This window comes from Microchirus variegatus (genome assembly GCF_963457635.1).
Source record: "Microchirus variegatus genome assembly, chromosome: 3".
NCBI classification, from domain to species: domain Eukaryota; kingdom Metazoa; phylum Chordata; class Actinopteri; order Pleuronectiformes; family Soleidae; genus Microchirus; species Microchirus variegatus.
The window spans coordinates 18,239,800-18,300,747 of record NC_139804.1 but is presented as its reverse complement, the minus strand read 5'-3'; the positions used below and the strand labels follow the sequence as shown (position 1 = coordinate 18,300,747).

General features: G+C 39.3%; 1 protein-coding gene across 2 annotated transcripts; it reads right to left on the bottom strand.

Moving 5' to 3' along the window:
• Positions 1–349: 349 nt before the first annotated feature.
• LOC310924471 (alpha-2-macroglobulin) lies at positions 350–41,724 on the bottom strand. 2 transcript variants are annotated; one of them, XM_083886214.1, is made up of 37 exons: positions 41,625–41,724; positions 41,288–41,455; positions 38,148–38,328; positions 36,609–36,765; positions 34,646–34,698; positions 31,067–31,087; positions 30,414–30,582; positions 30,206–30,290; positions 29,203–29,320; positions 28,984–29,098; positions 28,783–28,892; positions 26,931–27,083; positions 25,672–25,902; positions 25,286–25,349; positions 24,116–24,261; positions 23,266–23,415; positions 22,819–22,986; positions 22,329–22,413; positions 22,001–22,139; positions 21,136–21,361; positions 20,848–20,974; positions 18,863–18,984; positions 17,646–17,697; positions 15,956–16,039; positions 15,667–15,843; positions 14,578–14,659; positions 14,141–14,297; positions 11,182–11,256; positions 9,796–9,961; positions 9,051–9,247; positions 8,108–8,323; positions 6,930–7,048; positions 3,107–3,197; positions 2,784–2,852; positions 2,571–2,676; positions 1,720–1,761; positions 350–994 (listed from the first exon to the last, which is right to left on the bottom strand). In XM_083886214.1, exons 2-37 carry the CDS (start codon positions 41,371–41,373, stop codon positions 972–974), a joined length of 4,362 nt encoding a protein of 1,453 aa, XP_083742340.1. In that variant the 5' UTR covers positions 41,374–41,455; positions 41,625–41,724; the 3' UTR covers positions 350–971. The 2 variants fall into 2 exon arrangements, with proteins under 2 accessions (XP_083742340.1, XP_083742339.1); XM_083886213.1 differs by lacking the exon at positions 41,625–41,724 and having other exon boundaries at positions 41,288–41,508.
• Between the last annotated feature and the right edge of the window lie 19,224 nt (positions 41,725–60,948).

The following is a 60,948-nucleotide window of genomic DNA, read 5'->3' as shown; positions in this document are numbered from 1 at the left end:
GACCTGACGCTGTGATTATTGGAGCATGTGGAACCGTTGTGTAGTTTCATGTGTCGGTACAGTAATTCATGATAATTTATGATTGTGGTGCCTGAGGTAGTGACATGTTTACTTCCAAAAACATGAAGTAGAATTGAAAAGACCTTAATATATTCTGTCCCCCTTGCCTTTTTTAAACAAGTGCAAACCAAACTATTCAACACTGGCAAGGCTGTTAAATCATGTCTGTTGATATTAGATATTGGTATATACACTTTACTGTTGTTATGTATGTATGATGAAAAGAAACTAAATATACAGGATGCCTGAATGAAAAAAAAAAAAATCTTACTATGGAAATGAAACAGTATTGTATGAAATAAGTACAATTTTTACTTATTTTTGTCATTTTAGAAAATTTATTGTCAATTACATTTGAAATTGTATGGTAGTCATGTATCAATCTACCTTTCTTTTTATTACAGGTACAGCTGAACACAGAATGCCTCACCAAACACTCACATGACTGTACTTTTATTTTCTAGAAAGTAGTTCCTGTTTCATAGACACACACACACACACACACAAACACTACTCGGACCATTCTTGTGTTATTGGTACCTTGTATGTCTCATGCGTCACTTTCAAGTATGAATTAATATGGATTTTGTCAAATCTATTAAAAACAAAGCTGTTACACGGTGTCGTCTGCTTTTATTGACTCCGGTCAGTTATTATGGTCTGTGAGGTTCCAGTGTTTAGGAGAGAGACGGCAGTAACTACTGTGGTGACAAATCATGACTCTGCACTAAACACACTGACTGTAGTGGGAAGTATTAATAAAAAAGAGAAAATAAAATGATTTTCTGAAATCAGAGGGGAAAAAAAAGTGGGACTTGCATGTTCAAAACGCTTTTAAAACAAACAACATCTAAAAAGGTTGTTTCTTGAACACAGTGATTCTTCTAATTGACAGACGCCATGATGGATTCTTACAGTTGGTTTATGTTGTCGCCTGGGAAGAAAAAAAAAAGTGTTATTCACCTTTAAAGCAAACATACACTTCCATGGATTCTTAACAACTCCCCCATTTCAAGTCAACAAACTATTAATGAACGATACAACATCTTAATCGCCCCCTGGTGGCTGGTTAAGTCATAGACCCCCAACCTTCTACATGTTCGCAAATGAGTTATTAAAAAAAAAAAAAAAGTAACTTAATAACTGAGCTGTATATTCATGTGTTGGTGTTGCTGATAAGTTACAGTTTAAGTGGTTATTAAATGCTAAAATAAATAAGACAATAAGCTGAAACTGATTGGTCGAGCACATTTATCAGTCAACAAAATCGCATCACCAGCACAATATGTATGTATAATGACAGGAAGTAGAGAAATTGTCTAATTTAATTTATGCAAATCCCTACATTTTTATTTGGATTAAGTTCGGATACTTGGGAACATCACATGTCATTACTCTCATTTTGACAGTAAGATGTGACCATGAGTCAGAAACGCTAGATTTAGTTTCCTGTAGACCATTATAGTATTTTGGTTCTTAAGGATGAGAGCATGTTCTAAATTAGATTAGAACAATTGAAAAACTAGAGCAAAACTAGTGGCCTTGCGTTTGCTGATTGCTTTTTTTTTTTTAAATATAAAAAAGCCAAAAAAAAGATTGTTCACTTTAGCCCTGCAGCTAAATGCTATTCCACTTATAGTTGTTAGAAAGTGTACATACTCTGTGCACAGGGGGACGTGTACTCCGTTACTGCTTCATCACCTGTGAATACAAACAAAAACAAACATCACAAATGGCCCAGTTAATGTAAGTGGATAAACAGTCAGTGAATTAATAACGACTTAGAATAAAGTAGTTTGTGTCACTGCATGGAAAACTTCTACTGGGCTCAGTCTGAGCTTTAGCTTTAACCCTTTAACACCGAGCGCATCACTGACGACACGTTTGCCCAAGTGCACTTTGCTCTGCGGTACTTACACAATAGTTTGTGTGCTATTGGACAAATGTCCAACTGTTTGTGAAAGCTGAGAAGCTACACATGAAAGTCAATGTAAGCCACAGAATCAGAGTCATCATAGTTTGCATTTTTTGGCCTGTTTTTGCACATTGAAACAAAGACTTGAACAATTTTTTATTCTGTTTTATTCTGTTCACAATTCTAATTTAACATGCACAATCTGCTTTTCCGGAAAAATGGGCAAAAGCACGCAATTACAGGATGTTTTTCTGTCCCTTTTATGGTTAAAATAACCAAAAAAAACAAAAGCCCAGATGGACATTTTGAGGGTTAGGTGTGAAAGGGTTAAAGACACTCAACATGAAGCAAATCCATGTTTGCTTTAGGTCACTGTTGAAACTTCTAGGTGAAAACTCCCTTTGTCAAATATTGTTACAGTCCCTGCTGCTGCTGCTGACAGCCTCCATCATTCTACAGCACAGAGACGCTTTTCAGGAATTTAACCAATTAAACGACAAAGTCTGTTTCCTTTTATTCATCTGACATAAAACCAGTGGATTTATGTAAGAGAAGTGAAGATGAGAATGTGAGAGAGAGACAATGAGATTCTTACTTGTCTGGTAGTAATCGTAGACTTTGACCACAGCTGGTTTCAGGTTCCTAACGGGCACATCCTCCTCTAACGTCAAACTGTAGATCCTTTCAATATCCTTCTTCAGCTGCAAACACACACACGCACACACACAGAGAAGTTTATTGTCTAGTGAGCAAATGTCATACAGAGAATATAATGTACACAAGTACAAAGTCTACTTTAGCTTCCTACCCCGTCTATGTAGATGTTGATGTATCCTTGGTCCACGTCCACACGTTTCACCGATGGGGAGTTCTTCAGCTGTAACAGCACAGACACAACATCACTATCTATGCTCACATGTATACTCTATGTGGAAGTAAGGCATATTTGTAGGGCACATTTCATAAACAACAACAACTCAACATGTTTTACAAAAAAAACCAACAAAATAGAGTACAAAATAAAACAAAAAGAAAGAAAACTGAAAGTTTGACTAAAATGGAGCATAACATATGTCCATATAAATGTGGTTATGCTGCAATTGTGTGTAAAAAAAGTGCTGCGAGACTAACCGGATCCAGGGAGCTTTTATCCAGGATGTAGCCAGACAACAGCTTGATGTTGATGATCACCATGTTGGTTTCTTCTCTCCTGCCCTGATACCTGTATACACACACACACACACACACACACACACACACACACACACACACACACACACACACAGACATGTTTTCTCAGTGTCTCAGTGACCACACATCATTGACATAATGCATTCCCTAGACCCTAACCCTACACTAACCCATCACAACAGGTCTTAACCCTGGAATAAAGCACTTTAAAATTGTGGGGCCCAGGCAAAATGTTGTCACAAAGCTATGTTTGACTTCAGAGGACATTGCATTGACTTACATTCATTTCCTGGAGACTTACTCTAACCTTACCTATAATTACTACAGGCCCAATCTTAACCCTGACCCTAACCTTAACCTAACTTTGAGACATTCACCTTAAAACGTAGCACATGTTGTGGGGACTTGTTTTTGCCCCATAATGTGACTGTGTAAACAGATTTACACAGACACAGACACAGACACAGACACAGACACAGACACACACACACACATTCTTGTACTTGCTGCATACTGAGGACTGGGTTGCTGTTAGGACCAGCATTTCCGCTTTATAAATCAACACAATTACAAATATCTACTTCATGAATGACGTCTACAAAGAATTACTGGTTACAGTACCTTTTTTTTTTTTTAATTTTTGGTCCAAAATTTGACAAAAACGTCATACTATACTGTCGTCCAAAATTTAAAAAAAATCTTTGTCAAAAAAAATGTTGGTCCAAAATTTGACAAAAACATACTAATCTATGTCGTCCAAAATTTGAAAAAAAAAATTTGGTCCAAAATTTGACAAAAAAGTCATACTATACTATGTCGTCCAAATTATTATTTTTTTGGACAAATTGAGTATAGCGTGTTAAAGCAACCTAAGGAAGTGATTTCAATGAAAACAAAGTGAGGACCGGCCAAAATGTCCTCACTTTGTTGGTTAAAAACCCTCACCGGTCCTCAGTATGCCGCAAGTACAAGAATACACACACACACACACACACACACACATTCTTGTACTTACTGCATACTGAGGACCAGTATTTCCACTTTATAAATCAACATAATTACAAATATCTACTTCATGAATGACATCTACAAAGAACTACTGGTTGCAGTACCATAAAATGTCTGCAGGTGGAGCCCCAGAGCAGAAAGGGCTGGAAATTTTTTTTCGATTTTTTTTTTTTTTAATTTTTGGTCCAAAATTTTACAAAAACATCATACATCAACAAAAATGTTAAGTCCAAAATTTGAAAAACATTTTTGACCCAAAATAAAAAAGAAATTGACTTAACATTTGAAAAAAACATTTGACCTAAAACAAAACATCGACAAAAACGTCGTCCAAAATATGATTTTTTTTTTTTGACAAATTGAGTGTAGCATGTTTACGACCTCAGGAAGTGATTTCAATGGAAACAAAGTGAGGACCGGCCAAAATGTCCTCACTCCGTAAAAATGACCTCACTTTGTTGGTTAAAAACCCTCACTGGTCCTCAGTATGTTGCAGTATGTTTTACAAGAACACACACACACACACACACACACACACACACACACACACACACACACACACACACACACACACACACACACACACACACACACACACACACACACACACACACACACACACACACACACACACACACACACACACACACACACACACACACACACAGAGGACCGGGTTGCTGACAAAGTGAGGACCAGCATTTCCACTTTATAAATCAACTCAATTACAAATATCTACTTCATGAATGATATCTATAAAAAAGTACTGGGTGCAGTACCATAAACTGTATGCAGGTGGAGCCCCAGAGCAAAAAGGGCTGGAAAACTTTTTTGTTGTTGTTGTTGTAATTTTTGGTCCAAAAATTGTACAAAAAACGTCATTCTATACTATGTCGAACAAAATTTTAAAAAGAAATTGACCAAAACATTTTGGTCCAAAATTTGACAAAAACTTCATACTATACTATGTCGACCAAAATTTGAAAAAAAAATTGAAAAAAAATTTGACCAAAAATTTGAAAAAGAAATTGACCAAAAAATTAAAAAAAAAATTGACCAAAAAACGTCATAATATATTATGTCTTTTTTTTTTTTTTTTTTTTTTTCTGCAAATTGAGTATAGCATGTTATAGCAACCTCAGGAAGTGATTTCAATGAAAACAAAGTGAGGACCGGCCAAAATGTCCTCACTTCGTAAAAAATGTCCCAAGTACAAGAACACACACACACGCGCACACACGCACACACACGCACACACACACACACGCGCTTCTGTCAAGTTACCTAATTTTTTTCATTACGATTGATTTTACAGATGTGAATATTCAGTCTCTACACTTTTGCTTCTTGTTTTCCACTCGGCATGTTGTGTTTAAACACTGTCGGACAGTTTCTGTTCTTCAGGCTCTGCTGTGCTTCTGTTCAGCCCATTAAATTTTAAACACAGTAATGAATACTACATGAACGTACTCATTCTCAGCTTTAATTTAAGGAGCTTTACATCCAAATAAAAGGAAAGTAGTGAGGGAGCTGAAAATGCACGACTGAACTGGACAATTAGTGAACTGATTTATTTGATTTCTTTCCACAGCCACAGGAGGAGGTTATGTTTTTGTTTGTGAGAAGGATTATGCAAAAATGTGTAAACTGATTTCATTGTTACTTGCTGTGAGAGTCGAACAGTTTTTTTTCTTTTTTTAAATAATTTAAAGCTGCAATAGACAGCTTTTTGGTTTTAACTTGTGATTATGGTGTTAAAATCTGATCAATAAACACATTAATTTTTTGTTTTTCTCTCACCCACTGTGTCCAAGGCTTGGAAATGCTATGAAAAATGTCAAATACATTTATGATGCAAAGGAAATACATTATTTCATGTTCAAAATATGACAGAGAATAACGTTCAATCTATCTATCTATACTTTTATTCAAGGCACAGGGTTAGGAGCTTCCTCATCTATCAACTTCAAAAAGGTTTTGCTAAAAAGCAAAATAATGGAAACCATAAAACTTTAAAGGTGGTAATAGATTCAGGTTCATATATTTAGAGGGACAATCTGATCCATAAAACATCTTAGACTGTATATTTTAATCAGTCAACATTACCAACATGAACATCAATAATCTTCTTTTTTTTTATATTCGACCAAGGTTTGTATTACAGGAAAAGTTTAAGTTTATCTAATCACATCCAAAGCTACTCAAGTCAAACTGGGAATACATTAATCTTTTTTTTTCCCGGAAAGTTAGTCTTTTCTGACTTTGGAAACTGTTCACTGTACACAATGTTTTATTTTGTGAATTACTTAATTCTTTACATTTATTTAAGTGAAACAAACGTATTAAACGAGGGAGCAGTACACCAGCAGAGATTCAACACATTTCACATTTTGCAGAGTTGTCTTTGGAAACACTATGCATCATTACTGGTTTAAGTTAAAGTCTGCTTCTGTGATTTTATCAAGCGGAGAATGAACTCTTTCACAAATATTAAGCCAGGTTTGATAAGTGCTTTTTAACTAGATATTATAAAGATCAGAAGAAAATAAATCTGGCATATGTAGTGGGATACATTTGGGTGAAGATCCAGATAATCTGGATATTTAAGTGTTGGTGCTCTCACTGAAGTTGGTGTAAATTGAAGGGTTCGAGAAGTAAAGGCTCAAGCATTTATCAGAGAGACTTAATTAAAGGTTAAAGTCTCCACTGATAATACACTCATCACAACAACACATCTCACACACACATTATGTACCTGACATTGACCAAGAGGATGAGCTGAGGTCTGCTGATGTTACACTTGGCCATGATGAGACTGGAGATGTGAAAGGCAGAGAAGTCTGGAGGAGGAGGGATGTTGTAATGCAGGGAGATCTACAGAGAGACACAACATCACCAACACACTCGTCAGCATAACATCTCACTGTGAACACAGGAGGACACTGGAGATGATGACCTCCAGCAGTGACCTACTGTATAGGTCAGTGAGGAGAAGAGGACACTAGATTCCATGTGGCCTTTTTAATTCAAACTCAAAATTCTACATAAATGTGAAGCATTTATTTATTTATTCTTTTATTTATACTTGTATTCATTTATGCATTTATTTATTGTTGTATTTATAAATGTATTTATTTATTTATTTAAGCATTACATGTTTTAATTACTGCATTTATTTATACTTATGTCAGGTTTAGTCCTCCATAAACGACAAGGTCAATTGTTAATCTCACATAAAACGTGTGCAATCTGAACTGTCAAGAAGCATTTATCAATATTGAGCTAAGCTAAGCATATTCTAGATCACAAGTCACCATCTTCTACACTGTTCCCTGGTTTTGTCGTATTTCATTTACTGCACAGAAGTCTGGGGAAATGCATATAAATCTACATGGCAATCACTAAACACACTGCAAAAAAGAGTCATAAGGACAGTTCATAAAGCTGGATATCCAGACCACACAAATTCATGTTTTAAACTCAAAAACAATAAAGTTCATCGATATTGTAGAATTAAAAAGGGCACAAATAATGTTCAAAGCAAAAAAATAATGTATTAACAGGTAATTTACAAAGATTACACTTCAATAGAGAAGGGGGATATAATCAGAGGGGTAAATTAGATTTGAAAAACTGTTACTGTGCGTACCACATTGAAAGTTTTTTGTAATTCAATCTGGGGGTAAGACTGTGATACAGAATGAGTGTAGTGTTGAGGCAATGTACAAGCCTGATTCCGTTCAAAAAGAGGTCTAAAAAAGAGCTTTGTTTGAATTTTAAACCTCCAGGAGTTTTGGTCGAGTCTAAACAGACTGAGACCTTGGTTGTGTTTACAGTAGGTGAAGAGGTTTTATGGGATTACTGATAAAACTGGATGTGTCCACTGTGCAGTTCTGATCTGTCCACTGAGGACTAGATTTCATTTCACTGTACCTGTGCCAGCACACAGCTCTGTCCCTGGGCTTGGATTGTGTATTCTCCAGGAATCTCCGTCAGCTTCTCCTCCTGGTACAGCAGCCGGTTACTCTGATCCACCGTGAACTCTTTGTTCAGGCCTCCTAACGACGTCACCGTCACTGTGGTGCTGCCGTCCACACTGAAGGTGGCAGCTCCATACTTAGCCAGTGCCTGCAGTGCCACCACTGTGTCCTGAGGAGCAGCAGGGTCATACTATGTTCAGAGTTCATTCAGGGTTAAAGGTTTAAAGGAGACATATTATACCCTATTTCTCCATGTTAACCTCGTTCTCTGGTGTCCTAATGAACATGTCTGTGAAATGCTTTGGTCAGAATACCATAAGGATGAAGCACCACAGCAGTTCAATCACCCTGCCAAAACAGCCCTGTTCAGAACGTCTCTTTAAATGCAAATGAGAGGAAACTACTTCAGTGTCACTGAGGCTCCAGCAGCTAACAGCAGTTAGCATTTGGAAAAGCCATCATTTGCCGACTCTAGCCGCCACACTGCCGTCATATATTAAATGTATCCTCTGGACACGTAAATCCCCTGAGGCTGGAAATGTGTGTAGAACTCTGTGCTGCACTGTGCAGCAAAGAATAGAACACTTTGTGGACTTCCACCCTTCTGGACACTATTGCCCTCGCCTGCACTCTCACATGACAACAATTCCAGGAATGTCTCATTGCGACGTAACAATGAGTGCAGAAGTCATGAACATTCCAGGTTTTATCTCCTGTACTTAGACTGGCGGACTACAAAAACACGACCGAGTCATCTTTTTTCACTTTCACATTCTTTGTCACCTACTCATAGAGTACCAAATAATATAAGTATTAAAATAATTAAAAAGTTGATTTTGCATAATATGTCTCCTTTAACACCTTTATTATGTGTATGTGTATGTGGGCTTTCCTACTTGTGTGGAAGCAAAGCCGCCGTATGGGTTCTGTTGCTGAGCAAGCCAGCGGACGATGCCGGAGGAGTAATCCAAACCAAAGTCTGGCATGGCCGGACCTGAGAGCAGAGCGAGCAACACGTACGAGGTCATCTCCACCTCCAGAGAGTCCAGACCTTTCTTAGGCACCTCTGCTCTGACCCAGTGACGGGTGCCACCTGCCAGTCACAAGAGTGGAATCATCCATTACTGGGTTACCAACAAATACATCTGTGCACTTTGTGTGAAACTGAAAACTGAAGTGTGTAAATCGTTCACTCCCTGCACCAAAGTACAGAGAGAAAAATGGGTTTTAGCTCACAGGGATGCAGCAACTGCTTTCTGTTCTGGTAAGTTTATGTCACGTAAATCCAACAACAAGGGAGCAAGGGTTAGGGCCACATTAAGATTAGGATTCAGACTATTCTCTGATGGAATATTGACTTTTTCTCAGAATTCTGGTTCGTTTTCTCAGAATTGAAAGTTAGTTTTTCCCGTTCTTTTCCTTTCAGCTTCAATATATTCATTGAGTATAGAATTAGTTCAGACACACAGTTAATCCCTGCTTCAGCCCAGTGTGTCAGCATCAGATCTCCACGCCAGCACACATCAGCTGACAGCTCTGCTCATCCCCTTCTATGCACTGCATATTCAAGTGGCAAACCACCATATTAAGCTGCCTTAAAACACTGTTCCTGTTTGTCATCCCTGGTTTCCCCCCTCTTACTCTGTGTGCTGGACTTCTGGTGCAGGTGTGTGATGAGCTTGCTCCTCATCTCCTGGTCTCCAGCCAGAGTGAAGGTGTAGGACAGCAGGGCAGTGGTGTACAGGTTGTCCAGCTGAAGACCCACTGCTGCTTTCAGACAGCTCAGACACTTCTGTACCACAGGATCCTGTCAGAAAACAAGTAGGAGCATACGCACTTTTAACTTTTCATGTACCCTGTGATTCCCACCCCTAATTGTCAATCAATCAATCAATCAATCAATCAATCTTTATTTGTATAGCCCACGGTTTACAAACATAGTTTGTCTCACAGGGATTCACAGGCTCGGTAACATCCTGTAAGTTGTAAATGTACAGCAACAAAACTCATGAATCTGTGGAGGAAAGATTCTTAGATAAGATTCTCAAATTAGATAAGAATCTTTTATTTCCTAATTTATATATTTCATAATGCATATTTTATTTTCACTCTTAACGGTTGCCCCCAGGACCGGGGGCAGCGTCAGACGCAGCGACAAAAGCGTCATAAAACCATATCTAACTTTAACAAACACAGACATGCTGCATACCCACAGAAAGGTCAGAAACTCAGCAAAAAGCTCATATAAACCATTCTTATGTTCACAAAACACAGTTAAAACACCGACAGATCAAACCAGCAGAAGCGAAAAAATGTTACAGCGCACACATTGAAAAGCGGCACCAGAGCATCATCGCGATTATGTAAACAAAAAAAAAACACGTGTCGACTGGATAGCAGAGAACCCATAGATTCCAGCGGTACCATTTTTATTACTCTACAACCAAGATTCACAGATCCAGCACCAAAATAAGAACAAAACAACAACTTACTTTCAAGGAATACAATCGGAAATGTCGTCTTACCTTTCCTGTTTATCAAAACAAGTTATTTCCACCGGAACAAAACCACTTCTAATGAAGAACTACACTTTCCAGCATGCTTTGGGAACAAACCCCAGTCTGATTGATCATTACAGAGCGACATTAGATCGTTCTGATTAGAGAAGGGCGAATGTCCGCACAAATGCGTCATATGCATTTATGTCCTTTTGTAAAATGCCTTGCTGTTTAAATTACAAATACATTTGGAAGTGTCATTTCATCTGGCCTATAGTGACAAATGAACCAGGTCTGACAGGATATTAGGGAAAACATCACGACATGAACAGAACGTTATGTTCTCTGCACATGAACAGGAGTATTGTAATAATACACAGGCTGTGTATAAACAGGAGAGGAGACGGGCCAGTGTTGGCAGGATCTAAAAGGAATAATCGTCTTTGAAGATTTTAACAGAATCAATATTTCAAATGAGGACAGGAGAGAGAGACAACACGTGTGGAGGGCTGAGAATGAGGAGACTCACAGTGACGTTATCGTCCAGCTCCAGCATGGCAGCAGTGATGTAAGCAGTCAGGGACACGTCATCGCTCACTCCTCCCTAATGAAAAACACAAGAGAATGACTCAGATTGTGAAACTCTTTGCAGTACTTCAGTGCGTCGATGTGAGGAGTAAAAAAAAAAAAAGCCCCCATAACTTAAGTAACATTATGATAAAAACATGTTGCATGTTCAATGACACCTGCATATCGTGTGTCATTAAGGCTGTAAACATTATCTACTGGGAGCTAACAGCAGTTAGCATTTGGAAAAGTGATCATTTGCAGGCTCTAGCAGACACATTGCCGTCATATATAACATATATCCACTGGACAGATAAATCCTCTGAGGCTGGAAGTTTGTGTAGGACTCTGTGCTGCACTGTGGAGCCAAGAGTAGAACTTTTTGCGGACTTCCCGGGTTTTCTGATACCATTGCCCTCGCCAGCACTCTCACGTATTTTACGGACAAAGCGGAGCTCCGCGAGACAACAATTCCAGGAATTTAGCTCATTGTGACGTCCCAATGAGTGCGGAAGTCAACATCGCGTGTTTTATCTCCTGTACTTAGACTGAGGAGGACCACAAAAACATGAGTGAGTCATCTTTTCTCACACTTGCTGACTGATAGGTCCAGAGTCCCAAATATAAGGATTTAAATGATTAAAAAGTTGATGCATAATATGTCCCCTTTAATGTTATTTTATTTTTGTGGAAATTATACTTTTAACAGTCATCAACTGATCTTAATTAGGACTCTAAATGACTGCAGTATATTCATCAACAAAGACTCTTTTCCTGAGACAAACACAGTGATGAAACACACTCCCATCATTTACGACTGTATTGTATAGTCATTCATTATCATCAGCTAGTGTATTGGCAGAGAGTCAATATCATCTGCACAGTCTTGAAGTTGAAGAGCTTATCTTGTATGAACGAGCAGATAAAACGTTGTACAGTTGGCAGCCATGATGTCATGCTTTAGTACATGCGATTGTTGTCTCTAATAAAAAATAGGATTGCTGATGTAATTCTGACACAACAAGAAGAGCGAGAGAGACGACTGTATATTCAAAAGAAAGAGATGTCATGTGGGTCCAAGAAGTGAAGCCAACGTGAAAGTGTCTGAAACGTCTATTCTCTAAAATGACCATCAGGGGGCTTGAAGTCTGTTTGCTTTCAATTAGATGAGAGCTGCAACGAAAGATTACGATCGAGTACTTGTTTTGTCCGCAAACCAAAATGATTCAGTTGTTATCGATCAAAGAATAATCAGAAAACGTGTTTTAATTATTGAAAAAAAAAAAAACTCAAACCGATTAATCGATTATCAAAATAGTTGATGATTAGGAATCCGTGCAGCCCTACATTAGATAATGCAGTTTTCTTTTTCTCTCCATGTGATAAAGTAAAACAGTTCATATATAAGCTGAAGGTACAGAATAACTTGTATATCAGGCAACTGGTTCTCAAACAGTTTACCTGCTAAAATAAAGGTCAAATAAAATAAATATAATGTAGCAATGTTTAAAATATATTAAAAGTAGAATGTAAAAATGTAAACCTATAATAGGCTCCATACGTCCTGCTACACCATGTGGCCAGGAGGATAAAGAGATAAAATCACATACTCACTCAGGAATTGTCACATTAAATGTGCAACTTTTTTGTAATCAAATGAATATGTGTGTCAATCTCGTCCATTTTCATCCAATCGCTCACCGCACCTCCACACACACACACACACACACACACACACACACATAAAAAATCTATTAATGTGTGTGTCTTTCATGTTTTATGTGCATCTTTCAGCAGGTGCATGAATATCAGTAACATGTGGGAAACGTTGTCATGCTCATTAACCGCGTCTTTGATCGCCAGCTGAAGCATGTTTTAACGAGTCTGACCACACAGATGTTTGTGTTGGGAGTGTGTGGTTGTGCATCAGTGCCACTGAGACGAGAGACACAAGAGACAATAGTGAGATGGGAGAAACAAGAGAGAGGCGAGGGAGACAAGAGAGAGACAAGAGAGAGACGAGAGAGAGACGAGAGAAACAAGAGAGAGACGAGAGAAACAGACAAGAGAGAGACAAGAGAGACGAAAGAAACGAGACAGACAGACAAGATGGAAACAAGAGAGACAGAGAGAGAGAAACAAGAAAGTAACAAGAGAGACAAGAGAGAGAGACAATAGAGAGACAGAGAGAGATACAAGAAACAAATGAGAGAAACAAAAGGGCGACGAGAGAAACGTGAGAGACAGACGAGAGAGACAAAAGAGAGAGGAGTGAGAAACAAGAGACAAGAGAGAGACACAAGAGAGACACAGTTTTAGTTTGCAATTAAATCAATAGAACACAACCATTCAAAAGGAACAAAGCTTGAAAGAATAAATTAAACCAAAGGTTTCTTAAAATAAACAAGTAACACTTTGACTCAAGTATTTACGATTTTGAAGTTTATTTTTTGCAATTATGGATATTATTTTGCGCCAGGAGGAGTGCGTTCGCTGTTGCAAGTTGCGTTACATGTGACCCGTGACGATGTTGCAGGTCGAGCATACCTGTGCATTGTTGTTTTTAGCGGGGAGGAAAATAAATACATTCACGCATACTTTTTGCAGTCACAAAAATGGACACAATTTAATACCTCATGAAATCGAGATTAAGACTTTTTAAGACCCCGGGGACACTCTGTTAAAGAAAACCCTTGTTTATGGTAGAGCTCAGTATTTCAGACACAGCTCGAACAAGCAGAGCTTATGGTTTACAATTATATTTCCTCAGCTGCTTGTAGCAGCTTCATCTAAAAAAAAACCACAACTCTCAAGAAACGTCTCGCTCCTGTGGAATCCTAACACTGAGCTCATTCTGTCACCCAAACAGTATGGTCCAACACAAACATATGACTTGTTTACATTCAAACTGATGTCATTACCTTCATGCCATTGTGGAGGAGCTTTCCCACAGATTGGATGCAGCCATCTGGTCGTTGGTGTGATGAAAGCCAACGCCTCGCGTCGTCAATGTAACGGGAATCCACAAAAATGTAAGGTCTCGCTCCACCGAAGGACTTAAGCACAAAAGCGGTCAGCCTAGAAAACACACACACTGCATCAAACACCTAAACATACAACAGGGGAATCTCATCATAGATAAAACACTTTTTAGTGACATTTGGGCTGAAAACGTTTATAGGCAAATGTCTAAATTCATTTTTTTTGTAATGTCCTCAGTGAAGACTTTGTGCAAACTGATAAGGAAGCAGTTGTGATTGTTTTCCTAAATTCCACCACATAAGCAAAAGCACTGGAATGTGTAGGATGCATGTATATAATATATACATACATACATATACATGTTTTCTTTACTGACCAGGTGTTTCCAGATGCATCATTCTTGCCAAAGGCGCTGTAGGAACCATCATCGTGTTTGTAGGTGAGCTCTCTCTGATATCCTGTAACACACACACACGCACACACATTTACTGTATATAATTTGCTTCTTCACCTATAGAAGCCCTTAAGCATTAATCAGGGTTGTGTTCAGGATTAAAATTCCTTTACGTTTTTTCTTTTGAATAAACTAACAGAAGTCATTTAGCTGATTGCATATGTGATGCTGATACATGATGATGAACTGATGTTATTTAAGGATTAAATACTCCGTGTGGAAAATGTATCAGCTGAATTATCTGACACTGTAATCCATCATCCGACACAGTGAGCTGGGTTATCCCGGGTCAAAATCTACGACGTTAGTGAAACTGCACCCCCCCTCCTTGTTTCATGACCCCCGTCTGTCTCAGTCCAGCCATGGTTTGACACAGGTCAGGAGGACGCTGTCTGAGCTGGTGTCAGGAATGGACATCAATCAAATGATACATTAAAATACAACACACAAACAGAAAAGGTAAACGGTAACAATGACCATACATAGATAATGTGCATATCTCCTGTTATCCCACTGTTGAGTAAAATTCAGTTCATGTTTCCTTCATTTTTTTGATGAGCGCCATCATGAGCAGTTATGAAGTACTGATACTGGTGAGCCAAACCGACGGGAAAAGAGTGCCAAATATTATAAGTTAAATTAAGATATCAGTTGAATCCAGTAGTTTTACACTTCCCAAGGAAGAAATAAACAGCCACAACATGACTCTAAAATATAGCTATAACTAAAATGCTACTGTTGATTTTTATTTATATTTATAGTCAGTACATAGGGAAGAATGAAAAATACGGGTTTGTCTGGTATCTGGACCAGTGAGTTTAACTAGCATCAGACAAATAATGAGTATAATATTGGCTCATCCAGAGATAAAATATCAATATTTGGCACACCAAGGTATTATTTTTAGCTCAAAAGATTATTGTTTGCCATGTTAATATTATGTCCCACCCTGAAAGAGAGAGTGAGAGAGAGAGAGAGGGAGAGCGGTTTGCTCTGCTTGCTAATGCTCACCACTCTCCAGGAAGCGTGTTGCTCTGTCCTGAATGGCCTTGGTCAGCTGACCGGTGCTTTTCAGATAGTTGAGGATGAAGATGTTGGGGGCGAACAACACCATGTTCTGCTCTCCACAGCCGTACGGCATGGCCAGCAGCTTGTCCAGGTTCTTCATGGCCCGACCCATCAGATCACCTGCAAAAGCCCCCCCAAAAAAGTGACATGCGGTTAATGTACTTCCATTGCAAATACTGGACTTGCTCAGCAGGACTTCAAGACTCAAGTGTGAACACTTGATGTTACTAACCCAGCACAGAGACGGAGGCCCTGGCTGATCCTGCCACAAACATCTCAGGCATCAGAAGAGAGATGTTCTTCTCTGCTGGCCTCTCTGCAACAGAGAGACAACACAAGATGGCACCAGAAACAAACAAACAAACAAGCTTTTTTGAAAAATCACATGCAGTGGACATATCTACGGTCTAACTGTAGTAATGTTTCTACTTAAAGCTAGTCCCTCTACATGAATGTAGAGAGAAACTTTTTAAATGGGGAACCCCATTTAAATTGTTTTCTGTCATGAATGTTCCCCCAGCCCCACAGTGATAAATATTTGTACCAGTGAGACCAAATCCAGTGACACCTGTTCTCTTTGTTCATGAAAAGGTCACATAAACACGTTTTTGTCAGATTTTGTTTTTAAAAACTAAATCTGACATTTGATTACCTTTTAAAATTGACTGTAATAGTCTTCAGAACTGAAAAACCTCTCATGACCACCTGCAGTACCTTCACAGCTCATCAGGTGGTGTAGGCCCATGTTTTGGGCTCTAACTGTCAAATATCGAGTTAAAGGTCACATAGAGTGGTCCTGTTGCACATATGTTAGTTATGGAGGCTACTTACATACATTAACTTGTTTTTATGGTCAAAAACCTCCTAGTTGCTGTAAACGAGCCGATAGAAATCCTCTTTTCTGACGCTGTTCCCCAGCCGCGATATTTCAGATTTAACTCTCACCCCCAGAAGACAGAGTGTGTTGTGATTGGTCAGCCAGCCTAAAGCCTTCCCAACTGTCTTGTGATTGGCCAATACCCAGAAGTGACATATTCAGCACACCCGCTCTCAGAAGCGCAGCTCCCCCCTCTGGAACGGTGGATGCACTGCTACTCATTATCAAAACATTGTGTTAACAATGTTTAAAAATAGCTTCTTCACGACTCCCCGCTGCAGTCCCTTTTATGACTTTGACCCGGAGTCAGACCCAGAGTCAGAAGACACTGTCCCTCGTGAAACACCTCCACAACGGACGTTATTCTTCTTCTGCTGTTCAATGTACGCAACCGGATGTGCCCGGACTAGTGCCCGGAGCAGGAGGATCTGCTGTTCAGGAGAACAGCAGATCCGTAACCGGACCGGGTTTTTTCAGAGATCTCGCTGAGCCCGAGATTACAATAAAACACAGCATTCTCAGCAGTGGCTGAACTGTTTGTTTAGAACCTTCAGGGCTTCTTAAACAAGGTAATGACGCAGATACACTAAAAAACAGCGTTAATTGGAACTTCCGGTCTAGGGCCGCTTAAATAACACAGATAATTATTTCACTGATCCTGTCATTTCATTAACTGACTGAATTTATTATTCCTTTTCTGAAATTAAATTATAAACTGTCCGGTGAGCATGATATGATCTGGTTGGCTAAATGAAATATTGTTAAATCAAATCAAATGTATACACTTGGTGACCAAACTGAAGTGTGACAACTACTCCAACCATCCATCAAATGGTGCATGTAAAGAGCAGTCAGTGAGACACAATCAGGACTGATCATCTGTGAGCACTTCAACATTTCACCCAGAGCAAAACAGGTCTACATGACTGACGGTTTAAAGACACATGAATCATGCGATTTAAACAAGCGGGTCAAGCTGGCCGTTCACCCAGAGGCATTAAGATAACTGTAGCTGATGTGTGTGTGTTGTTTGTCAATGTTTTACCTGCGGGACAGAGGAGAGCGTTGTGACCGACCATCACTGGTGTTCCTTCAGCCTTGAGGAGCGAGAGAGAGACAGAACATTATGATGTTAACAATGCTACAATGACCATAGATAACTATTTCTCAATCTCTTCATTAGAATACAGCCAGAAAATACATGAACTATGTATGCAGTATTAAAAACAGAAAATGATCAGAAATAAAAATTATTTAGTGTGACCTGACTCACTCAAAACTGGAGTGAAACCCTAATGGCGCTTTTCCACTACAAAGCTCCAGCACGACTTGACTCGGCATGTTTTTATTTGCTTTAGTGATAGTACCTGGTACTTTTTTATTAGCCGCTCTGACAAGATTCCAAGTGAGCTGAGCTGATACTAAAATGTGATGTCAAACTGCCGTCCAGTGATTGGTCAGAGTGTCACTGGAAGAGTCATGAGCGTGACTTCCGACACGAGAATCAAACCAAACGATGCCAAACTGTAGATCAGGGTTTTCATGCAGCTGTGCTATGGTGACTCCGCCCACGTCGAGTAGGTACTATAGTCATGGAAACCAAACTGAGTAACCGAGTAGAATCGAGCTGTGCCATGCAGTGCAGTGCCAAGTCGTGCTGGAACTGAATCGTGGAAAATCACCATAAATGTCACTGGTAAAACCTGGGAGGGATTATGAGCCATTGGGCCTTTGAGCTCCTGATTTCTGGAAAAAAATGTTTTAGTTGTTATTGAAGGAATCTCCCAGTTAAAGGCCTACCACTATGTTCTTTTATTCAGCTCATTACCTGGCCAATTACAATAATATGGGGCCCATATTCGACATAATTTAACCTTTGTTACCCTTCGTAGGTCCTTCCTAAACATCAGGGGTGGATAACATGGCTTAAAGGGCAATATAAAGACATTATTACAATCATGAGCAGTACAATTGATGGGGCCTTTTTAGATACATCATAACATAACCAGTGTCATATGGCTTCAGGGCCCTATTTAAATCAGTCAGGATGTTCTACTGTTTCATGTCAAAAAGGCTGCTGCAAAAAAAATTATGCCAGGTTTATTTAAGACATGCTTGAGTCTTCCTTTCAAAATGATGTTATACCAAATGCCAAGGATCGATATAACTATATCACCGGGCACTCACTCTAGATGAGACACAACATTTTTTATCTCACCACTGTCCAACCCAATTTGTGACAAACTACTGTCAGTCACTGACCTCCACCAGGAGGGGCCGGATCACCGTGTCGATTTGGCCCACGTCAGGAACAGTGGCCACCTCATTGCCACATAGCACATCGGTCTTCATGGCCTCAGCGCTGACCTTCACACTCACCTCACCTGTGTACACAAAAAAACATACTTTTTATTCTGAAAGCACAGCTGTATTGATTAGCACCGACTTGCCCTGTCACACAGTCACATTTTGCATTCAGAGGCAAAAATCGCTCCCCATCTGCTTCTCAACCCAACTCATTATCCACCCTCTTCCTCCATCCCTCCTCTGTGTGTTTTACTTCCTCCCCCTGCTTCCTATCATATTTGCCCTCATTAATCCCCATTTGTTGCCTTATTATACCACCTCTCTCCCATACGGCTCCATCTCCCACACCCTCCCCTCTTCCCCTCACAGCCCACAATCCTTCACACGGAGGACAAGTACAGATCACCCCCCGAGGGAGAGGTTTCTGAGTGTTTCGTCAGAGATACTACCTGACTTGTTAGTACAAGTGATTGTCAGCATTCCTCTAAGGGGGCGTTAGAGGAGTGCAATTTGGCATTCACAAGCGAATCAACTCCATCCTGGCTGATGGAGGCTGATTGAAATCTCTGCTCTCAGACCAGGCAGCGTTGCAGTGACAGCCGCCTGCCTTTGCTTCCAGCAGTGAAGACGCAACAGCTGTCGACACCTTTATTGGAGATTAATTAGCTTGTTCTGTCTCATCTTCATTAACAGAGGTATTATGGGCTGTATTGGACCAAACAAACAACAGCAGTATTTTATTCATAAGGTGTGGAAAGTGGTGACAATAATAATAGTAGATTTGGAAATTTCAGCAGAAATAAAAAGGCTGGGATTCCAACTGTCGAATTTAAGCTGCAGTGCGGAACTTCAGTCATTCTGTGTGCATATATATATATATATAAATATATATATATGTTTGTTATTCAGTGAAATGACTTGAGCCCCAGCTACTTCTTTTTGTGACCAAATTTGTTTCGACCAATCTATACATTTCATTCTTTTGATCACATCACATTTAATTATTTGTAATTGTGTTATTATGTGTAAAGCCCTTACGAAGTTACAACAGGTTATAGTATGGTGTTTGTTGCTGTTACAGATTTGAATAGATTGCAGCTCTACAGTGAGCGGAAAGGCCACATGTACAACCTTAAATGTTTTATCTCTCAGGTGACTGGTGACAACAGCTGTCATATAATTTCAGCAAAGTGGAATAAAAAAAGCATTTGACACTGACATACAGTGAATAAACATAAAAAAAAAAAAAAAACATAATAACACAGATAATTATATTTAAAACAATAATTCTGGTTTGAATTTTTGTTTCGAAAATCTTTGTTTGGTTCGTACTTGAGAGAACAGATAAGATAGTGATTTTTTGACAAAATAATAATTTGAAGAATTAAAAAGGTGATGACTGATTAATTGGCCAGTAGCCCCGGAACCTCCATTCCCAAAAGAAAAAACCTCAGAAAGGAACAAATTTCAGTCGGTTTCATGATATTCTATAAAAATGTGCAATAACAATATTCATTTATGACTCTTAATTTCTATTTAATGACTGCAGTCATTATAAGTATAGTTTCATGCTTCTTCAGTGACCTAATGACTAACTAGTACTAATTAGTACTGCATCCATTTCCACAAGGTGGCAGCAGCAGGAAGCATTTGTGTAGTGGACTGAATGCGTGTCAACTCAATGGCAGAGAGAGACAGAGGACAGTGTCCACAACACAGCTAATAATAATGACTCGACGTTTGTTCTGTGTAGGCCTAGACTACATACATCAAGCAATGCAGGGCATGAAACAGTAGGTGGCGTCGTTACAAACAAGGGAAACCTAAATATATTGCACAAAATTCCAGCACTTCCAATGACCCACGTGTATTTAGGACGACTTTTAAAAATAAAGCTTGATGACGTGTAATCTGTGATTAAAAAATTAAACTATAATTACCCAGAGCTGTTGGAGTAACAATCCATGAGAAGGTCCTGCTCTCCTCTCCACACAGACACACAGTGTACTGGCAGCCATCACAGTTTCTGAAGGTGAACTGGCTTGATTCAGTCAGTTTAACATTCACCTGCACACAATTTTAAAAATTCAAAACCTCTCAACTCAGCCGCAGAAAGATAAACATTCAGGCAAACTCTGGCCAGCAGCCACAAGTCAAGGTAATCAGCAACTTTTCCAAACATGAAACTCAGAAAGGTTAATATCTGTCATCTTCATTCACACATTTACCATCATGCACTTGGTGAGATAGTTGAAGACTGTGGCTTTGAGTGTGAAGACCTCCCCTCGAATGACAGAGTAGGGCAGAGTGAGACTGACAAAGAATGGCTGGAAGGCAGTCAGTCCAATGTTGGGAGACACGCCAAAGCCGATGGAAGAGACACAGAAAGCTCCAGCTACCCACTTGGTGATGGTGTCAGGTACCGTCTTCTCCACATCTACTGACCCACCGTCTCTATACAAACAAACATTTCATGACTATCTGTGGTGGTTCACATGGCGAGATACTTTCTTAGGGATAAGGGGACGCCTTTTGCTATTTGTCAGTACCTCTTACTACCAAACTGACCCCAGAGCAATGATCATATGTGTGAAAACATGGCTGCCAGTGGCAAAACAAGAAAAAAAAGTTTTTAGCCACTTGCTCAACTATTAAAATCTTAATCTGCTATGATAATGTAATGTTTTCCACTTCATCTTGCTGTCAGACAGCCTTTTCTGACTGGAAACGTTAAAAAAGTTAATCAACCAATACAGAATGTATTTGCTTGTGGGGATTATGTGCAGCCACTGGTCCATAGCTGCCATGTGACCTCTCACATTTGAACTTAGTGATGGAGCCATGATGAATATCTGCTGTGTGCTTCCTCTCTGGACTTTGGTGAGGGGAGTGAGAAGTTTAAAAAGTTACTAGTTGGAAAAGGCCGTCTAACAGCCAGCAGCAAATATCCCAATCCATATTTTTACTGTAGGGATGGGCCTCACAAATCATTGACCTCCAGAAATACTGTTCTACTACCAGGGTACATGATCAGAGTGGAGCTGAAGAAATGCATAGTTTCATTTTCTAACAACTTAATAATTTTGTATTTACCCCACAGAAACTAGATCCCATATCCAGGTCTCAGGGAAGAACGTCCTGACAGTTTCCTTCTTCTCTTCTTTATCGTTCACGATAATCTCTCCATTCTCTGGCATCATGTTGGCCATGGGCATGAGCGCGTCATCAAAGTCTAAAAACAAATAGAATAAAGATTTCTGGGAACTGGTTTTAGTTGGTAACAGAGTTCATGGCATTTTGACAACTGCTGATCCTTCTGTCAAAATGACTGGTAAATAGAAAAGTTCACATTATAATGGCAGTGGAATGGACAGTCCATCTCAAATACAAGCTGCATCATGAGACACTGAGTAAATCATACCTGATGCAGATTCATAGGATTGAAATACAAAGCAGCTGTGAGGTTTTTTCACATCAGAGTTGGTCACAATTTTGATTCCAACTTTCTAGAAGGGGGAGAGAGAGAGAGATGATAAAACAACAAATGTCAAGTTATAATGTTGGTACTCTGTGCCTCATATACATTTTTAACGGTCCAGTATGTAACACAGGATGGTTTATCTCGAATATACTGCCTGTAAGTGTGTTTATGCAAATAAAAACGTATTTGGCGTAACTGGACGCCATCTTGCACCACCATGTTCCTACAGCAGCCCGAACAGACAAATCAGCCAGAGCATTCATTTCAATTCTTGAAAAGCACATTATCTCCACTTGGACTTAGTTAGAATGAGAGAGATAGAAAGAGATTGCTTATGGAAGTGATGGGGAGAGAGAGATAGAAAAAAAAATAGAGACTCGAGGCATTGAACAGAAACATAATGATCAATCAAAATAATAGAATTTCCTACCTCAAAGATGCTGTAAACATCATCTTTCTCGTCAGAACCTCCAAAATAGGTAGAACGCTGTGCTCGACGAGGGGCAAATGCTATATGTTCTAAGCATGGATTTGGCTCATGGTCTTCAACATCATGGTTGTATCCTGTCATCCTCTTCAAAGGCAGCAGACTGTAAACCTGCACACAAACAGTGTGTTAATGATGAGGCCAACAAATGCTGTTGTTAAACTCATTTGAGTTCAAAATATACAGCCTGGGATCACATTTGACAAAATATCAACACACATTTAAGAAGCAGACAGCATGAACGCAATTGGAGAGGGGTGCTGCATGCAAGTTTGAGACCTCTGATTGATAGTAATTAGAGGAGGATCAACCTATGTGATTATAAGAGCTGTCATAAATAATTTTGTCACATTTGTCTGCTTGTGCACGCAGTAGGGAATGGCGACATACGTATTTGGCAGAGAGCTCCTGCTCTGACTGCAGCAGGAGCACGCTCTGGTCAATGGCCCTGATGGAACACATGGAGCCTGGTTGAGCCTTGAGACTGAGTGTGGTCTTCTCTGCTGGAAGACTCTGGTCAGAAGAGAACTTCAGAGACACCTGTACAGACGACAAAGAGTCAAGAGCACTTCAGTTGAAGGTTGTGTCGATACCAGATATTATCGCATATGACATTCACTTACATGAAAAAGTTTTCCGATATGGCAACATATAGTCCTAATGATTTAACATCAATTCTTAGTTGTCCGCTCTATAAACATTTTCTAAAAGCTTACAAATACAAACAACACAACTAGAAGACATTGTCCGATAACCTTTAAGAATCTTAATAAAATGATATTAAAACTAGCTACATAATGAAAACCAGGCTGTTTGTAGTGGCTGTGCATGCATGGCCTGCCTGAATCCTTGATTCTGATCGGGTTGTTATTTGTGAATAAGAGTCCACTGACAGGGTCTGATCATGTGGTGGACATATCTGTCAATGTCAACTCACTGGCAGGTGCCCTGTGGCAAAACCATTCAAAACACCATTACTTTTATTGGATGGAATTAAACCAATTGAATATATGTATTGTTTTTTGCTTGGAAAAGAAATATGCTCTTAAACTCACACAACATTAATTACAATAAATTGTAAATTAGATTATATTGCAGTGCATAACTTGACATACAGTGATAATGCCTGTTACTGCAGACATTATTAAAATGATTAAAAAAGTGGTTGTAAAATATTCTAAGAAAGTGTGAACTATTGATCTTAAAACATATTTTCACAGAACATGCACATGAAAGCTACCTTGTTATTGAGGCACTGCTGAATGGGGAAGTCCTGGCTGTCAGCCACGGCCTCTCCATTGGGCATCACACTGTAAACCACCACCTGAGCAAATGGAGCCAGGTTTTTCACCTGTTGTAGTGTTATGGACACCTGGCCTTTGTTGACTAAAGACAGGCAAAACAAAGACAGACAAACAAACTGGATGTCATGTGTGACATTATGGAAAAAAACACAATTAATTAAAAAAACAGTACAATTGCAATGAGGTCCACGTACTGGGATATAATAACTGTTAGTAATATACTGATGTTCGTGGAACGAGGGTCAGTATGTCATTTTTGGCTGCACTCTCTTTGACATTTTTCTGTGAACTGTCAACATCTTCTCTGCTTCAATGTTGTGCACGTCTCCAGTCATGTGCTGAGGAAGCATGGGCAGTGTGTGCAAAGGTGAGCAGGTCTGTCAGTTAGTGCTGTGATCCTTAGCTGGTGACTGGATAATTTCGCACCAGATTGTTGTGGAGAAAAAAAACCCAATTCCAAAATAAAAGAAAATACAATTAATATTAAGATCTACTAAAAATTACTCAATGAGTTTGGGAGAGGTGTTCTGATCGCTCCTCAGCAGCACAAGGAGAGGAAGTAGAGAATGTGTTCATCTAAGACTCATGGAGATTACAGTGAGAGAAATATATGACATTTTGGTTTCGCCACTGATCTGTCTGATCTGTGATGCACAGGTACCAACAGCACCCATGTACTGAGCCACAAAGTGACTGCAGCAGTAAAATAAAAAAAAAATAAAAAGAAAGAAATGTGCCAAACTTTGCAAATAGTCTTGCAGATAAGAAAAGAAGAGGTGGATGGTGTTGGCTTATCAGGCCTGAGCCTGATTGGTTTGGTGGGTCGTGGCTCTAAAAGGTTGAAAATCAATGGGTTAGTAACCGATGGGGCAAACCAGCGTATCATTCCATGTGCTCTGGGTGAAATAATTGGCCGTGTTTCTTACAATATTGTGAGGGCTCCAGCCAGATAAAAAATGTTTTTAATAGCCATCGAGTTGTAAAGAGGATTTCAACAAATCAAATATAAAATGTTCCAGAAACAAATTACGTAACCAGGCTTAAAGAGAAAATAAAGAATATCTTTATGCTAAAGCACCAAATCTTAGTTAAAGTCACATTTTTACCAGTTCCCACTGTAACAGCCAATGGAATGCGGCCATGCTGCACGATTTCACCTTTGGACATCACCTACAAACAAAGTACACACAGAAACACAGAGGTATCAATAATGAAAGAGTGCGTGCGAGTGTGCACAGTGTGGAAAAATTACATTTCCAGACTTATTGGATCGCTTCATCGATTACTTAATTAATCATCAACTATTTTGATAATCAAGTTTCTTTAATAATAAGAACCAACTTTCTGATTTTTCAGTTTTAATTTGTCAAATGGAGTAATGAAAGCTGAAAATATTCACAATTAAGAAGTGAAATAATACCAAGTACAAAGAGACCAGAGAGTACCAGATGTACATTACATTACTGAGAGTAGATTGTTACATGACACGTACCAGGTAAAACAAGTCGATGACTTCCTGTCCTGCCTTAAGCTCCGCCCCCTGGATGATGTACTGAACATTCACAGTTGCATCTTGGACACAGGAGATCTTCTCGCTGAGCTGCATGAGCTTCAAAAAACTGCTGCTCTTGGAGTAAAATACTGGGACGTTGAGTGAATCCCTCCTGTACTGTGGTGCTACAACATCGGGCTGATACGTCTCCTCCTCCTTATGAAACTTCACCTGTTGACATCAGAATGAGAGTGAGAATATCAAATCCGCATTTACCTGCCAATCTCCAATTCTCAGCCATGTAACAACACTGAAGCAATAACAATATACACCTGCAGTTCCACTCATAAGTTTACAAATGCCCCTGCTGCAGAATTTGTGAAATATTAGTCAAATATGGGATCAGTGTTTAATCAAAAACGTCTTTCAATTGTAATGCTTTGGGTTTGATTCCCACTTAAACCCACATTGCTCCTGATGGGCTATGCCGGCAGCGTGTGAATGAACAAAATGTGGGATTTTCGTTTTTTCAAAATTGTGCAAGTTGAAGTTTCGACGTAGCCACTACATGCTTCAAATCACAGTATTGTGGGTCATAAAACTTTGTATTTGAATTAGTATGCTACTGTGGAGCTGTGTGTTTTCACCGTTGAATGAAGATGGATAAGGAAAAACGCAGAAGAACTAAATTGTGACTGTAATTCTTAACAAATACAGAGGCCAACACAGATCTCACTTCTGCTATGTGAATGGACTTGTTAGCTTTAGCATTTAAGCTAACAGTCTAACAAGTTAGCATAAAAGTTAGCAGACATCATCGACGCAAACTTTCTCCAGAGTTTATGGACAACAAACGGATGGATTATATAGTGGCCGAAAGAGAGCAGTCTGTTCAGGGTAACACCTTGGAGTTATTTTATATAGTTGACCTTTATAAACCAAGAGAGGGCCATACAAAGATGTCCAAATATCTCTAAAGTCCAATTTTTTTGATATCTGTTGATAAAAAAAGGCAAGGACAAGTTGACCAAGAAAGCCAGGATGTGAAGAAAATGCACAAACAACTTCAACTGAAATACAGACCTCAATGATGATATTGTCAGTGCCAGTGTATGTAAAGTTATATGCAGAATTGTACGAAGGCCATCATTTTACTTGGCTGATTTATTTTCAAACTGGTGAACAGTTAAACTGAACTGATTTGACGGTGCTAAAATAAATAGAACCACAGAAAAAGCACATAAAAAATAGTCACCAACCATTAGATACACATTGTCAGTCCAGAGGGATGTGTCCAGAGAAAACGAAGCCATGCCTCTCTTGTCAGTAGTGAGGTTGACTTGCAACTTAGGTGCCGAGAGTTCCACCATCTCATTGGCAACTGGTTTATTGTCTGGACCAATAACTTTGACCTGCAAAATAGTCAAAAAGTATTAGCAACCAAATATGCACATGTTCAAGGTCAATTGGTTTAAACTTCCAGCTCTTCTGAAACCAATTCTAGACTCGGCTCGGCCAACTCGGCTAAAGCTCTACTTGGTTTGGCAACAGTCATGTCGTATTCCATTACTATAGTAACTCTTCAACATGGGCGGGGTCATCATAGCATGGCTACACGGAGCTGCCATGACATTGTTGATCTCCGCTAGCAGGTATATGTCTTCGCAGGATATATTTGTCTGTCTGTCTGTCTGTCTGTCTGTCTGTTAGCAACATTACTCGAAAAGTCGCGGACTGATTTGGATGAAATTTTCAGGAAATATCCGCAATGGGACCAGGAACAAGTGATTACATTTTGGGCGTGATCTGTTAATCAGTATTTAGTGGGGGCCTGAGCTGCCCTGATGGAGGTCTGCGCTCTCCGAGTGCTTCTAGTTTTATATGCGACACAAACACACAAACTAGTGACAAGCAGAGCAGTCATCTTCGGTGTAGATGAATCATTAGAATCAGTTCATTAAAAAGATTTGTTCACAGAATCGTTCAGAACTTCACGAACGACCGGAGCACAGACTCCACCTGACACAGTCACTGAACTGAAATACGGCTGAACGGGTTATGATTCGGTTCATGATCGGCTTTCAGCACCTGATTCCTCTGTTAAATGTTGAGATTAATGCATGTTTTCAGGATTTTAAGTCTTTTTAAACGATCTGCAGTTCACCATTGTTTTGTATTTCTTCCTCCTCTCTCATCACATTCACCTTATTTTCAATGCTTGGTAAATCAAAATGAATGACAAAATCTTACATCATGCAACAATTCATTTGAAAGATTTTACAACATTTTACAGTGGCTTTTAACACAAAATAGTGGTTTGTTGGCTTTAATGCTAACAGATTTATCATCTCTAAAATTTGCATACGTTTAGATATGTTAATGTGTGTCAGATAGGTGCACGAATGAGCAAGATGCCATTGTGAGGCAAGTAGGTTCAAACTGGTCTATATTCACTCTGAAATAAGCTCTGAACCTCCATCATCCATCCAAGTTTGTTTTTTCAATATTATATAGGTATTGAGCAGCAACATTGCTGTGAGAGGTAATGCACACAGCAAGAAATAATGGTGTTGTGCTTTTTTTTAATTATTATTCCTGGGCTAAATACGTAAATAATTTCAGTGCAGCTGCAGCAATTTGAGTCATCCAAGCACCTTCCAGGTTTTGGTTGCCTAGTAACAAGGGATGCGACCGAAGCACAAGGCAACAAAACGACTTCTCTGGTGTCTTTCATGCATTTCCTATTAGCTGCATGTGAATGGGCCTTAATACTGCTCAAAATGTAAAGGGTTCATCATCTAGTGAGCAGGAAGGCAACTTCTATAGTAATTGCAACAGGAGAGTTATTCTATTGGGTTATTCTTGTAACCACATGTAGAGCAGCATGGAAACGTTCACATTAACATCCTGAAGTGACTCAGGTCTGATTTTTTCCATTGATGCAACTCAGATTAGTTTTTTTTATCAGAGCTGTGTGGACACAGACAATATGCATGTCATGTTCAGATGACAGACACTGAACAATGTGGCTCATAGTCTGAACATAGCCATGGAAACATGTTATCCACGTGAGGTGCTGTGAGAGAAGGATTTAGCTCCTGCACTGATTACCTTTCCCTCGAAAGGAATGCCAGGTTTGTAAGCTGCAGCTACATCCTCAAAGGTGGCAATTCTGATGTGAGTGCTGAAAGTGGTCTGCCCACGGCCTTTAAGCAAGACCCCTAGATGGCAATAAAGAGAGATCAGAGAGCATAAGGAATTACTCCTGATTACCAAATGTATACGACAGTACTCAGCAGCCAGTTCACTTACCTGTGCCATACTCCTCTATTTCAGCAGTCACCTCAAAAATGTCTTTGTACATGGTTTTAGTGATGGCAAATTCTTCCAAATTTACAATTTGTGTAGCACAACCATCTTTTTCTGTCTGAAACACAAAGATAAAAAAAAAGTCAATTTAACTCCCCAATAAAAATTTAAATAAGTGGTGTGATTTCAGAAAGTACTTTTAATTTCATCTAGAATACTCACAGTTAGCTCATAAGTCTTACAGATATTCTTCTTGACAGTTGAAAACCAGTTATACCGGATAGCATTTCTACACAGCTCTGCCTTGACTGACCCAACAACTGGTTTCCCATAGGTGTATCTGCAGGAAACAACACAGAGATCCTGATCTGAGACTCAACCACTGGGGAAAGAATATGCGCAGTTGACTTTATCGATTTTAGGTAAATTATGTTTGCAAGAGTAGTACAGGGTTCCCAGGGGTCCTTGAAGGTTTTTGAATTGGAAAAAAAAAGATGGTTTTTGAAAATTGCCCCAAATAGACATTGTAAGTGCTTGAATTGTCTGCAAGAACGTTCGGTTGATATTTAGGTAAATGTCTCCCTTGTTTGTTATGACACCACATACTGATTCATGTGTCCTGCATCGCTTGACGTACGTAATCTAGGCCCATGTAGAATAAACGTTGAGTCGTAATTACTAGTGGTGTTGTGGACACTGTCCACTGTCCCTACATATTCCAAGATCTCTGTCTCACCAAAGACAATTACAAAGACCGACTTGCCCGAGATCCAAAAGACAATCACTTGACCAGATGCAGAGCGTTCTGCAAATCAATAAAAGTGGACGCCATGGGAGAAGCAGCTCTTACAAGTTACAGCCCTCACATCTTAAGCTATGCCTGGAAAGTCCTTGAAAAGATGTCAACTAAGGTGTGGGATCCCCGGTAGTATGTAATGTGATTGCAACATGATTCCCTTGAAACCAAAGAGCACTCAGCAAACACACACTTTCACTAAGGCTGCTTAGTTTTCAAGTGTCAGTACACTCCTCTATCTCGCAAACTAACAATTGTTTTAAAAAAGATCGTAAATCTGGATCCATGTCTGGATCACAACCAAACCACAAGTTCCTCCTTTGCCCATAACATACATCTGCAGGAATTATGTCAGAATCTGTCCTTTACTTTTTACATTATGCTGCTTACAGTCAGACACACACTGTTCTTTTTTAAAGAGACACTCACTTTCCACAGATCTTGAGTGTTGCCTCTCGATCCAGGATGCTTATAACACTGGGCAGGTGAATCTTTACGTCAAACTTTGGCAGAACTAAAGCAAAGGAAACATAATACATTGAAAAAAAAAAAAAAACATATTTAAGCAAAACAATGTACACACATCAGACTCGTTATTTTTGGCACTGTATTTTCTTAGGATGCAACATCAAAATACCGTATTCTTTTATGTCGAAGCTGTGGGATATCTCTTCTCCTTTGTCTGTCATGGCCGTGATCTTGTATTTTCCCTGTGCCGCTTCAGGAATCATGGGGTAGGAAAGATCGAGGATGCCGCGGAACATGGGCTTATCCAACCACTGGGCAATACGATTTGACTTAGGGTCCTACAAACATTTAAAATAGACAGGGGTGATACACAGACCATTCTGCACTGAGTGAATGTTGGGGATAAAATATACAAATAAAAGATGTGTGAAGCTTTAATGACGTTTTTTCGATGCAAGCCACCTCTGCCAAGCCATTTTTAACTGATTCCCTTATATTGATATCCAGTCTTGTTTACATCTTCAAAATATGATTTATCAAAGTGATTAAAATTAGTGCCTGTTTTTGTTCATGTCACAAGGAGGTTTAACATACTATGAAAACGAGCCTTAAAAAGGGTTTCAAGTCAAATAATACACATTCAGAATTGCAGTTGTTTACTGAGCTAATCATTTCAATACATTTTAGATACAAGGCATTCATCCAATCACAGTATTTTGTATAAACAAACATAAAAGTAAAAAAAAAGCACAGAAATATAAAAGTGTCTGAGACAGAGATGTAGTGTCTGAGACAGAGATGTATTCAAAGTATTGTTCTTACCTGAATCTCTACCACTTTGTACTGAAACAAAAGAAACAAAACATTTATGTAAATGCTGCTTATCAGAACAAGCAGCTAAATAAGAGTCAGACTCTCTGTAAATTCCACATGATCTACTCTGTCTTTGAAGAGTTTGGTGCTTCTGAAACATCAAATTATTATAGTGGACTGGATAAGAAGGTAGTTATTCATCAGTTAGTCAGTCAGCATGTTTACGCTTTATATGGACACCCGTTCTTTTCCCAGTATACAAGCACGAGGGGAATTGATTTATTGAATGAAGTGTTTCTACATCCACTGCACTATAACTGCCGATAACTGATCTTTCAGCTTTCTAATATTAGGCATTTTTGATTGACCCGTTACATCACATACCAAACTGACAGCTATTTGGTAGCATGTAGAGCTTCAGGGGCTGGAACAGAGGGGAGTGTCTCGACCAGTTTGAGTCCAGTTGAACATAATACGTTCAATAGAATTTGATATCTGTCAACTATATTAGAAAGAAATTGGGAAAGGGAAATCAAGGAAGTGCCTCCAGACAAAGTATGGGAGACTGCATTATCTCATATTCATACACAAAATCAAAGCACGAGACTACCTTTTGCTGTCGCTCCAGTTGTACCCTATCAAGGTACATGCACTCTACCTTTCTCAGTGTGTCCAGGTACATTTTTGTCACTAGGGGTGCAGAAATGTTTCTTTAGAGCTACAAACAGGCAGATACTAATTTTAAAGGTACAGTGCTTGTACCCTAATAGGGTACAACTGGAGTAACAAAGCATTTGTACCTTTTTAGGTACAGTCTCGTACTTTGATTTCTCAGTGTGTAGGTGCTCCATTAAAGCGGTTAATTGAAGTTCCAATTAACGCTGTTTTTTAGTGTGTATCTGCGTCATTACCATGTTTAAGAAGCCCTGAAGGTTCAAAACAAACAGTTCAGCCACTGCTGAGAACACTGTGTTTTATTGTAATCTCGGGCTCAGCGAGATCTCTGAAAAAACCCGTTCCGGTTACGTAAACAAAGGTTCTCCGGAACAGCAAATCCTCCTGCTCCGGGCACTAGTCCGGGCACATCCGGTTGCGTACATTGAACAGCAGAAGAAGAATAACGTCCGTTGTGGAGGTGTTTCACGAGCTACAGTGTCTTCTGACTCTGGGTCTGACTCCGGGTCAAAGTCATAAAAAGGACTGCGGCGGGGAGTCGTGACGAGGCTATTTTTAAACATTAAACAATGTTTTGATAATGAGTAGCAGTGCATCCACCGTCCCAGAGGGGGGAGCTGCGCTTCTGAGAGCGGGTGTGTTGAATATGTCACTTCCGGGTACTGGCCAATCACAAGACAGTTGGGAAGCCAGGGTGAGAGTCGAGTCTGAAATATCGCGGCTGGGAACAGGGGAGGATTTCTATCGGCTCATTTACAGCAACTAGGAGGTTTTTGACAATGTATGTAAGTAGACCTCCATAACTAACAAATATGTGCAACAGGACCACTCTATGTGAGCTTTAATAGCTGACGCAGGTTATTCAGTTTAAAGGAATTCATCGGTTTTAATATTCAAAAGTATCATCGCATCAATTTTAAATGCCATACAGATTGATACACTGCTACAGCTAGTTTGGAACTGTGCACCCATTCATGTATTTTGATCCAATTTGTTTTCTTTTTTTTGCTGGTGTTCACCACAGGACAGAGACATGGCTCTTTGGATGTTCACAAGACCCTCTCACGCTGCCTTTTCACATTCAGGAAGCATCAACTATGGGTACGGTATTGGCAAAAAAATAAAGAAAAATATTCTCAAGGATTGGAAGTCTGGATACTTGTCGTCATCATCCACTTGGAGAAACTGTGCTCAGGCAGCCTGAAATGCATTGTACATTGCTGCTGTTAGCATTCCCCTCCCTCTTCCCAAGGTCATATCCTGAACTCGTTGGCTGTGAGGAAGCATTAATTCACAGACAAACAGCCTAACAAGCAACTTGAGAGCGTCCCTGCATTCTGACATGCATCGAGGTTCGGATGTTCTCAGAGATTCTACGGAGGGTTTGTTTAAACACACATGTTGACTGTGGTCACTCTTGACATTCACTTCCGCGACCAGATCCCAAGACTCTGGTTAATGTGACATCAGAGGAGAAGGCAGCGAGAGAAAGTCTAGATAATCTACAGTGAGTGTCCTGCCTGCTGCATGTTCAAGTTAGGGGTTGCAACTTCAAACGAACACAGAGGACCCAATTTCTTAGACATTATGCAGAGTTCATGTCTGAAAACTGCTTGGGATTTTGTGTAAGACCTATATTTAACAGATTTCTGTAGGGTAATTAAACCCCTCTTAACCCATTGATGCCGGGAAAGCATTGCCACATTTCTACCATTGACGCCGGGAGAGCGGCTGCGCGTTTTATTCTACCATAGACGCCGGTAAAGGGGATACGTCAATTTTCGGGGGTATAGCGGTTCCTTGCGACATTGTTTTGAAATTACTTCGCGCAAACATGGAGGACTTTGACAGCGGAGAGATTTCTGAAGGCAGTGATTTTGAGGAGTTTCGTCTTGATAACTTCGAACGCGCTGAACAAGTCGACCAGGATTTATGGTTAAGACATAATTACGTTTGAAGACGATGAGGTCGCGATGATGACGATAAATACCACAGTAATTGACGGAGTGTTTACAACCGCGCACCAGGGGTGACAGTGGATTTACCTGCAGATGCCACAGCGCTGTAAGCATCATCACGTCACATGTGAAGCAGACTGTTACAGTCATTACATGCTGTTCTTGTTCTTCACACTCTATCAGGACTAAATCAAGGCACTGACACAAGTTCATATTACTTTATTTTCTTACTTTTTTTAATTGAAAATAGTTATTCACTCTAATTTTATATTTTTGTATCTAAATAAATTAACTTTCACAGGAAAGCCACAGGTGTAAGCTCTCAAATACTTTTTGAATTGTGTTCCTATATCTGCTACAGAGGCTGAGAAATCAGTCATTTAGTAGCCCTTGAAGCTCAGGTTTTAGAGACATTTTTTCCTGGCGCTTTAGGCCTTAATGGGTTAAACTCTGCCCAATGCCTGATTTTGAAAAATGCCAAGAAGTAGGCTGGGAGCTAAGTGAGGGAAAGACGGTGAGAGGGAGAGTGGTCTGGTGAATTTTACAGAGTTGCAGGGATGCTCCATGAGTTGAGAATAAATCACTCACACCACACTTCAGGTGGAGAGATGGAGCAACCTGATGTGATTTATGACGAGTGTGCTACCTTCATCACGCAACGTTTGAATCTGTCACTGCACTCAGTGGCGTTTTCAGCCACTCACTGCAAACGGAAAAGGCCTTGAGCTCATATTGATTCAGATGTTTGGGTCAAATGCGGTGTGCTCCAAATGAACTCTGACAGCATGTTTATCACACTGCTCCACACAGCGCTTCACACCCACGCGGTCTACAAAATCAACAAACAGCCCTCAATTCACCTCCCACTATCCTGAACTAAAATAGACCTCAATCTTCACATTCACCAACTGCTTGACGAACATGATTTTATTCAATTATTATCAATAAAACTCACCACTCGATCTACGGGGATGAAACTGGTATCCATGGAAACAATGCGGAACTGGACTGAAGAGAAAGGGGAGAGGAAATCTCAATGAATTACATGTTTACTATAATTTAAAACAGAAAAACATAATACAAAAGGTGTTCTGTGTAAACAGGCTATAATGCTCCAAAAGAAACCTCATGGACATCTCTCAGACTTTAATGAACTATACACTATAATGTTTCATATAGCACATTACCTTCAAAGTTAAACCAACATTTTCTACAATTTTTCTACAATTTCACCTGGAAAAGTAAAATCTCTTTGAAGAGGGACCACAACAGCTCAGCAGTCATAGTTCACTTAACACAACACATATATAGCACTGAATAGAAAAAGCAACAATCAAACATGAAAGGACACAAAAACTATTTAATTAAGAGAGCTGAAGTGTTTTGCCATGCCCTTTAACCTCAATGTAACATTACGTGCTGTCTTTCAAACAGCAGTTTACCTGTGGCTCTTCCAGGTAACCACAATACAAAACTATCAGTGGGTACGGATTATCATCACAATATATATCAGATAACTAAAGACTTTTCTTCCCGAGTAAGGGTTAAATAAACCACTTAACTGAGGTTTTTAACTTCTTTATGGACAAAACACTTTAGCAGAAACAGTTCACACATGTGAGGTAACACATTCAAAGCCGTAATATGTAACATTAACATAATATCAACATTTAAGATAAAATAAAATAATTGCAATAATTCTAATACCCAGCATCACGCGCTACCTGTAAACTGTTGTTGCAGTTCCGACATCAGTTTTGAAACCTAAATGGGAATTTCAGAGATTTTATGCATCACTAGGACTGATCCTCTGATGGTTTTTGGCAGGAGTTGAATATATTATCCACAATGTCTGTTTTTTAAGTGGATTATCACTTTTATATAACAATCTTTTAGCCAGAGTGGTTTTCAAGCGGAAGATCGCCACATAAACAATCAAGGAAAGATTGTTATTATTTCTGCTATCTAAAGGCCACCGTAGTTTCCTGACATGATTGTGAAAGGTAATCGTGAGCAGAGGAATGTTATAATTTGCAGACTCACCTATTCTAACACACTGGCCCTTTAAAAGGATGCATGGAGGAAGAATCTAATGACAGATGCTATTGAGTTGCATTAAGGATGCTGGGAAATGCCAATCCTTGTGATATGCAAGTGATATTATATATATAGTAATGAATCCAAACATTAAACCAAACACAAAATATTCACTGTATTTTTATTTTTTAAAGGAAATTGTGGATGGGAAATGACCTCATGAAGAACTCTTGAGGAACAGCTTTTCTGTGCACTGAATACACACATAACTCCCAAAGTTGACAAGTAATAGCTCAGCATTATGCAGATTTTATAAACTAGACCAAAATTGTGCAAGTGCAGCTGAATTGCTAAACAGTGCAGGCAGAATAACAAATTCCACCACACTGCATATTCTAAGGAATTTTAATATCTTCCTAGTAGACAGGATTAAAGCTGTATAGTCCAAATCAATGGCTGATAGAGCCCATTTTAGCCCATGTGTGGTCTGACTAAATAACAAAGTTAATTAATAACAAATGATGCTCAAAATTGCTCAACTAAAATAAACATTTGCTGAACAAGACGTATGGTCCGACTCTCAAATCTGCCCTTTCTGTCTGCACTGCAAAATGTTTAAACCAAATATTAAATGCATGAAGGTCATTGATTAAAAAAACATAACTTTGTAAAATAAAAATGGATAGTTGAAAGAAAAATGTTTTTAGTGCAATTGACAGCATGTATCAGGTTTCAGGTTAAGTTACATTAACTGGTCAATAAAAATTAACCAATTATTTGACTAACTGGTTAAAAAAGGAGGATTTTAGCAAATAAAATAATAATAAACCCTAAAAAATCATGGACCATAACTTTAATGTTTCACAACATGAGACACATACCAGTCTGTCCAGGTTTGTAGATGGGTTTATCAGTCTGGACAATGTGAAGAAAAGCAGGAGGCTGAATGAGAATTTTAGTCTTCTTGTCCATTGAACCACTCTCACCCTCAACAGTGACAGTGATGCTTGCCACGGTGTTGCTGCTCACGACTGGGACCTGTTGTACAAGACGACACACATTTCTCAGACAGAACCATGGGTTATCAGAAATGTTCAGGAAAACTAGACGGAAGAATACAGGAATTATCTAATGTAGAAAGATGACTTGTTCCCAGCTCACATTTCCTAATTTTCCTTATCTGGAGTTTTTCTGGTGCAAAAATTCTGCTGACCATAGAAATAATTGTCTGGAAGTAATTCCATCCAAGTACTTGTTAAATTGAGCAATAGCAAACCTCGACCACTATGCAAAGTTGATTATGAGAGACCACTACACTTGTATGGCATATGTTTTCACTTACTAATGGGGCTGCCATTACATAACAGGGGCTGAACAGCTTCCAAAATTTGTCAGGGGTCGATTTTGTGTGTGTGTGTGTGTGTGTGTGTGGTGGGAGAATGAGAGTTGGGGGTCAGAGGAATGCAGGTACACAGCTAGCCTCTGTCAGAAAGCAGCCTTTGTTATAGATATCTGCCTTTGCAGATAAACAAATTCCAGATTCCAGACCAGTCTTGTGACAGGGCCAAAGTGGTGCAACAAAGTGAAACTGTTAAAAGCTGAGTGGGGTTGGCCAATTGTTTCGCATCAATATGCTGAAAGGATCGTAAGTTGCATAACAGTGACCAGCAATGTAACAGAAACCAGAGCCATAATTTACAGAGAACCATTGGCGTTGACGGCCTCAGTCATGGTGCCAGCAGGATAATTGGGTACATAATGACCACAGGTTTTGTGTTTAATGGAGTGGTAGTGGGACGTGGAGAGGGAAGTAGTCCGTGTCTGGAAACCTCATAGACACATTAAACTACTACAAACATTAATAATCTTGTTCTGCTCTATTCTACTTTGTTGAAACCGGTTATGCCATATGTTTTAAAAACAACATTTTTCTCTATGGACTTTGGGTGCCGAAAAAATGTGGCAAACTTCACTGTCCTGTTGAAAAACATTAACAGTGAGATTAATTGGTAAACATACTGTAAAGTTGTTGCAGAACTAGTGGAGGCCAAAGAAGAAAAGGAATGGATTGTTCTGTTTATGTTGCAGGCTAACAAACTTGAGTTTACTTTTGGGAACAGAGCTTAAAAGGAGCAGCTGCAAGATGCATTCAACGAACCCTGCAACACTTCTCACTGTGAAACACACATTACGCTTGTACCATAATGCTGCTGGCACTAATGCTACCAGTTAGCATGAGCTCTATGGAAAAGTATGGAAATGCAATATGTTTGCACCATTACATGCCATTGCCTGCAATCATTGATAGAACATTCTACAGTTTGTGCAAAAATTGTAATAAATGTTGCATCATTATCACACATTTTCCTGGAATCATATGATATTATTTTAAAACAATGTGTGCAAGTGTTGAGTCAGACCTGGAAGTCCAAGCAGCGGTAAAAGTCCTGTGTGACATTCTCTTGTAGGATGATGGTGTGGTCAGACTTCATGTCCAAGGAAACAGTCAGTTTGACAGGTTCTGAGGGTCCATGAATCTGGGCACACAGGGTCTCCTGTTTTCCTGCAGTGACTTGGGAGCTCACGGTCACTGCATAAATTCTGCAGGGAGATAAATGAACATGTTTGGACCATGACCAGTTTAGTTGCTACAGGGTGTTTATTTTCCTTCAGGAAGTGGAGGAATCCAAAATAGAGCAAACCCTAACCGAACATTTAGATTTAACATTAATTAAGATGCTAAAATACAACTCCACATGTTGCTCAATGTCTGTTAAATGTGTAGGCGACTGTGCTAACATGTTTGCAACATCCACTTGAAAAGAGCAAGCATTTGTTTGCAGGAACTGTAAAATAAATACCAAGGTCCACTCCATATTGACTTCATAATAACAATCATGAAAATGTTAAAACTATATCCAATCATAGAACAATGTGCAAACACAAACCTGTATCATATCCACTCTGAAATTTAATCCCACCCTCCCAACAAGTAAAGACAATTGGTTCAGCAGTTTCCATAATCTTACCAACAAAAAGAAACAAAACCATTATATCCTCAGTGGGGGTTAATAGTCAGTGACAGAAGTTGTGATTTAGTGCAACATTTATGCATGTAAGTGGATGTGGCAACAGTGTTTTGCTGAAAGTAAAGTACTGTTCAAACTGAAAAGACAAATTGCTATCTGGCTGTTTGGTAGACTCACAGGGACCTGCTGCTGCCAAACACAGAGGAGCTGATAATTAATCAGTGAGAGACTTTGCCTGCCTCCCACACACACACAAACTTGTTTTTATATCTTAGGGAGGACACATCATAGATATAATGCAAAAACTTCACCATCACAGATTTTGCTTATCAGCTGAGATGACCAATGAAGAAGTCTCTGGAGTCAGTGAAGCTGAAAGACTTTAATGACAATTGCTCAGAGCCTGAGGAGAACGGAGACGATGCCAAACACGAAACAAGGTTGTATAGAGGCCTTATTGCAAGCATATGTGATTTGTGAGTTACAGCTGGTCTATAATTAGCTCTTACGCTTGTATCTATGAATATACAAGTTGTAAATCAAAAGAAGGTCTCAAATTAGGGCTGAACGATTTAAAATCTAATTGCAATTATTTAAACAGGAATTGCGATTGCGATATTATTCGCAATATCAGAGGGAATGGAAATCATGATTCTCATTTTCATTCTAAAAACATATTTAAAATGATTTACTGTGTGATATTAGTGTAGATCTGTGAGAAACAAAGATGTTCCCTGCAGTCTGAAGAATATTATGTATATCAAGAAAAGTATTCATCTAAAATTATATTTTGACACACATTTTGGCTTTAACAAATATTGCCCCTCCTGCAATTGCAGTAGGCCATATTGAGATTGTGATTAAAATTCTATTAATTGTTCAGCCCTAGTCAAAATGTCCCAGAAAGATTGGTTTGTATGCTTTTTTGGACCTCACGAAATATATAAACCAATAACACACTAATACACACTCCCTAGCCCCTTACCCTAACCATTACAACAAAGTACCTCATACTCAACCTAAATCCAAATGTAACCAGGTCTTAACCTCCACCCAAAAGCCCTTTAAAAGTTGTGAGGGACAAACAAAATGTCCACACTCCCTCTTGTGTGGTCCTCACAAAGACACACACACACACACACACACACACACACACACACACACACACACACACACACACACACACACACACACACACACACACACACACACACACACACACACACACACACACACACACACACACACACACACACACACACACACACACACACACACACACACACACACACACACACACACACACACACACACACACACACACACACACACACACACACACACACACACACACACACACACACACACACACACACACACCACACACACACACACACACACACACACACACACACACACACACACACACACACACAAGTACACAATTTAGACACTGTATTGACTTGCACTCACTTGGACAGCCAACCCCAACCTGGGCCTCAGAAATGGGGACATGCGTCCTGTGACCCATGACGACTATTTGACCCTACAGGGTCAGTGTTTCTGACCAGAAAAGGTCCCAAAGAGGTTATTCACACAAAGAGATACTCTTAGTGATGACATTCATTACCCTAACCTTAAAGGTGCCATATGTAAGAATGTGGCCAAAAACGGTTACTACATTCAAATTCAAAATACTGAGGTCTTTTAGGTTTCGTTTTCTGACGTAACTGGCAACCCGTGGTCACTCGGCAGCCGAGACTCTACTTACCGCAATGATTGGTAGACAGCGGCAGGTGGCGCCACATGCCAAAACATGATTTCAAAACATAAACATGATTTGCAGTCTGCAAAATATTTTTTTAAATGAAAATATTTTGGCTGTACTGTTGCTGTTGTTGTTGGTGAGTTCAGTTTGTTATATGAACATTCCTGAGTCTTTGTGACATATAAGGAGGGTTTTATGGTCAGTTGCTTTAGATTTATTACATAATGCACCTTTAACCATCACTACTAAATACCTTACAATAACCCTTAACCTAATCCTAGGTCTAAATGCTCAAAAAGCCCTTTCTTAAAAGCCATTTTAATGAAAAATACTACTACTACACGTGCACATACACACAGACAGACACCTAAAACCAAGTTTCAACCACCAAACAGAGCTCTCAAGTTTAATGACTGGTCACATTAATGATTTAGACACAATAAATTGTCCTCTAAACCCCAGAAACACACATACAGAGGACGAGAGACAGAGAGACAGGTTGGTGTTACCACTGTCCTCATGATTGCATAATGTTGTCCTAACAGAGACCGCCGGACCTTTTCTTTGCTCACCACGTACACAGTTTCTGGCTACACCAAACACACAAACACACAACTGTTTGTGTCACTTTAATCACGTTCAGCTGACTCTCTCTCTGCTAACGAACCGGCGCGTGCACGTGTTTGTGTTGTGACGCACCAAACTTTGGCAGCAGGAAAAACCGAGACGCCACATTGTCATGGAAACACTTCGTGTCACTTACGTGCCGTTGAGGTGAAGCGACGTCGCGGTGTGCAGCAGCACCGACGCGAGGATGACGACAGCGCTCAGCTGAAGGACAGGTGTCATGTCTGCGAGCAGCAGGACCAACGCGAGTCTGCACTGGAGGAGAGGGACGAAGGACGCGCTTCCTGCCTGCTAAGTCACCCCACTGTGGGCCAGAGGGACAGAGAAGGGGAGAGAGAGAGGTGTGTGTGCAACTGCACAAAGTTGTCCAAAAGTGAGGAGGCGGTGGTTTGCTGTTTATAACCTCCAAACCTCCTCCACACCCCTGAGTCTGAGTCACTCCCCCATGTTGTTTGGACAGCCTCTTTACTTACCTTACCTATTCCCAGAAGAGTTTCACTCCCCAAAAATGAGCGAACACAGATCTGCTGCTGCCAACACTCTCAGCCCCGGACTCCACTGAACTGGAGGGGGTCCAAGAGAGTGTGTGTGTGTGTGTGTGTGTGTGTGTGTGTGTGTGTGTGTGTGTGTGTGTGTGTACTAGACTGGGCAGTTCTAGTACAGTTGAGCAACAGGAGTCACGTGCAGCAGCAACTGACAAGCCCCCCCACCACCATTCACTTACGTTCACCTATGACACTTTTTGGACATTAAACAGAAGAATCAGAATCAGAAGACTTTATTGTCATTGTTCAATAAATTGCACAACAAAATTAAAAAGTGTCAATATTCAGTGCCGGAGAGTCCTAAAGCAAGCAATAATTAAAAGGTAAAAGGTAGAAAGGTAAAAAAAAACATCAATAAAATTAAATTAAAGGAAAAAATGTAAAGAATATAAATATATATATACATATACTATACAAACTATGCTAAGAACAAATGGAATTAATGGGTGAATGGATGAATAAGACAGGAAATATTGCACCTTGCACCATATTATATTATATAATATAATATATTGTATATAATATAATATTTTATATTAAAGCAGAACTATGCTGGATTGTGACCCTAATTAAACAGCTTGCTTTGGAGTCATTGTGATGTCTTGTTGCAGGGAGATTGGGGGCTGTCGCCACTCCCGCTACTGTCTGTCCGCACAAAACCAGCCTCTCAAGATCAGGGCTGCCGACCAGGAGTCTTTGGAATCAGGAGGTCTAGCAAGAAACAGAAATTCCTTTATGGCACTACACACACACACACATACACACATCCTGGTCGTAAACATTAGACAAGAAAAACGTTGTCAGAGGAAGCGAGGCAGAGGAAATTACTCTCTGACCAAGCAGGGGGCCAACATCGGGACGTTTTTTTTCAAATGGCCAGAATTTAAAGCATGCAAAACTGGTGCAGACTGGCATGGACATGATTCCAGCGTGTGTTTGCAGGCTCCATTGAAAGCATGCCTTCATGCTTAGGACATGCTTTGGTCTAAATAGCATAGAGATGAAGCACCACAGCAGTCCAATCACCCTGCCAAAACAGCCCTGTTCAGAACACTCGGTTTTGAGTGCCTGTCTCTTTAAATGCAAATGAGACACAGGAAACTACATCAGCGTCACTGAGGCTCCGGCAGCTAAAAGCAGTTAGTATTTGGAAAAGCCATTATTTGCCGACTCTAGCCAGCACATTGCCGTCATATATAAAATGTATCCACTGGACACGTAAATCCTCTGAGGCTGGAAATGTGTGTAGAACTCTGTGCTGCACTGTGCAGCCAAGAATAGAACACTTGGCGGACTTCCGCTCTTCTGTCTGCACTCTCATTATTTCCTGTACTTAGACTGAGGCAGACCACAAAAACATGAGTGAGTCATCTTTTTTCACACTTTGCCTACTTATAGGGCCTCCAGAGTCCCAAATATAAGTATTAAAATGATTAAAAAGTGTTTTTTAGTATAATATGTCTCCTTTAAGGTGGTGTTGTAAAAATATGTCCTCCGAAACAAGTATAGAAGTGTTTTCTGTTCATGTCTGTGGAGACATTCCCCAGTGCACCCAGAGTGATCCGTTTTACGTGACTACTGATGGAGGGAAGTCTGAAGCATAACAGCTATGCTAGTAAAGACAGATGGCAAAATGTTTGTATATGGACCTGGAGCTGACCTTTCAGAAAGCTCTGCCGACTCACCTGAGGAGTGGAGAATGTCACTGCCTACCTCCTTGGCTGAAAATGCCAGGAAGCACCCTAGAAAAGTTTCCTCTCAATCTTCTTAGGCATTCTTTAGACTGCAGCCCAAATTGGATTTGCAAGCATATCAGAATCTGATCTTCTTGACCAACTGTTCTCATTATATATTGCAAGTGATCAGATCCGATCTGCATGTGTTCATATTGACATAGTCAAGTCTTCCACAAACCACCTCCATATGTGGTTTGAATCAACTTTGGAAAAGTCCAATCTTGTGTATGAGTTTAAGTTGGCCAAAATATCAAGCTATATAATCTGGATATGCTTAAAATTCAGATTTGGATTTACTGCAGGAGCTCAGTTCATGGGTGTTTTTTCTTCCGGCAGCATGTTTTTGGGGTTTAGACAATAACCACTGAGAAATTAAAACAGAAAAATATCTTAAGTATCTTTGATTTATTGCTCTGCTCGTTCTGTGCACTCATTATTGGGAGAGAGAGAGAAGGAGGAGGATGGCAACGCTATCAGTGGTTTGGCAACAACAAACAAGTGACACATTTGACCTTTAAGCCAAATTGGAAATTTGCAAATAGTAGTACAGATAAGGATTACATCAACAGAATTTAACATAAACATCAAGTTAATCCATCATGGTCTAAAACAACTTGAAATTGCTAAATAAATCCTCTGTAGGTTTATGTTTTCTTGACAAGTTTAAATAGCAAATTATCATAAGTTTAACAACTCAGACTTCTGGGGTGAATTAATATGTACTTTCAAGTTGAGTTTACATTTTTCTGCTTGCTAGTTGCTACTAAATAGATGAAGGTCCATGTAAGTCAAGTCAGTGAACTCCAGCAACAATGCTGCCTCAGACTGGAACGTATCAGGGAAAAATTGCACTCGTGCACATCACTGCAGGGACCATAGTCGACAAGCAATCACCACATGCATTCTGCACCCGTGTGAGAGGCATTTACTTTCCTTAGCAGCAGGTGTCAGTAGTCTGTATTCGTCATTCAACACTCATGTTCCTCAGTCTTCTTCGCACAGATAGTTAAACTCATGATTATCCTGCGCATGAGGGTCGAAGGTCACCGGAGCCTAACTCAGCTGACACAGGGTGAAACAGTGGATAAATATTTCACAAAAAAAATATGAAATATGGATGGATGTAAAAATATCGGAGAGTATTAATGTCTTGAGCAGAGAGTAATGTCATACTTTTCTGTTTGTTGTCTAGCCTCTGTTTTGTAGCCAAAGTTGCATTTGAGTACCATTGCATACACAAGTCACTGTATATAAATACGTTGTGTTACATCCATGGTTGTGTTCTTCTTCTTCTTCTTCGTCGTCTTCTTCTATTTCCAATAAACACCAGCAGGTTGCAATGCTGCCCTCCACAGTTCAAAGTTTCCAATCACATTTTTATATTGGATTGTTTACCGTGTTTACGAGACAACCACCTTTAAAGACTCACCCAATATATCCACAACCTGTTAACTCCTATGTTCTTTGAAAGATCCAAGTTGAGGGTGTTATACGTGTGGCTTGCATGTTCGTATTACGATCTGCTTGACTCTCAGAGAGGTAACTCTAATGATTCATTTCAAAAAAGTGACTATCTGCATCAGTGTTAAAACAATAACTAGGCCTCACTCTTCACAGGTATATAAATCAATCATTCAAAGATTTAAACAGTACCACATGAAGGTCATGTCAAGGTTGCGACCAAACGAAAGCCCTGTGGTAAATTTTTAATTGTAGAGCGCGTAATGACTGATGTCACCTCCAGCTGTGTTCTGAGTTCTGAATGATCTGAAAAATGCTCCACCGCTGGTTCCTCTGTGCCCGTCTAATGTAGTTTCAAAGTTGCTGGCAGGAAAACTCTGAAAACAGCTCTGTGGTAACAACGTTACTGTTTTTCATCATCTACATAATTGGCCTCCTCCTCCTTCCAGCACCATTAGGATTCTGTAGTAGGTAGTTGGGGTTAAGTGGAAGTCTGTGTTTTTGGCAACAACAAGATTCAGCCAGTTCGTGGTTGGAGGCGAGTGACTGGAACTCACTGTTGAGGGAATCTGGCACATGAGTGTTTCAGTGTAACTTGGCTGTTGTTTGTGAGCAGAGGAGAAATAGGAGGGCCCAGTTGTTCCAAGGAAATCTGGCTGAATTTTGTGTAATTGGTTAGGTTTAAAATCAAAATTTGAAAGCTTATTCAAGACTAAAAACAGAATATGTGCTCTGTCATCTAATCTTGGATAACCTGTCTTAATCTGGATCTGATTCAATCTTAATGTGGATCAGATTGGAAGGGATAGATGTAATTATTTTGATCTCAATAGGAAGGGTCGATTCAGAACAGATTTTTGTGAAGAAATGTAATAAAACACTTGTTGATGAAATGATCAAATAATAGATATTTTACGGGAAACAGAAAGTGAAAAGGGATTTTGGAATTATAGTCGAGATCAGTGGACACATTCTTTTCAAAAACATGGCATGGTCAATTTTTCTTCTTCTTCGGTTGGGGTTTATTAGTGGTTGACGGCCAGCTAAAGACACTCTACTGCCACCTGCTGGACTCGATTTCAGGCCGTTTTTGATTTAAAAACTCTTTTATACTAAACAACGCAATGTGCAACATACAAAACCGTTGCTCGACAAAATGTAAAGAGTAAAACACTCACTGTCCTCTTGCCAGCTCTCAGTTTAGCCAACATTTTATGATCCTGATCAGTGCTGTCTGTTCTTTATATTTGTTCACATCTGTGCTTCTTTTTCTTCATTTTGATTAAAGATAATGGAAGTTACTCTTGCCTTAGCAGTAAGAAGACCTGGGTTCGCGACCCTGTTGGAACAAGGGCCTTTCTGCATGGAGTTTGCAATATTGGGGATTATGGTAAATTGACCATTATGTGTTAGTGTGAGAATGGATGGTTGTTTGTCTCTATATGTGGCCCTGTGATGGACTGTCCACGGTGGGATCCCCCATGACCATCATGTGGAGGATAAAGTGGTAGAAGTTGGATGGATAATGGGAGTTATTGGGTTCTGGATAAAAGTGTCTGCTAAATGACATGTAATGTAATGGAATAGCAGTTGGTATAGTCCACAGACCTTGGTGTGGAGGGCTGGGGTTCAAATCCCTGTCACGGCAAGTCTCCTAATACCTAGAGTGGGCCCTGAGGCAAGGCCTTTAATGCTACGTGCCTTTTATTTCTCAGATGTGTGAATTGATCAAAATAAGTTGCTTTGGATAAAAGTGTCAGCTAAATGACATGTAATGTAATGTAATTGTTCATAAATCTGAGAAGGAAGATGTTTTGAGTTTACTTCAAAAGGAGAACAGGAGTGGTTAGAGCATCAGCTGAAACAATCGAGTGAGCAACAGGGAGAAGCAACAGGTTTTTGTGTGACAGTTGAAGATGAAACATCTACATGGAGACAGGGACTACAAAACAGAGCATTACAAAATAAGACGGTGTCTGCGACACAAGAAGATTCTGCACTTTTATGTCTTTCACTTCAGTCCGTCTTTTAAACTCAGCAGCAGCTGAGTGATTTCAGATCAATGTTTGAAGGATGTGCATCATGATGCCATTCTGGAGACGGTACATGCTGGAGCTGTGACTAAAATGAAGTAGGAGATGATGAAATGACAGTTTTCACCCAGGTGTCATGTTTACATCACTTCTACCTGGAGACAGAGCTGATCATAGTGATTTTTTTTTTGATACTGTGACAATTGGTGACACAGTGACAGTTTCTTTTCTTTCTTTTTATCTGTTCCTTTGTTTTTTTAATCTTTGTCTTGTCTCCTCCTGTCTTTGATCTCTGCTGCTTGATTCAAAAAAATCAATCAAATGTCGGAATGAGGAGCAGAGAAGAGGTAACGACGTTCAGTAGTTCAGTCAGATTGGGTGCAGCCCTATTATTATTCTATCCGTATCAGCTTTAGCCACAGTGCCATTGTCTGAGAGTGTGTAAATTTAGACTGAGGTCAGGAATATTCCTCAGGCCAGTTCATGTCTATTAAGTGGAGTCTGAGAGCAAAATAGCAAGATTCAGAAAAGAATGTCGTGCTAGAACTAAGATTGATCTATTTATTTATTTTTGATTAATCTGCCGCTTATTTTATAGATTAATTGGTTAGCTTTGGTCCAGAAAATGCATTCTGTGGACCAAATATATTCAGTTTAGTGTCACAGAGGAGCAACAAGCACAGATAATCACAAACCCTGTTTTTATCAAAGCAACCAAACTGATATATGGATTAACAAATGTACTGAAAAAGCCTCTGGATCGAGAGGTAAAATCTCTCAAGTCCAACTGCTACTGATTCAATGACAACTATAATCTAGATGAATAAGAAACTGGGCAGATAAAATAATCTCCATATTATTCAGCAAACAAGTTTGTTGAGTGTCATGTTTGTGACCGATGACTCAGCGACTTATTCTCATGATGCTGACGTGTTCATTATCTTAAATATTTACTTTTGAGAAAGTGACACACCTCTGCAGGTCACCCATTGTGTGCTGCTGTTTCTACTGAGAAGTGCATTCACCTCTGAGAAATACATTATATGAACATATCGTAAAATTATATTGTAAGCCGGCTGTGCTGTATACACACTATAAAATATGCAGTTGTTTTAAACCTATGTGTAAGAATTTTAGAAACTAAAGAAAACAATTTTCAACATTTACGGAAGCTTTCACACATACTGTATGTATACTGAAACCTGAATGCATCAGAATTTCCGATGATGTCCACGTTGAACCTGAGCCTGCCTTCATCATTGGAGGAACACCTCCAGGTCTAGTAATAGCTATTTTTCTTGGGATCTGATTATAAACTTAATAATAATATATGATAATAATAATAATATATATCGCTTTGGCAGAAAAAGGACCCTTCCTTAGAATGCGGTTTAAGAAATTGGCCGGTACTCTTCACAGATGGGGTTCACTTTAAGTATATGAATCCTAATTTTTAAAGGATTCATACACACGCACGCACGCACGCACACACACACACACACACTGATGCTGAACTTGACTAACTGCCTTGTTTTTGTTTGCCTGGTTAATGCCAGTCATCATAAAATGTGTTGAAATAAATGTTTTATTTGCTTTACACGTCCAGTGTGTAACATATTAGAAGGCTTATTGGCAGAAATGGAAAATGGTACGTACCCAAAAGTATGTTTGTATGAGTGTACAATTAAAATAGCTCGGTTTTAATTCCATTCCATTTCATTTCATTACAACACGACTTATATGTGCTGAAAGTAAGGGCCTTGCTTTACGGACTGAAGTGAGCTGACGCGTTTCTGCAGTAGTCCAAAAAGACCTTACCTTTCACATTTTGAAGTGGGAACTAACTACATGAACAATGGTGAATGGCTTTGTCCCACATAAACCTGATGCATAAAACATGAATAAGACAAAGGGAAACAAAAGAGAGCAGAGAGTTATAAAAGAGAGTGTTACATCCTGTCTGGTCTGAAAATGCCACCTTAGTTCCCTGATATCCTGGGAAAGGATAGAGTGAGGGGAGGAGTCCTTTGGTTGTTGGACCGGGTCATACTCGCATCATTCTGCAGGAGTGGAGCTGGATCACATGTCTGCATACACGTACCTGTCTGTGTTTCAGTTCATACTAAAAGGAGTTGTACATGCGTGGGTACTGGCTGACGTCCTTACTCAACCTCAAGCAAGTTTCCATGGTTACCATCTTTTTCGTTGTGTCTTTTGACCAAAACAAGAGGACATCACCAATTGGTTTTGCTACAGGGAGGGCGTGTGCATGCATTTGTCTGCACAGATCAGCACAGAAATGGGTGAATGATGACATTTACATCACATGGAAACTCGCAGACCTCCCCACATGGGGACAAGGACAATATGACGCATTCCCTCAAGTAGTATTCTTTTTTCCGGTGTATGTTTTGAGGAAACTTGAGGTACCGTATAGTAAAATGACATGTATCATTCACATTCATCTTTAAGCCAAAAGCACAGATAATAATAAACAATAAAAATTAGATTAACTTAATCAAAATCTGTCAAAATCAAACTTTTGTTTTAATTCCTCCTGATGTCCCCAAGATATTGCTGATCTCACTGTGGCATTTTAGCTATGAAACCTCTCTGCGTTCTCATCGTATTGTATCAAAGTGTTGGTGTGAAATTTTATCATAATGAGCATGATGGCCAAAAACATATTTGTGTGGTCATCTGTGACCTGACCTTTGACCTATGACCACAAAAACCATCCTTGAAATCCAAGTGAACATCTGGGCCAAATGTGCGAGGTTTCCCCTCGAGACATTCCTCTGATATTAGGTTCACAAAAGCCATAAACATGTTTTACAAGGTGACAGTGGACTTAACCGTTATGCACAAAATTTGAGTGAGTTACTCACTGTGTCCAAGGGCTTGTTTTTGCCAGATGTAATGAAGTTCCCTCCAAGTGTCACTGGTGTGTTGCCAAAGCAGAGGCATATAAATCACGCCACTGGTGCCATAAGAAGAGTATTCTCTGCCGTTTTTGTTGAAACTTTCTGCATCTAAAGAAAAATATTGAGAACAACAAAAAGATTGGCCAAGATACATATGACTATAGTATAGTATTATGTTTATATAGAATTTCACTGAAAGTCTCTATTCTTACATTCTTTCATTACAAAAACAATATTTTGTGGGGTGCAATACTCCTATACTATTAATGTGCATTATTATTATTATTATTAATCTGAAGTTATTCTATGGATAAAACTGTAGTGCGCAACTTTGTTAGATATAAACAATTGTCTGTTATGTTCAATCCATTGTCAAATGAGTTGAAACAATGCAGATTAAGCCCATCAGCTCCACATGACTGTCTCTGGCTGGGGTGCGACAAAGAAGCATGCACAAAAATTCTACTGCTCAAAAAATCCGGTCATTCAGCAGTTTGCCTCGTATACCCACAAAAACACCCTCAGTCAGGTCTGATAGTACTGCTTGACAGAGTCCGTGGACTCAGCACATAAATAATGAAGACCAAACACAAGCAGTTCAGCTTTAAGCCAAAAAATCTTTTATAAATAAAACAACTAAAAAAAAAATTCTAAAAATTCACTAAAGGGATTTCATCTTTGTGCCAGGACTGATAAAAAGGAAAAGCACCACTTACGCATCACATAAATAAAGACAATAACAGTTATGAAATGTATACATTTAAAATGATTTACTTACTATACATGCTTAACACATGTACATTATACTTTGCCAAGATTATTTTTTAGCCTTGGATTTTACAATACAATAGTGCTGTTATGGCTGGACATAATTACCTGATAATGGTCCAGTGGGTAAGAAGTAGTGCCATCTAATGGTGTGGCTGTATTCTAATAAACCTCCTGGCGGAATCCTCCACTCACTTCCCCCTGTTTCAAAGCACATTAGAATACTACAGTGACCTTCCCATGGCAGAAGTCATTGTTTGCATTGTAAGCTTCTTTCTAAAACACAACACACACACACTGTGGCTAATTTGTCCTTTCCTCAGCGCCCCCCTTCCTTGCCCAAGAGCTTCGAGGAACTATGGCGATCTTTGCTGTAAACACTGTTTTTACATCTCTCTCCACTCTCCCACTATCTTTTTCCACCTCTGCATTTATGTACAAAATGTACAAAATGGCAGCTTCTGTAAAGCAAGGTACACATAAAAGGCTTATTCTATGGGTATTGCATTCAATTTCTGCCAATAAAGCATCTTAAATGTTACACACTGGCTTCATAAGACATGATAACTGCTCCACTAGGAATCTGATTGTGGTGTGTGTTAGTGTGTGTTCACAGCAGCAGACAGGGGAGGGCAGCAGACATCAGGACTGAGAGCAGAGTGTTTGTTCCATGTCTCTCATGCCTGTTTCACAGAAGGGCTCATTAAATCTTGCTCCCCATCTCTGGTTGATTAATTCTTTATCAAAACAATATGTTCGCCCCATGCTCCTACATCTATATCATATAAAAGTTCAATTAACTAGGCCTTGATGATCTCAATGAGATGATCTTCTGGAGCTAAAAGCTCCCCCTACACTAGAGTCTCTCCACAGTGAGCGCACATACGGAAAAACAGTGGATGAACATCCACCAGTGAATAACAAAGGGAAGCCAGACGCTGCACGGGGATTTAGATGTTCAAAGGAGCAGCTTACGCCTCTGGGCCATGGAGGGCCCTCTTGAGTCGGAGAATGAAATCTGTTGTTTAACAAGACTTTATTGGAATCCACACTTCTACCAAAATGTTGAAGATCAGGGACAAACAGGAGCCCACAGCAGTGGTACATGAGCCAGCAGTGAGCACAATCCCAGAGAACGTTTGTCAGTGAGGCCATATCAAACTGTATGATTCCCATATTGGTATAATAAAATCCACGGGTTGTGTGTGTTGGTCTCTCTCCCTCTCTCTCTCTCTCTGTGTGTGTGTGTGTGTGTGTGTGTGTGTGTGTGTGTGTGTGTGTGTGTGTGTGTGTGTGTGTGTGTGCGCAGTGCTTGTGCAGGGATATGCTGAGCTTCAGGTGGTGGATATAAAGCTGGCTGTCTTTGTCTTCTTCACTTCTAAGGGGTTTAAGCACTGCCTCAGTTTGTTCCACCAGTCCCATGGGTGCACCAGACACTCCAACACTTAAAGCTTCGGCATTCTTTGTTCTGTGCGACTTAAAGCTGCAGTGTGTAACTTCAGGTGATGTTGTTGTTGTTGCTGCTGCTGATGCTATTATTCTGCCTCTGTTTGGTCTTCATGAACAGACAGAACAGCTGTGTCCTTGATCTGAAAATGAATTATTCTAAGCGATTCTATCAGTGTTTGTGTGTGTACAGTGGCAGCGTTTACTTCTGAAACATTTTGTTGTGTTTTCACTACAGTTTTAAAATACAAAAAAACTCCTCTCTCAGATACTCTGTTAGAAATCATTTTTTTCAAATCCAAAATTTTATTTTCTTTATGAAATGAAAAAGGCAACACATGAGTCTTGTGTCGCCATGGTTCCAGGTAAAGAGGCTACAGTCTATTGTCCTCACAACCATAGAGAATTGAGTTGTGTGTAAGTTAATTTAAAACCAGTTTTGAAAATGATTTTACAGAAAAAACAAACAGTCCAGGATCCCCAGAGCACACCCATCTTTAGGTCAAGGTGGGTAAATTCATTCTAAAGTGGGGGTGGATAAACATCACCAGAATTGTATTAATTGACAAAATATTGCTACAGCGTTTCTTGTTGCAATTCTTGTTTCTTGTTGCAACTGCTTGTTCCTCATTGGTGGACGTGTGTGATGACATCAGCACCATGAAAGCCCAGAGGAGGAATGCTGTAAACACTACAAAGCTCCAGAGATGCATCATTGCATCAAGGAGCTGGTTTTAAAACCAAATCACCACATCATACAGTACATGAGCACATTGTACAGTACATTTACACATTAAAAGATACAAGGTTCAGATACTGTGTAACCATCATGTCCTTGTGGAGCCCATAAGGCTCATATCTGGGCAGACAACATGGGTCCAGTTTGTCCATGGTTTCCATGGTTGTCGTCGTTATTAAAACCGTATGGGACCTGCATAATTTGCCCACTTCAAGCTCATACCTTGGTACCAGGTAGCCTGATACCATCTACTCAGATGGTATCAGATGCATTGTTTTGTGCGACGCAAACTAGTGACAGGCAAATCAGTTGTTTTCAGTGTAACTGAATCATTAGAATCAGTTAATTACTAAGAATTAAGATTAAGAAGATGTGTCCACGGATTAGTGCAGTACTTCCTGCATGACCGGAACACACACTCTGTCTGATACAGTCACCGGAATGAATTACCGCTGAACAGGCTGTGATTTGGCTCACAATAGCTGGCTTTCAGCAGTTCTGTCACTAAATACACCAGACTCCTCTGTTAAATATTGAGATTGTAGAAATGTCCTTGCTAAATGTTAGGGATTAACGCATGTTTTCAGGAAGTCTTTTTAAGTGATATATAGTTCGGCATTGTTCAGTTTGATTGACGACACTCTCTGGCCGGCAGTCTGTTGACAACACATTTTAGTATCATCTCAGCTTGATTGGAGCCTCGCCAGAGCAGGTACCAAAAAACCACCTGGTACCAGGTACTATCACAAATGGAAAAGCAAAAAAAAGTATTGCTAGAACTGTATAATGGAAAAGCACCCATATTGTCAGCCTGAATATTACCCTTATGGGTACAACAACATGGTTATGTTGGCTGGGAATAATTTTTGGGGGTGACACATGGTCAGCGCTGACAAAAAGACACAGACGCTTGCTTTCACTAACACATGGCTGCTAAGATATTGTAGACTTAAGCAGGTGTAGATTTTATAAGGTGAGTACTAACTAACACTAACCCTAACCCATTATAATAATAATAATAATAATAATAATAATATAATAAATCATATTAATACTACAATAATACGTTTGGTTACATTTATAAGATTAAATTCAATATGTAATGACATGCAAATTTGTCTAGTTCTTTAAAGGTGCCATATGTAAGAATGTGGCCAAAAACGGTTACTACATTCAAATTCAAAATACCGAGGTCTTTTAGGGTTTGTTTTCTGACGTAACTGGCAACCTGTGGTTGCTCGGCAGCTGAGACTCTACTGACTGCAATGATTGGTAGACGGCGGTAGGTGGCGCAACAACATGATTTCAAAACATAAACATGATTTGCATGGCTGTACTTTTGTTGTTGGTGAGTTCAGTTTGTTATATGAACATTATTCCTGAGTCTCTGTGACATATTAGGAGGATTTTATGGCCAGTTGCTTTAGATTTATTACATAATGCACCTTTAATTACAATTATCTACATGTTATAATCAATTTAATCCTTTGAGTTCTTTTAATTCTGCCTATGTTTGTTATTTATTTTGCATCATCATCATCATCATCATGTATTTTTTTGTGACCTATATATCAAAACAAACACTTTGACATGCACAATTATATATATTCTATTATATATATTATATCATTTTAATGGTTGACTGTTACCTTGACTGGCCTCGGCCCCTCCTGACCAGACTAAAAGTTCACTGGCCTTCAGGTCATTTTGAGTGTGAGGCCCCACAGCTGATGCCTGCCAGCACTCACTCACTAATCTAAAGTGTTATGCAGTCATTTTTGTTTCTTCCATATAAATAAAGTAAAAGACAGTGTAACCAATAAAAGTGTGTTGTTTTTCCCAAAACATATCAGACATTTCTTAATTCTCCACTTCACTGAACTTCTGAATAACAAGTCTTCTGGTGGAACATGCTCATTAGCAAACTTAAGTGATCTTTGGCATATTTTCTAACCTTTGGAAAGAGCAAAGCAAATCGTTTTTTTTATCTGCTAAGCTAAGCTAACCTTCACCTAACCACTAACTGCTTATTACATTATTAGAATGTTGAAACACATCTTTAAATGGCATGACCTTTCTTAGTTCATATACTGTATATTATTAAGTTTTAATGTTTGAGGACAAAGACAATATGCAAAACAATGTTCACAGTCTACACCAGGGGTCACCAACCTTTTTGAGTCAGAGAGCTACCTTAAGGGTAAAAAATAATATGGAGGGCTACCATATAATATTTTTTTGTTTGTTTACCATTTAAATGATTAATATTATGCATTCAACTGCATACACATTCATTCCAGTGCTTACTCCTAACGATTACCAGTTTTTATAAACAATATCAAAGATATTTTACTGAGCGATCATACGGATACATGCAAGTGAGGTGAGGTGAAGTGAGCCCGCGGGCACCGTATTGGCTGCCCGCGGGCTACCAGGTGCCCGCGGGCACCACGTTGGTGACCCCTGGTCTACACTACTGTTTCCATAAGTTAAGGTTGGTCCTCAGGTGGAAAAAGAGACAGTTTTGCTGTACACTTTTGCTGTTTGCTAATATTACACCTTCATTTACATCTATGATCTCTGTCTGTGTTGTCATTATGTCTGAAACTGTGTTTCTTGATGGTTTCAGCATCTCCATTAGATCTCAACATTTAATTAGCGAGGCAGTGCCGGCTGACTTTCAGATCAGAATGGTGCAGCCTTTTTTTGGCCTTGTTGTGTAATAGTTTTAAACAGAATGCAACCATGGTCCACACAGACTTCAGCATTCAGCATTGAGATCTGGAACTTTGTCTGTCCGGTTGGAATAAAATGGTGACCCACTGTAAGGTCACTGACCTTGAGTCTAGTGTTTTGGTCGCTGGTTTTTAAAATGAGAGGTAACGGTGTTTGGAAGAGCAAGGGTTCAGGCTCACGTATTTAAGACAAAATTTCCTCACTCTCACTCTTCTAGCTCTGCATCTTCCTCTCATGGCACCACAGTGCTGACTAGTGGCCATAACTGTAATGGCATATATATATATATATATTAAGTATCTTCTTCTTCTCTGATCGTCTCCCTCCATCTTGTCCTCTCCTGTTACACCAACTGTCCTCATGTCCTCCTTCACAACATCCATGAACGATTTAGTTAAATATTTAGTCCACATTTAAAAGAACGAAAAACTAGACTTATGAACATTTTGCCAAAATGTATATTTAGATTTGATATTTAGAAGAAGTCAGTGAATATAAATAAACTTAAGTGAAAAGTTTTTACACTTTTAATAGATATTTGTCCTCAATAAAAATAAAAACTCTTGACACTAGAAACAAACACTGGACTCTGAAAGTGAAGTGCACCCTGAGAAATGATTTCTCTGATCCATAATAATGAATCTAAATAGAGTATCAGCATCTTGTGAGAAGTGCTGGTTAGAGTGCCAGTATGTGACCAAACCATCTCAACCTTTCCTTTCTATGCTTCTAAGAATAATGTTAAAAATACTAAATATCAAACACTGTATAAGTGATGATGGACAGCCAAATACCAATTATGAGGTTTGACCCAGTGTTTGCAAAGACTGAGATGTGATGTGGATTAAAACAAGTACAACTTCTTTGATACTGATATGAAAACAGTATATGTAATCTGTATCCCTGGTAGTTTTTCCCTCACCCTGGTCGAGGGAGGGTCTAAGGACAGAGGATGTTACCAACCCTGTGAAGTCCTGTGAGAAAAACTATGTTTTGTAAAACTGTGGGCTATATAAATAAAACATAATATATATGTTTATGTATATAATATGAAATTTGATTGATTGATTGATTGGTTACCACTGTTTCCATGCAAGCTTTGGGAGGACTTGCAACATTGGGCGTCACCAAAATCCTACTGTCTCCTCATCACACACAACAGAACATTGTATTTGGTACAAATAACATGAAGATTGACATGAACAAGCTGGTGTTAAATGGAGGGGAAATTAAACCGCTTTGATTATTTTCTTATTTACTTATTTTGTCTAATTCATGCATTTAATGACTATGCTTGAAAATAATAATATAAATAAATAATATACACACACACACACACACACACACACACACACACACACACACACACACACACACACACACACACACACACAGATAGCAGATACATGAACTGATGAATGGTGTTTTTTTTTGTGAACAGACATTTGTGCGATGATGAGGTTGTTAGTGTAGATTCATGTTTTGTCTCGGCGGGGTTTATGCGTATGAATGATATTCTGTGCTCTCTCTGTCTCTCAGTGTTCTCTCCTGCTTTGAATCATCCCTTACGGCGTGAATAAAATATTCTGAATTGACTTGCACTGAAAGCACGCTCCATCTGACCTCATTGTTGTAACCCCCCCACAGCCTCCACCACCCCCCCCCCCCCCACCCTCCGCCCCAGTGGGGCACATCTCTTTCTGGTTAACCTCTGATTGACTTAACACAACACCAACCAACCTCCATCTGTCTCACCTGCATTCAGCAGAGAAAAACAAACCTACCTCCCAGCTTTCTGCTTCTTATTTGCGTGGCAGTGGCCCTTGAGCTACCACAGAGCTCCTGGTGGAGGTGCTGCTGAGGGAGAACAGTGTTTGAACTGCAACAAAACACAGCTGCCGTTAGCTCCCACATCAAAGGCAGAGGATTATCAACAGCCTGCTGTAATGAGACCACGATGACTTGAAATAGCTGGGACGGCGCGGTACACTCTCCCCTACAACCACAACACGGTTACCAGAGACACCCTGAGAAGCACAACAGTAATCTAGTAATGTGTGTTTCTGTGGGTGTAAACTCATCTGCTGCAGCTTTGGGGTCCTGCTGGAAAACCACTGTGGGAAATCTGAGATTCAATAATGAAGCTGCTCTAAATGGCAAAATCAAAGAGCTACTGTACTGTACTGTACAGTAAATCAGGATTTTTGTCCGTTCACTGACACTGATGTCTCACTCTTGCTCAGTTGTTATTTAATATGACGTGAGTGTTAACTACAGATGAAGATACATGTTCTACAGATTGTAGAATATGCAAATATAATTTGTTTCTTGGTTGAAAAAATCCTATTTGGACCTATTTTGGTCGATGCTTTATTTTAAGAGGGGCAGCAGAGGTGCAGACAGGAAATGCAAATAGAGGGAGGCTTCAATTATTAACTAATGAAATAAGTTCCACCAACCTTAGTTTTGTATATTTATCTTCATAGAAAACTTTACTCAGGTGTTACCGATTTCAGTGTATGCAGCAACACAGAAACGTAATAACATATATTATATACTAAATAATTAATATACAATAATGTAATACCAGCCTCAGATATACATTAAAAAAATGTAATAGAGCACATATCTAGTATAAATATATATATATATTTATATATATATATACATAATTTTGTCAATTTTTAACAAAAGTCAAAATTACTTCAGAATCAACTGAAATTGGTTCTTCTGTTTAAGAGAAGACACACACACACTAAATCGAAATCAAGGATGTTTTGCTATCATTTTTTTTTTCCCTTTGGTGTTTCACTTGTAGTTGGCATCTGTATTGTTGCAAAAATGATGTACTTTTCCCTTTCCTCTCCTCTTGTATCCATCTTGTCGTGCTCTTTGAAATGCCCTAAAACAAATAAGTGATTTTGTGCTTTAAAGATAAAATAAGTGTGGTTTTACTTGTTTGTGATCCGAGCATGATGCAAAACAGCGTGAGGTCTTCACAGTGTGCAGAGAAGTCTGTGAGAAGTTAACAGCTGAAACTAAAGGATGATTTGTTGTCTTCCCCTTCATTTGAAAGCTTTATCGAGATCAGAGGAGATAAAAAAAAAGCACAGATTTTGACAAAGAAAAGAAAAAATGTATGAAGCAACATTTTCTTTTCTTAATTCTCTGTCAGTATTTCAGAAGCACTAGTGGGGAAAGTCCTGACGTTCTGCTCGGGGGCTAAAGCAGCAGATTAACAGTATGATGCTCTAACCTATGAATGAAATGATATTGTCTGCCGTCTTTTAGATTTTTCAATAAATATTTGTGTCACTCGTGAAAAGGTTTGCTTCGAATAAGGCACGTCCATTAGTTAGTATATATATCTGGGTCAAATTGTTTCAAGAATCAATTAATTTCACTGCAAATTTACATAACTGACAGAAAAACAGGTTACTGCATTTGTAAATTAATAAAAGAAACTGCATCTGTGTGCGTGTGATTTTCCTGCTAGTGTTTAAATTTACAAATTAATGAACCGAGTCAAAATGTAGTCAGAAACAGATTTAATAATGAGACCTCGGATAATTCTCACTTCATCTTCTAAAAGAGGTTCACGGCCAAAGTAATGGGTTAATTGACTTGGAGTGTGTTCACGGTGCGTTTGCGTGGCATTAATTACACTTTCACACCCACATTAAACAAACGTGGAAGTGTACGGTGTGTATTTGACACGCTGTTTGGTCTCTCAGTAGATGCGAATCTCACGGTGATGAAAGCAGATAGGAGTATAATGGGAACTGATTTACATCGTCTACATTTAAATTATTCTTTTTTATGATTTTTTTTCCCCCCTCCTCACTCCCAGCGCACCAGTGTTATTATTACCATCTCAGGGTATAACATGTTCATTTCATTTCATATTTAAAGCAAAGGAATTCATTTGCATTTTTGCACTTGGGCTGCTCTTTCTCTCTCTCTGTGTGTGTGTGTGTGTGTGAGTATAGTATTGTTGTATGAAGGCTGTAATTACAGTTGTTTTTTGACGTCCCCTCGTTGCCCGGCTCTCTGTATACCCAGAGATGAGAGGAGAAAGTGACACGCTGCCTCACTCGTCCTCCTCAGGGAACACTTATCAAAACAATACGCCAGCCATCATTCAAACAAAGCTCTGCACACTTTGCCACTTTGAAGTCTCCCCCATCCTCTTCTTGTTGTTCTTCTTTTTTTTCTTCTAAATCCCCCTCGCCTTTCCTCTCAGTGTAATCCCACTGTAACTGCAGGGATTATTCACAATTCACTCCATTTGCTCATTCAAACACAACACTTCATCAACAAATAACAATATGTTGGGAGAAAAACTATTCAATTGGAGGCTGAATCTAAACAGGGTTCAAGTGCTGGCAACTGACATGCATGTCTGCCTCTGTGCTGCCAATCCCTGTAAAAAGTTAATGTAAGCAGGATTCACAGAGAGCTGCTGCTGGTGATGAAATTATGGTGTAACTGATACCAACGTGCCATGGTGGAGAAGTGCATGGCCGCCTGCGTCTTTGAAGGAGGCTCTTCCCATCCCACGATGCACTGCTGGAGAGGGCTCCTGTATGCTTGTACAGTACAAAAGGACAGATGGAGGGCAATACTGCACAAAAAGCAGGCAATCGCTTTTGCCGCAGTACAGAAAAAAGGCTGCAAGTGAAGGAATTCATTGTATATTCACTATTGCACACAACACTGAAATCTGCAGACTGTTAATATATACAGTGGATAAACTATACACTGGAAGACGCTAATATCAAACAGAATTTGTTATTTTTCGTTTAGGTCAAGATCGCTCATATTTGAACCCCCCCTCCCCCCTCCCCCCAAACTAGATATTAATATTTTATTTATAAAATGTTTTATTTTACATCACATGAAACATAAAGGAGACAATGATTTCTTATAATTGGCTTCAATGAAATGACATTTTAAGAAGAGAATTATTTATGCATGTGAGATGAATGTACAATTAAAATGCTGTTGACACAACTCCAAGTAATTTGAGTTTTTCTTACAGATTTTTAAATTCTACAGGTGTATGTCTGTGTGTACATGTATCTATGTGTGTATATGGGATTATATGTATCTGGATATGCATGTACATAATAAGTATATAATAATGTATTTGAATCACTATACATTTAATTTACTATTGTAGTTTGCTTACATTTTTTCATCTACATTTTTAAAAATGTAAATATATACAGTATAAATATATATATATATACACAACATGCTGCTATTAATGTGTGCTTTAATTGTTATGAGGTGACCTTGAGTGTCATGAAAGGCACATTTAAATATATATATAATATTTTTTACTATTATGATTATTATTATTGATTAATTCTAGCCAGAGCATTTGTATATATCAGTTAAATTTTT

Coding starts and splice junctions, on each gene's coding strand:
- LOC310924471 (XM_083886214.1), bottom strand. CDS start 41,373: ATGACACCTGTCCTTCAGCTGAGCGCTGTCGTCATCCTCGCGTCGGTG. Junction 29,099..29,202: donor GTAAGACTTATGAGCTAACT/GTGAGTATTCTA, acceptor TTTGTGTTTCAG/ACAGAAAAAGATGGTTGTGC. Junction 27,084..28,782: donor GCATTCCTTTCGAGGGAAAG/GTAATCAGTGCA, acceptor ACTATTTTGCAG/GTCAAAGTTATTGGTCCAGA.